Below are 72,089 nucleotides of genomic sequence, written 5' to 3'. Positions count from 1 at the left end.
TAATTAATAATAAATGTCTTGTGAGGAGATATTTTGAATGTGCAAATATCCTGTTTCTTATCATATTTTTACCTACTAATTTTAACATCCATCTGTGACTCTTGCCTGTAATAACCATTACTGTGGTATTTGCCTAATAGTGATTTTCTATTTTCATTATTCCATCTGCATTTATAATTAGAATTTGACTATAATAAAAGCCATCCCTTCTCATTATGTATTTACTCAATTATTTATATCACGATGGCATATGGATTAAAATCAAATATATCAGTTAGTTAATTGTTCAGATTTACTCAAATTTGGCCATTGAAATTCTTCAAGTTGTTCTTTAATGTGTTCTCATCATTTTCTAGTATTTCCTTCTTTTTGGTACAACAACATATTCCAGGATTGTCTGATATTTTTCCTACATTCCTACATTCCTACATATTTTCGGCCCTGGAATCCACTCACTACTCCTCTAGGAGCTCTGCTTTGTTTTTTTGTTTCTCGTTTTTTGTTTTTATTGGAGGAAAGTATTTAGAAACTAAAATATGGGTGCTAGATATTTATATTCCTACTGGAGCAGTATTGCTACTTAGACTTTCTTGGTGGACATACCTGAGCAATATACATACGTAAACTCACCTATGCATATAGGCATATCTGTATTTTGTATTTAATTCTGTATCTATCTATTCATATTTATATTAAAACTGATAAGGCATTTGGATTCTAATCTACCACAGTGAGAAAACTCACTCTTATTTCCACAATACCTTTATATATAAAAATTGACTTTTGTTGGTTACCAAAGAGACACTCCCCCTTATAGCTTCCCTTTTCCTACTTCTAACTTCAACTACTTTCTTGGCATTTCAGATCTTATAAAGGTAAATTTGTCAATAGAGACAAATGGAAACTACCAGTTCTGTAGAGTTATGCAGTTAAATAGTGTACAGGGGATAGGGGTTGATAAGCAAACACAGACATTTAATTAATGTTTTTTAGTAACTCCATTTTACTAGGCTAATTTCATATTGGCTTAAGAAAATCAATCATTTAATGGATTTTGTTGAGTGCAGTGCTAACACCCTTCATCAGGATTTACAATAAAAATAGCAAACTGAGACTGAGTATATCTGGTAATATATGTCAGACATGTCCCAGAAACTGAAAACAAACAAAATTAATATTATGAGTTATTTTAATTTTGTAAAGGATGTTGGAATACTCTTTCTGTGAATGATGCCATACAAAACTAGTTTGCACTGTTCTGGTTATATAGTGACAAGAATAAATGAATATCAATTAGATGTTTGTTTTTCAGTTATTTTAAGCTTAAAAAATGTTAGCTGTATCATTTGAATAATGTATGTACCTATTTTAACTAATAGTCTTATTTTTTTTCAGCTACTTAGTTTAGAAATGATAATTTTAGCTTTAAAGCATGTTTTGATTTGCAAATTTGTTACCCAATCTCTTTGCTTATAAATAGATTTCTAAATATCCATAACTTTAGAAATAAAGTACTTGTATTATGTTCATGAAAGTCCTCATCAGTGAGTTGGATTATCTTGCATGATTTATTTTTTTAAATATAGAAACAACAGTTGCCATGGCAAGTGTGAGTTTTATTTTTTTATTTATTTTTTTTTTGTTAAAAATTTTTTTTTTCAACGTTTATTTATTTTTGGGACAGAGAGAGACAGAGCATGAACGGGGGAGGGGCAGAGAGAGAGGGAGACACAGAATCGGAAACAGGCTCCAGGCTCTGAGCCATCAGCCCAGAGCCTGACGCCGGGCTCGAACTCCCGGACCGCGAGATCGTGACCTGGCTGAAGTCGGACGCTCAACCGACTGCGCCACCCAGGCGCCCCGGCAAGTGTGAGTTTTAGACTCAATATTCACACGAAGATTGTCTTAGGAAATGTCATCAAACATAAAGGGTGAATGTTGAACAAATTGTACCAGCTTTTTGCAGACTATCAAAGTATGCACAAGAGAACTGGAGACTTAAATTAGGGTAAGGAATTTAAATTTAATTCTGAGGAGTGATTTTCTTATGGTGAGAACTGTTAAGCCCTCAGATATTCACTTGAAGGCAAAGATTTAGAATTTATTCTCTCAAGGTCTTTCTAAGCTAGTAAATTTAGAATTCCAAGATGGTTTAGGTGTATCTCACTTTAATATAGAGTCATAGACTCAAGAGTCTCCCAAAGGTTCCATCCTAGCCTCAAGATCCTAAGAGTGCCATTTGTACTTAGAATTTGCATTTGAATGGGACCAAGGAGGCTATCTGGTTCCACCTGTCCACAGAGAAGTGATATCTATAGAAATGATGTGAGACAACTCTGGTATGCATACCTAGGCATTAGTAGGTTTGGACCAGAGCTCCCTCTGGTATAGTGGAATAACAGTAACAGTAAGAGCTTTTGTGTAGTAGGCTACATTATGATTTCTTTTAGTGTATATTTCATTAGTGCAACAACACTATGAAGCAGAGAATATACTATTTCTTCTACATCTTCAGGGAAACTGAGGAGCAGAGATTTTAGAGTACTCGCCTAAGGTCAAGAAGCAGAGGTAGGCCTTGACTGTTTATTGTTTGACATAACCATTGCTCTTTCCATTTAGCTGCTGCCTTTTGTTCACAAATATTTGGGGAAACAATGGAAATGGCAGACATAAATGAAGATTCCATGTGTGTGGACTCAGACAAAAATGTATTTGTTGGAGGAAGGAGGCATGTAGTTTCAGTGGCTGACCAGTACTTCTGAGAGTGTCCTCTGAAGAACGTTGTTCTAGGAGATGATGATACGTGTTATGCTGTATTCGTTAGGACTTGATTCAGCCTTGAGCAACAGAAGAACAAGGTAACAGTGCTATATACAAAACTGAAGAATTATTTCTCTCTCACTTAAAGGAGTTGGAGGTAGGCACTGTGTGGCCCATGTGGTGGCTCCACAATGATAAAGTAGCCAGGTTCGTGCTGTCTTGCAGCTTTTTCCTCTTTAATGAGCATTTTACAGGTTTAAATACTAAGGCTGAAACTATTACTCTGCCTTCCGGCCAGCCGAAAGAAGGAAGGGAGTGGTACAAAGAAAGGCGTGCCCCTTGCCTTTAAGGCTATTTATAAGTTGTTATACATATCATTTCTCATTGGCTGCCTCATTGGTTAAAACTTAGTTTTGTGGCCAAGACTAGCAGCCAGGGAAGCAGGAAATATAACCTGTTGTCTAAGTATCAGTGTGCCCAGCTAAAACTGGATTGGGCTGCAGAAGGAGAAGAGAGGGATGGATATGGGAATTGGCTGTATCAATGACTGCTACACACACCCATAAAACTGGGCTCAGCTTTAAAGAAAATAAAAGGAATTTCGTGGTCAAACAAGCCTTAGAAGTACAAGGTTAAATATGTTAATCAGATCTCTTTAACGCCAGGGGTAAGCAAAGATGCTAATGAACTTTGTGACAATCTAAGAGATATACCACGTAGAGTTCTCACACTTATTTGACCTTAGAACTCTTGCTCATGGAACATCAGTTGGGATTAATGGTCCACAGAGTATACTTTGAGGAAATGCTGCTCTAAACTGTTGACTCCAGGATGAGTAATTCTTCTCTGTTCACCGCTGCCAAGTACTGACTGAACAAAACCTTGTGCCTCCTCTGATTTACTTAACTTGATTTTATTCTACGTGTAAGTCAGGGATATGGTGAAGCATATATAATAAGCATGACTGTGGGGCAATTTGCAAATATAAAGGATTGTGGAAATGCCAAGTAATTGGACATTAAAGAGGAAATTCTTAAATTTCTCCCTAAAAACATGTCAAGCAATTTTAGGGCAGGTAATTCAGTGTTGTCTAATACCTCTGTTAAGGGAGAGGGTGCTTTTGAGTAACACAATAATAATAGCTGCCACTTGTTCAACACCCAGGGAACCTTGGATCCTGCCTCTAGGGGTACCCAGCTTGGACTGTGGACGCTCTCATGGCTCTGGACCAGGCACATCAAGTACATCTTTGATTTACCTGACAATCATGCTGTCTTTGCCCAATTCACTCACTCTCCCACTTTCTCTCTCCTCTCACATCCAGTTTCTTCTCCCTTATCCTCACTTTCTGTATATGACCTATTTCCCACCTTACGGTATACTTAGAGAAACTCAGAGGAACGTCCATAGACTTCCCTTATCCACTCGCCTAGCAGCCTTTGTATCTGCATACTTTACTTTCTCACCTGCTACAGAGAAGAACTACGCACATCTTATTCTAATGTCAATCTCTCCTTGGGCACTGGATTTTATCTCTTTTGCACAGTGAAGGGCATTGGCCCCATGATTTTTACCTCTATCTCCTGTATCACCAATATTTTTTTTTTCCTTTCTACTAGGGTGTTTCATTAGCCCCCAAACCTGCTCCCCTTATCCCCATTTTTAAATAAGAGAGAGAGAGAAATATTTTCCTTTTGGTTTCATTTTTCTGCTCCGATTTGTTTTTTTCCTTTTTCTTTATTTTTTTTTAAATTTTTTAAACTTACACCCAAGTTAGTTATCATATAGTGCAACAATGATCTCAGGAGTTAGATTCCTTAATGCCCCTTACCATTTAGCCCATCCCCCCTCTCACTACCCCTTCAGTAACCCTCTGTTTGTTCTCCATATTTAAGAGTCTCTTATGTTTTTCCCCCTCCTTGTTTTTATATTATTTTGGCTTCCCTTCCTTTATGTTCATCTGTTTTGTATCTTAAATTTCTCACATGAGTGAAGTCATATGATTTTTGTCTTTCTCTGACTGACTAATTTCACTTAGCATAATACCCTCCAGTTCCATCCACATAGTTGCAAGTGGCAAGATTTCATTCTTTTTGATCGTCAAGTAATACTCCATTGTATATATATATATACCACTTCTTCTTTATCCATTCATCAGTCAATGGACATTTGGGCTCTTTCCATACTTTGGCTATTGTTGATAGTAATGCTATAAACATTGGGGTGCATGTGTCCCTTCGAAACAGCACACCTGTATCCCTTGGATAAATGCCTACTAGTGCAATTGCTGGGTCATAGGGTAGTTCTATTGTTAATGTTTTGAGGAACCTCCATACTGTTTTCCAGAGTGGCTGCACCAGCTTGCATTCTCACCAGCAGTGCCAAAGAGATCCTCTTTCTCTGCATCCTCACCAACATCTGTTGTTGCCTGAGTTGTTAATGTGTCTGCTCCAGTTTGTAATAAACCTCTTGCTGCTTTCAAGTTTTCTCCTTTCTTCACATTTAGCCTGTCAAGTCAGGCTTTTGCTTCTACCAGTATGCTGCAACTGCTCTTGTCTGGGTCCCCAGTGATCATCATTTGCTAAAGCCACTGGCCAATTCCAGGCCTCATCCTTCTTGCTCAGCAGCATTTAGTGAAGTAGATTGCCCTCCATCACACAACACACTTTCTTCGTTTGGCATTTAGGACATTACTGTCCTCTGGTTTCGTTTCTATACCATTTTCTGATTGAAATTTTCTGATGGGGCATTTTCTGATTGAAAAATGTAGTACATTAGTCATTCAACATACCAAGACGGAATCTCAATCTCAAGTCTTTGGGAATGTCTAGGAGGTTTCAAAAGCAAAAACAGGGTGAAAAAGTAGATTGCATAGATTGTCTGAGTTAGTTTCTTTGGGTGTAATGTAGAAGGGTTTGGACTGTATGGTCTTGAAGTTATCTTGCAGTGCCCCAATTCTTAGCACTATATGATCTACAGTTAACCAGATAAAGAGACAAAACCCTGTGTTCTACTGTATCATCCATTCTAATAGCCTAGGTTAATCGCATAGCTCTTTTAAGCCTTAGCCATCAGATCTGTTACATGGGGAATCCTATCTTTTCTACCTTTCTAAAGAAAACCCAGTTGTAAATATCAAAGTAAACGAAGGTTTGTATATGAATTTGCTCAAGAATGCTGCAACACTGTGATAAGGAAGGAGCTGAGTATGCTGTCTAAGAATCAAAGAGGCAAATTTAAAGCACAGTGGAATATATTGATATAAAAATTTCATGATGTAACATTCATTCCCTCTGCTAGTCTTTTCCATTACAGAAAAGGAAAAGTTCTTTTTCAGTTGCTCGGGCCAACCCAACCTTGGGATGGTACATTTCTTTTCTGTTCTGCTTACAGCCAATCACATTAGAAAATACTTGAATTTCTACCTTCAACATCTGTCTGTAGCCCAATTACTTCTTACCACTTTCCCCCAACTTGTCACCATCTTTCTGATATGTACTAGCGTCATCTTTCACTAAGATTGTTGCAGTAACACCCTGGACTCTGGCTTTTGTACTTAGCTCAGGTAGTCTGTTCTTTGCACATGAGCTGCAGTGGGTCTGTTCCAGCGTTTAGAGATTATGTCACCTCTCACTCCCGACCCTGATAGGCTTTCAAATTTCATTCAAAATAAAAGACAATGTCCTCAAATGACCTACCCGGGCACATTCCACTCTTCCTTAACTCTCTGAACTCATCTCCTGCTGAACTTTATGCAGTCTGTTTCTCTGCCATGAACACTTATTCCTCAAATTTCTACATAATCCCCTCCCCTCCAAAATGTGTCATTTTCTTTTCTTTTTTATAAAGTTTATTTATTTATTATTTTTGAGAGAGAGAGAGAGAGAGAGAGAGAGAGTGAGTGGGGGAGGGGCAGAGAGAGAGGGAGAGAGAGAATGTCAAGCAGGCTCCACACTGTCAGCATGGAGCCCAGTGTGGGGCTTGAACTCATAAACCATGAGATCATGACTTGAGCCAAAACCGAGAATCAAACGCTTAACTGACTGAGCCACCCAGGGGCCCCTCAAATGTCATTTTCTCAATAAGGCCTACCTTGTCTTCCTTATTGAAAATTGCAATCCATTCACCACTGTGACTGTTTTAATCCCCTCCCTAGTTTTTATTTTTCTACATCATCATCACCCTCTAACATAATGTAGAATGTACATATTTATTATATTTATTATTATATTTAATACATTTATTATTTATTGTCTCCCTTTCCCAGCTGAATAATGCAGGGGATTTTGTCTTTTTATTTTTGCATTTAATGTACCCAGGCTCTCAAGAGAGTAGCTAGTCCACAGTTGACATTTGATGTTTAAGTTTTGAATGCTTGAGTTCTGAAGGCAATACTCTAAGTGGTATTATAACTGTTTTGTAGCTACATAAACTGAGGTGTGGAGAAGGCAAATAACTTCTCCAAAACCACACAGTGGGGAAACTGCATGGTCTGGATTCAGGTCACAATTTTGCATTGTGTCTTCTTCTGTATGGTGATTCTGATGGCTATGTTCAGATCCAGAGGATGAGAATGTTTCAAAGAAGGGAATTGTCAGTGGGCTCAAAAACTTTCAGAAATTCCAGAAAGAAGCAAGAGTAAGAAAAAAGGCTACAGTTCTTTGTAACTAAATGATAGTGACCTTTGTAAAAACTATTTTAGTAGCATTGGAGCCAAAAACAAAGATCAGTGGATGAGAGAGGGAATGGAAAGTAAGTTAAAGGGGAGGGGCACCTGGGTGGCTCAGTCAGTTAACTTTTCAACATCAGCTTAGGTCATGATCTCATGGTTTGTGAATTCTAGCCCCGCATGGGGCTCTGTGCTGACAGCTCAGAGCCTGGAACCTGCTTCAGATTCTGCCTTCCTCTCTCTCTGCCCCTTCCCTACCCACACTCTGTCTCTGTCTCTTTGTCTCTCTCAAAAATAAACAAAAACACTAAAAAAAAAAAAAAAAAAAAGAGAGAGTGAATAATTATTACTCTTCAAAAATTTAGGGGATGCGGAGGAGAAAAGATTGTAGCTACCTGGAAACAAAAAGTTCTTTTTTCAAGGTGAGTAAGACTTGAGCAAATTCACAGGAAGAGGGAAAAGAGATTAAAGACAGGTAAAAATATCGGTGTAAGTATAGAGGTAAATAGAAGGAACTGCTTTCTAAGAAGAGCCAACTTAGTGGGTAATGTGACACATTGACATTAATGGAATTTCCTGGCCATGTTGTTGTGGCTGTGCTGTGGGTCATGGGGTCTTTAGTGAAGCGGGTATCAAATTATCCCTCCACTTCACTTTTCCTTGTCCCTTGAAAAAGAAACTGTTCGCATTTTCCTCAGAAGCTTTTCCAACTAGTTACTATTTTAATCAGTCCTGCTACCTCAGTTCCAAATACCACTGCTCTCTCTGAAGCATGTGACATTATCTACTATCTTTGTGGGAAAAGAGTAGCCAGTAGGCAAAGCTCTTTCAAATCATCTCCTCACTTCTGATCTCATTTGCATCATCACTGACTTTACCCCCTTTCTTCCCATCTCAATGGAAAGGCATCCCTGTGTTTTCCCTAAGGTTAAAATGTAAGTCTGGAATCATCATCTGTCCTTAAAGATTTTTTATAAATTTTTCCTTCATTCTGAAATTATTCAAGTTCTTTTTCTTTTTTTAAAGATTTTATTTTTTTGAGTAATCACTGTACCTAACATGGGGCTTGAACTTACAACCTCAAGATCAAGGGTCGAATGTTGCACTGACTAAGCCAGCCAGGCACCCCCCATCAAGTTCTTTATCTGTACTTATAAACAAGATCTCCTGTGCATAAAGTGTTCCCTCTAGATGTCAAAATTCTGAATTTTCAACCAAAATGTAATGATTTCCTTTACTCAACCAGCCTGTATTTAACTTTGATCATCTGGAAATCACATTTGGCATTGAGAAAATCTAAGATTAGTTTCTTCAGGCCTGGAGGCTGAGGAAGATAGAAACATAAACAGGTTATAATACCCTGTATTAAGTATAACAGTGGAGATTTTTCACAGTAAAATGGATATCTCTTACCATGGGATACTCTTTCTATAATTTATTCTTGAGTGACAGATTTTCTTTGTTCTCCTAAACTCATTTGAATTGGGTTTCTGTGGCTCAGAGACAAAGAATATTGATTAATAGACTCAAGTTATCTAACTCAGTAGTTGTCAGAGAAGGCTTCCAGGAAAGCTTTGTGGAAGAAGTAATGAGTAAAGTGAGTAATTATTAAATGAGTCAGAATTAGGCTCTAGCCAGAGGAAGGGGAAAAGATGGATATGAGGAGGCAGTCAGGGTAGAAGAAATAGCACTCCTCTGAAGGGAGACACAGCTTTGTGTGTGTATAGGAAAGTGTCAGTTGGACACTGGAAAGGGAAGTATGTGGCAGGGAATAGGTGAAAAGACTGGAGAAATGACCAGGGATCAGAACACAGAGTATCTCAGTAGGCCATGTGAGTGACTTTGGACATTCTGTAGGTAATGGGGAGCCAGGCAGGGGAGTCATGTGACCAAGTTTGGCTCCTTTGATGATGGATATAAATGGGACAGGTCTTGAAACATATCATCTTCAATCTTGAACCCATTTTCTGATGGCCAGTTCCCCTTAAACTTCCCATTCCTTCATTTTTTTTTTCTTTTTAAATAGGAGAGCATTTGTGGCTTGCTGCTGCTTAAAGATGGTGACCTTTATTCTTCCTCCTCCTTGACATCTCACATCAGTATTTTAAATCATATTCATGGACGTTTTTGTTTTGCAATTGGAAGAGAAGAAAAAAACTTGGGATGAGAAGCAAGTCTGAACAGAAGAATAGCGAAGCAGGAGAGAGGGCATTTGTGCCCAAAAGTTCCCTTGAACTGAGTTTGAGCCACATCTTGAAAGTGGAAGACATAACTCCAGTAATGGACTAGGACAAAAGGCCTTTCACTTGAGATGGTTGGGATCAGTAGTTGTTTGATGAGAAAGTTTTATAAAATATGGAGTAATAATCCTAAAAGAAGTGTATACATATGTAATTCTATTTTAACCTAAATACATATACTATAAGTAAAAACGATTTGCCAATCTTTTGATTTAGAGCCAATATCCAATTAGCTGCACAAACTAGAAATTTTTGTCTTGTTTTTCTTTAAACCACAGCCTCAATTTTTCACGTTTAAGTTTCTTTAAAATTTTTTTAAATGTTTACTTATTTTTAAGAGGTGGGGGGAGCACGAGTGGGGGGAGAGGCAGAGAGAGAGGGAGACACAGAATCCAAAGCAGGCTCCAGACTCCCAGCTATCAGCACTCTGTCGAGCCCAACACAGGGCTTGAACTCACAAACTGTGACATCATGACCCGACCTGTAGTCTGGCGCTTAACGGACTAAGCCACCCAGGCATCCCACATTTAAGTTTCTTTAAACTGATGTAAAAATTAAATTAATTGTGGAACAACTTGAGGTGGTGACAGAACTCTTTTGTATTTTGACCACTTTAACATCAGTATCCTGGTTGTGTTACTGTATTACAGTTTTTCCAGATGTTACTACAGGGAAGATTGCTAAAGGGTACATTGGATCTCTCTGTATTATTTCTTAAAATTGCATGTGAGGATATAATTATCTCAAGCTTTATTTTTAAAAAAAGTATTTATTGAGCCCCTGTCATATGTCAGGCACTATTGTAGATACAGAAGATATTGCGGTAAATGAAACAAAAATCTCCGCACTCATAGAGCATACGTTCTAATGGAGGAGAAATTCTAGCAGTGAGTCCAAATTTGCCTAGTGTTCTGCCTTGGCATGGAGCACAGTGCCATTCTGGAGGTTGTAAACATGGAAGCCATACTGTCACTTAGACATAGTGTCCTTGATATGGTCATTGACAAGGCATGTTCTCGTGACGGAGAAGTTGCTCCAACTTACTTTGCAGGCAGCAGATGTGGGTGAGTGGGAGCCCAATCAAGAGAAAAAAGTCATAGGTGGTGCAACATAATGACTAGTCAACTTACCGGTTTGTGGGTATATTAAAAAATGAAAGCTTTGTGGAGGAAGCAGGATCTGCTGCTATCAGATGGAAGGCTATTGAAAAATTGACATTTGGGCTATATTTTCTGCCTTGGTTAAGAGCGTCATCTACTTTGTCCCTCATGCAGAGAAATATTTTTTTTTTTTTTCAACGTTTATTTATTTTTGGGACAGAGAGAGACAGAGCATGAACGGGGGAGGGGCAGAGAGAGAGGGAGACACAGAATCGGAAACAGGCTCCAGGCTCCGAGCCATCAGCCCAGAGCCCGACGCGGGGCTCGAACTCACGGACTGCGAGATCGTGACCTGGCTGAAGTCGGACGCTTAACCGACTGCGCCACCCAGGCGCCCCGAGAAATATTTTTTAATATATTTTTTAAAATTTATTTTGAGAGACACACAGAGAGAGTGCAAGTGGGGAAGGTGCAAAGAGAGAGGAGGGCATAGGGCCCAAAGCAGGCTCTGTCCTGACAGCAGAGAGCCTGATGTGGGACTTGAACTCACCATGAGATCATGACCTCATGAACCATGAAATCATGACCTGAGCTGAAGTTGGGCACTTAACTGACTGAGCCATGCAGGCCTCCCCACCTCACGCAGAGAAATCTGCTAACATATAGTGTAGCTAACATACAGTGCAGTCTTGGCTTTGGGAGTAGAGTCCCGTGATTCATCATTTACATACAACACCCATTGCTCATTCCAACAAGTGCCCTTCTCAATGCCCATCTCCCATTTTCCCCACCCCTGACAACCTCCCACCCCCATCAACCCTGAGTTTGTTCTCTGTATGTTTCAGAGACTCTTATGGGTTTGCCTCCCTCTGTATTTGTAGCTTATTCCTTCCCTTCCCCTCTGGTCTTCTGTTAAGTTTCTCAAATTCCACATATGAGTGAAAACCTGATATCTTACTTGTCTCTTCTCCTTATTAACACTCTATATCTAATCTGTCCACCTGGAATCTTCACCTCCTCACTTTCCCTATACTTCCAGTACAAGTTAGATCATTATAGTCTTAGTGTCTTCATTCCTCAGCATCTATTCAGTAGTTTCATTTGTTATCCCAAATCTCACCACCATCATGATTCATGATGATTCTCCAACTTGCCGTTTAAAAATAAAAATCTGACCATGTCATACTCCTGCCTAAGGTTAGCCTCAGGTCCAAAATCGTTAAACTGGCTGACAAAATACCTCAGTACATAACCCTATCAAATATTTCCGAACCCTATTCTAAGCAGTTTGCACCACACACCCTGTCCTATTCATCACTGACTTCCTCATCATTTCCTAAATACCCTCCTTGTTTTTGCATATGCTTTCCCTACCATCTGGGTTTCTACCCTGGCATTCTGCCCAAACTCCAACTCGTGATTTAACATCTGTCCTAACATAACCTCTTTTCTGGAACTTTCCCTAAAATCCTTACATCTCAAAGTCAAGGAAAGGATTCTGTCTTTTACCACCATAGCAGGTTTTATATACCTGCATTATAGCATCTGTCTCATTGACTTGCAGTTTTTTCTTGCAGAATCTATCTCCACTACAAGTCCTGCTACTAAGTAATATAGGAAGGATTGGGAAATACTTCTGAAAAGTAGATTAATTCCTATAATTGTCTTGGGAAGGAATTTTGCTCCTTGCTCATTTCTCCATTTGTGTGTATGCATTCTTGATCCTAAAGTATTTGGATGTTCAAGTTTCTCTTGGAGGCAAAACAAGATCAAACCCAGCAGCAGCCTGCCTTCCCCCTGCTCCCCAGCTCCTAGATGACTGAGCCCATCAGCAGTGCCCAGAATATGCCTTCTTGTCACCCAGAAATGATTTGCTTGAAAAAAATCATCACTATCTGTCTTCTTCATGTGTTCCATCTACTGACCTTGTGCTAAGGACAGTAGCTGTTATCCCAACCATGTCCGTATTTGAACCTTTGATTCAGGGAGATTTGTGTTAATTCAGGTATCACTGAACTATGAACTCTGTTTCAGAGATCATCAGTTTTTTAAAGATTACTCATACAGAGGACCCTATGTATTATTGCGCTTGAGATCTCTGTAAATTTGGTTGTCGTCTGTATAGTGCCTTGAGGCTCTTTAATATCAAAGAAATATATAATGCTCTAATTTTTCCACATCCTTACTACATCTACCAAGTAGATGCTATATTGTCATGCTGATATATTCAAAACATTTCAGAGCCACACAGACCTTTACACTACTCTGCAAAATAATTATCAGAGCTTCTTGCCTTTGCCAGTGCTTCTGTAATGATACATGGATAGCAGTGGATATCAAGGTCCAGAGAAGGACAGTTAGAGTGCCCTGAGACATACTCTGTGCTTTTATTAACACCTTAACTCACCCATCTCACTTTTTTTTTTTTTTCAGATCTCGTACTAGGTTATTGTTACTGTGGTCATACACCATAATCACACGCACACACGCACACACAGAGACACAGACACCTATACAGGGTAATGGTACGTATATTTCTATTGTTTTCTTGAAGACCCTTAGTATTATGCATGTTGTTTCACACTTGAAACATTTAACAACACTAAACTGAAAGCAGAAGAAGCAGGGGAGGGAACAGAAGGTGACACATGCAGAGGGGGAGGGAGAGTGGGAAGGAAATGTGTAGCAGGAAGAGGCAAGGCATATGGGAAGACGGCGTACGTTAAATTAATAGAAAATAGCAAGTCAATATCTGATTGACAACATGCATTTGTCGTGTGTCTCATGGCACTTCAACTTAAGAGGTGCTGTTGATGAGACAGGCAACTGTCTCACGGTGGCAGAGATCCCTATGTCTGCAGCAGCCGTTGATATAAAACTACAGACCTGGAAGTGTTCTCCAAACACTGGAGCATAGCGTTGGCTTCCTTTCACTTATTTTATTCTTTCCATTCACATTTGAGAGGAAATCCCATCTTTTTTTTTTTGTCCCAGGATCCCTGGAGGGCAGATTTATTCACCTACAGTTTCTAGAAGCCATCTGATTATAATCACCATGGATAAGTCCCAAGTTCTCTCCCTCGACCAGCATTAAAAGCAGTTCTGGGAGCAAATAGCCTGAGCTCACTCAGCTGCTCCTTTCGTGGCACTTTCAGTGGGTTTTGTGCTTCTTGGACGCCAGACATGCCCAAGCACACAGTGGAAAGAAGGACTTTGAAGTTGCACAGACCTGAATTGCAATTCTAGCTCTGAAATAATGTGACCTTGGGAAAATTACTTAACTTGTTCAAGTCTCTGTGTCCTCAATAAGATTATTGTAAGGACTGACTGTACCAGCATTAATAACCTGGCATACCAAATCCTATAAATGGAACTTTATTTTTTCTTTGTATCTACCTCAGCTGTTCACTATTTGGGAATCTCAACTTGGACAGAAACAAACTCCTTAAGATTCTGACATCTCTAGACACGTCTGCCGACTTGGGAAGTCTCTGCCAGCCATAATTAGCAGTGGTGATACCTCGGGGAGGAGGCTGTCCCCAGTGGAATTGGTGGCTTCATTGATAACGGTAACTTCAGGAATAGCCATCACAAGGAGTTCCAGCGGGGAAGGGAAAAAACCAAAGGGTTATTGCTGAAGGAACTGTGTTGATAACTAAATACGTAGGCATTACCTGTAGTTGGAGGAAAGTCTAAAGCCAGTCTGGAGATACAGTGTCAGGACAAAACAATTACTGTTTGGTGTCCTTATTAATGCCTGGGTTTACCCAAGTCTAAAAGAAGCCAAGAGGCTCCTGCTGCATAACAGGATTACTGGTCCTGGTCAATTTTGCCCTCCCTACTGCCTTACTCCAGGATGATTTTATGTGGATTGCTAATGACCTCACACTATAACACTCTGAAAGAACACAAAAGGATTTTCAAATCTTCTTTTGGTTCCCTCATCCAGAAATTCAGCTGTAACCTTGGTCAGAAAATCTTTGCTAAATATCTGTGTTTTCTCTTATCATGTGGCTACTGTCTTTAGGAATCACTAAGGTTTTGGAGCAAAACATTCTAAATATAACCCTAGGAAGACATATCTAAATTCTTTCTGAAAAATGGAATTGTGGGAGGTAGGCCCTGAATGATGGACAAGATTTGAGCATGTAGTAAAGAAGGAACAGGCCATTCTTTTTTTTTTTTTTTTTTCAACGTTTTTTTTTTTTTTTTTTTTTAATTTTATTTTTGGGACAGAGAGAGACAGAGCATGAACGGGGGAGGGGCAGAGAGAGAGGGAGACACAGAATCAGAAACAGGCTCCAGGCTCCGAGCCATCAGCCCAGAGCCCGACGCGGGGCTCGAACTCACGGACCGCGAGATCGTGACCTGGCTGAAGTCGGACGCTTAACCGACTGCGCCACCCAGGCGCCCCGGAACAGGCCATTCTTAGATGAGAAATGAACAGACTTGTGCCACCGGGGATGGTCTTGGCTAATTCAAAAAGTTTAAACACCAGGTAGTGAGGTTTCAGGGGAAATGAAGGAGGCAGGAGGAATCTCTGTGAGAAGGTGTTTTTAGTACCCATAAACTTTTCAGCCCCTCATACCTGACACAATTAGGCAATATGTATTTTTTTTTAAGATTTTATTTAAAAAAATGATTTTACTTTTAAGTAATCTCTACATGCAACATGGGACTCAAACATATACCCCTGAGATCAAGAGTCGCAAGCTCTACCAACTGAGTCAGCCAGGCACCCCAGCAATACATGTTTTTGAGCGCTAAGCAATTTACTTCATTCCTGGCAAGAAATCAGAAAACCTTTAAGTCTTCAGATTATTTCCTGTCAATGCTTTAACAGTGACCCCTCATGTGAGAAGTGCAAAGACCCTAGATGACACTGTGGACTGTGAAACTATATTTTTTTCTGTTAATAATGGGGGGCATGCTTTCCTGAGAGCCCCTCTCAGGTTGGTGATACCGTGGCTCAGAATGCCCAGGTTGGAAACAGGGGAGTTGACAGATTTCCTTCATCTAAGAGTTATGTATTTATTTTTTGTACTTGACACCGCTTTGAAGGTATCAAGAAGGAGCAAAAACAGCACCTTGCAAGGACAGTGAGATATCAATTACTTTTAATTACTCCCCAGCTCTCTCCCTTAATTACCTACTATGTTAGCTGGGATTTATTGCAGAGTAATAATAGTGATGCTTTGCATTTACATAGTCCCTTTCTCCAAGGAGTTGAGTGTACTTATAGATATGACTTTGCTATTAATCCCCAAATTTAAAATGTTACAAAAACATTTCCATGAATAAGGAAGTTATAAAGGAACTATATTCCCATTTTTCAGGTAGGACATATTCTAGAGATAGTTCACAGTAACAGCCAAATTTGAGGGATCCCAATAATAACCTTTCCCCTCTATATTTTACCTGTTTTGTTTATTATACATGGTTCTTATGTTTACTCATTAAACATAAGTGGCACCTGGGTGGCTCAGTCAGTTGAGCATCTGACTCTTGATTTCCGCTCAGGTCATGATCTCACAGTTTGTGAGATTTGAGCCCTGCATCAGACTCTGTGCTGACAGCTTGGGATTCTCTCTGTCTCTCTGTCTCTCTCTCTTTCTCTGCCCTCCCCTGCTTGCACACTCTCTCTCTCTCAACATAAGTAAATATTAAAAAAAAAAATACTTTCCAAAATATACAAAATGAAAATATCACAAGAGATTAAATAATAACAATCCTACCAGGAGTGCAGTACTTTGCACATTCCAAGATTCAAGTAATGGATCCCCAACTTATGGTTTTTTTTAGTATGAAAATTCTTGCACGGTAGCAAAGTATTATGAATGTGCCAAAAAGATGGAATTTGCATTTTTAGGTCCGTTGATTGGAAAATATGCAATTAGAAAATTTACTATGAATTACGCTGGAATATTTTTTATTCCATCCATTATCCTAAAAAAAAAAAAAATGAGCTAAGTGAGGGTAGCTCTCATTAACCTCATTCTATAAATGCAGAATGATATTCTGTCCAGTCTACATTCCATGCATTTGCATCCTTATCGTTTCAGATCTTGTGACCCTATTGCTTTTCATAGGTCTGCCTCCCAGCATTGAGAACAACTGGTTTAAGTTTTAAAACCGTTGTTGTCAGGAACAGTTGCCATATACAGAATAATTCTGTTGAACTTAAAAGAAAGAACTGAAGAACATTCATTCAACATTTGAGAGCTCCTCAATAGTTGGTGAGCTACCCTTTAGGGTTAAACCTACTTAAACATTAAAACAATGGAATTTACATGCTTCAGAGGGTTTCTTTCCCCTTATCTTGTCTGTTAGAATTAATAAGTTAGAAGCATTCTGCTCACAATGGAGGCTTGATTGCATGCCTTTTGCTAGGGATCTGAGACGTGAGGAGACTGCAGTCTGAGATACTTACAGAGTAAGCACCTTTTGGACCTGAAACTGTCTTGCAGAGTTTCTGTCTTTATATCCTTTTGTTTGTATTTAAACACACTCTATTGCTTATAATATACTAAAAATTATAAGGTCTTTATGCCCAGGCTGGAGATGGTAATGGAAACTAAGTGCGTTTTTTTCTAATTTATCCTATTAGAGTAGTAAATCATGGCACGCAAGATCAAAAAGCATTAGGATTATCTTCTTTTAGAATTTTTATTTAGTAGTCTTCACCTCTGGTTATTATAGATAATCCTAGAAAACAAGTGAAGTTTGGAAATAGGCAATGGGATTTTGATTAGGAGGCATTTATTCCTAATTCTTGTTTAGATTTTACCTTACATTGCTTTGAGATGCAATTAGAATTGCCATAACCAACAAAACTAAATTTATGTAGCACCTATCTTTTAAGGAAAGTAAGAGGTTGGAAGGAACATTTTGTTTTGGGTAGCATATTGAAAAGAAATTCGTAAATCAGTGATTGCCTCTGAATCAGTTACTTGATTATATTAATTATCTGTTATGCCTCGGTTCTCCATTTACAGAACGAGGTTAATTATAGCTACCCTCACTTATCCCAGAGGATTTTTTTAGGTGAATGGATGGAATAATAAATATACCACTATGTCTAAAGTGAGATATTCAAAATACAAATTATAACACTATAAAACTGTCTTATTTCAGGAATATACTACAGAAAGGATTTTTTTTTTTTTTAAACTGAGAATATGTACTATAAAAGAAAGATCCTCAGAATTGGATGAAAAAAAAATGTAGATGGAGAGGGTAGGGGTGAAAAAGGATAACAGGGAAGGGAGGAGATAAGATTATTTCATCAAGAAAAAGAATTTAAGCTCTCTGCTGTATCATTTAATTGGAGAGAAATTCTGATGTCGGGCTTGGGCTCCAAGAATGACAGGGCATGGTAGATGAGGAGGGGACTTAGATCTCCGTGCCCGGGGAATTCTGAAGGGCAGGGAATAGAACAGCCATTACTAGGATCTAAAGTGGACATGTCTGAAGCTGAAGTTATGGGCTGCCTCCATAAACCAGCTTCTGCTCAGTTTTTTCTCCTCAGTTGTTCATTGAGATGGCAATTCTACTCTAAACCCAGAAGTGGAAATTTTAGCCACTGTTCTCTTTTCTCTCTCCTCATCCTCCATGCCCAAGAAGCCTTAAGATGCCATTAAAATTTTTTTTCGCGGCATTATCACTTCCAGTTCTGTCTGCCTTTTCACTCAGCGTGGACAGTGGGTTCCTGCTGCTCTCGTTTTGTACCAGTTCTCCAGGTCTCAGAACACAATCACTCCTCTTAAATGAATACTTTCACGACGTACACCGTCTCTTCATAAATCTTTGGTGAATCCTCATCTGCAGCTGAATGAAGGTCAAACCCTTCGGTCTACTCTCCTTGAAATTGCCGAAATCTTATCCAAACTCACCGTTTATACTCTTACCAGACTGATCTCCCACCATCTCCCTTAATACTCCATGCATTGTCCTGACTCAGAGGCTATATTGCAGCTGTTCCTCTCAACTTGGAACTTTTTCTACTCTCTAACATTTTTTTTCTAATTCAGTCAGTCCTTCACGGTACCCCTCAAATTCCAACATTGGTGTGCTGGAGCCTGAAACAAGTGTATTCAACTCTGTGTTCAGGGACATCTCCTTAGTAGTTTGGAACAGGTGGTGGTGGGAATTTTCGCACAATAGCAAATGGCGAACAGTAAAAATCAGGATCCACTACTCCACCAGAACCAGTTTTAAACCAGTACGCCATTGCTAATACCTCTAAATCTTTGATTGTTCACACTCACTTACCTTTTGTATCACTCGTTTGGACGCTTCTTTATGTGCTAAGATAACTATTTTTATTTTTTATCTTTACTTTTTTTTAAAGTTTATTTGTGAGAGAGAGGAAGCACAAGAAAGGGAGGGGGAGAGAGAGAGGGAGACACAGAATCCGAAGCAGGCTGCAGGATCTGGGCTGTCAGCACAGAGCCCAACATGGGGCTCTAACCCATGAGCCATGAGATCATGATGTGAGCCGAACTTGGACACTTAACCGACTGAGCCACCCAGGTGCCCCATAAGATAACTACTTTTAAATAATTGTTTATAACTTGACTTCCCAACCTGTCTTCTGAAGTTCAGTGGCCAAGTCCCATATTTTCTTGTGTATCCTTCTCAGTTTGTACTGAGTGAAAGTACTCAGTAAAGTACTTACTGAGTGAAAAATGAGGCATTATTATGATGAGGTTTTGGGGGTAATAGTGGGATTCGTGGGGTCTGGAGCCGATGACCAAGAAAGAATTCCTGAAGATGTCTTTGGTGCAAAAAGGTGATTTTATTAAATCACGGGACAGGACCCGTGGGCAAAAAGAGCATGGGACCATGAGGAATGACTGGTTATAACTATGGAGTTGGGGGAGGTAAAGTCCAGGGGAAGTTTCCAGTGAGATTTTCCTGTGCTAAAGAAGACTTGCAGGACACTGGAGGCCTAGCTATTGTCAAGCTAAGGTTGTTTTTCCCTTTAGCAAAGAATTAGCATTAAGACAGAAGGGAGCTCCTGCTCTTCCTGCCTCAAGTATTTGTCAATGGGCTGCAGATTATAAGGAGATTTAATTTTATCTGCTATTTCCTTCTGCCTTTGTTTCCCACATCACTATACAACTCTTCTTGTCCTCTGTGCCTCTGGAGATTGTTGCCTTTACAAATTCAGAAAATGTCTCATTAATTTTTTCTTTTCTATCCATCTAGTGCCTGCTATGATGTCTCAGTTAGCACATGTATTCAAAACTTTTTTTGAAGAACCTCTGCATGCTCATGATGGATGCTAAACAAATACTGATTTTTATATGACAGTACAGAGCCATTAAGGGCTTTTTGATTTTTACATTTTATCCAAAACATAAACTAAGAGGGGCACCTGGGTGGCTTAGTCACTTAAGTGCCTGACTCCATTGTGGTTCAGGTCATGATCTCACAATCTTGAGATCGACCCCCCACCACCTACCCCCACAATGGACTCTATGCTGGGGTGTGGAGCCTCCTTAAGATTCTCTCTTCCTTTCCCTCTGCACCTCCCCTGCTCGCTCTCTCTCTCTCAAACAAACAAACAAACAAAAAACCAAACCAAAACAAACAAACAAAAAAAAGCCATATACATAAACCAAGTTGAATGTAAACCAAGTTGAATGTATAACTTTATGTAATAATCACATAATTTTAACTTAGCCAATACTTTGATGTTGACTAGAATTTTAAGTGTCCCACAGAAATCATTAGGATGTCTAGTAGATGAATAAGGATTCCAACTAGCTAAAACATATTGAATATTTACTATGTGCCAAACACTATGCTAAGATTTTTATATACATTTTCTCAATTAATCCAAGTATCATCTTTCTGAGTCGAGGTACCATTAATGTGTTCATTTCACAAGTGAGGAAATTGACGCTGGCATAGTTATGTGACTACACCCAATAGCACATTAAGTGATGGGGTGACTCCAAGGTATTCTAAAAAATTTTTTTTTTTTTAATGTTTATTTATTTTTGAGACAGAGAGAGACAGAGCATGAATGGGGGAGGGTCAGAGAGAGAGAGACACAGAACCCGAAACAGGCTCCAGGCTCTGAGCAGTCAGCACAGAGCCTGACGCGGGGCTTGAACTCATGGACCACGAGATCACGACCTGAGCCGAAGTCAGACGCTTAACCGACTGAGCCACCCAGGCGCCCCAAGGTATTCTGATCAGAGAACACTCGTTTTAAGCAGCATGTGCCTTGATTCCACATAAGAACAGCTCTACAGTGTAGGACTGTATTACATGGTCAGTGTTTGCCCATACCAAATCAGGAAAATTCTGAATGTTAAACTGAACTTTTTGAGTCAGTCTCTTAATAATGCTTCTTTTAATTAGTGAAGTTTTATTTTCAGTCTGTTCTATCCATTTTAAATGGAAAAAAAAAATGTTGTTGGTTAAGACATCATTTAGGAGCCTCTAAAAGCAATTCTTTATGGGAGGGTTTATTTTGTGCCTTAATGTTACTCCAGATGGTCTGGGAATTAAAAGGGGGTAGGGGAAGATATGATACCTTTCCTCAAAGATCTGATAAACTAGTTGAGAAATGGCAATTAGCACACATGGAACAATTAGACAATGATTAGGTAGTAATCTCTATGGTACTAACTGATAGAATTTAAAAATTAAGAGGTATCAGTAAAGGCAAAAAAAAAAAATGGTAACAGTTTTAAAGGAGTGGGAGTGGAAGCTTGAAGGTTGTTTTTGGAGAGAGGCAGGTGAGAGGATATAGTAAAGAGGAGAAAAACAATAAATGAATGTGCTGAGGCAGAAAATGAACATGATATGTTTGGAGACTCATTTTTGAGGCTTGGAAATCTGACTACAAGCTTTAATTCCATCAACTCTCAACATGTTTGTACAATTCATAGAACTTTAAGGTCATGACTTATTTTATCTAGAAGAAACAATTGCCTTGCTGACAAGGAAAGTTAAATTAAATGCAGTGTTTACATTTTTATCTTGTTGGATCATAGGCACCCAGCTAGTCATAGTATCCTTTTTTCTCTCTTTGCTCCTTAATCTTTTAATGGAGTCTGGGAACGGAGAGCAGTTGGAGCCTTTGACTGAGAGACTGTGCTGCAGGCTTAAGAACTATCATTTTTTGGGGCGCCTGGGTGGCGCAGTCGGTTAAGCGTCCGACTTCAGCCAGGTCACGATCTCGCGGTCCGTGAGTTCGAGCCCCGCGTCGGGCTCTGGGCTGATGGCTCAGAGCCTGGAGCCTGTTTCCGATTCTGTGTCTCCCTCTCTCTCTGCCCCTCCCCTGTTCATGCTCTGTCTCTCTCTGTCCCAAAAATAAATAAACGTTGAAAAAAAAAATTAAAAAAAAAAAAAAAAGAACTATCATTTTTTAATCTTTTTTTGGGGGGGTGGTGGCGATTGGGTTTTGGGGTGATGGTAGGGTTCGGAGCTGATGGCCAAGGAAGAATTCCTAAAGATGTCTTTAGGGTGAAAAGGTGGTTTTATTAAAGCATGGGGACAGGACCAGTGGGCAGAAAGAGGTGCACTGGGGTTGTGCAGAGTGACTGCTTATATGCTGTGGAGCTTTGGGGGAGGTAAAGTCAAGAGGAAATTTCTTAAAGGGATTTCCATATGCTAAAGAGGATTTACAGGTTACTGGAGGCCTAGCTAGTGTCAAGCTAAGGCTGTTTTTCCCTGTAGCGATGCATTATCATTAAGATAGTAGGAAGTTCCTGATTAAGCTATTGATGAGATATTTATAAACAGAGGGAGACTATAAGTTTAACCATTTATTTTCTGTCCTTTCCTTTGTTCTTGGGCAGCCAGGAGTGCCTGGGGAATATCACACTTATCCCACCTTGGGGAGGGGGATGTTGTGCTAGCTTGTGCTTGGCCCTCAGCTTGCCTTTCGGTCCCTCATCAGGGGCACACTCAGTTTATTACCTTGAAGTCTGTGATCTCACACGAGAGAGACTGTCATTGTCTCCAGAGTGTCTTTAGCCATTTCCCCATGTGATTCAGCATGCGCCTGATTGCTCTTTTGCTCTTCTCCTACTTGTTTTGTTTTGTTCCTAGACAGGACTCCCAAGTTCACTCTCAGATTTGGTTAAATGAGGCAAGTGCTTCTCTATCTCGCCCGTGCAGTCCTTTCTCTGCTTCTGGCACATTGTTGGAGAAAGAAATGTCTTAATCTAATTTATAGTGACAGGCTTTTGTGAAAGTCTTCTTCTCTGGGGCCAATATAGGAGCACATGCCCTGATCTGGAAGAATTTGCGTTCTTGTCTGGATACTACCCAAATGACATGCTTGTGCAGAGGCATCCTGCCTCCTTCCCTCTTGACCTTCCTTCCTGCAATCTTTTCAGATCAGCAGGTAGCCTTTCTTACTAGCCCTGTGAGAGACTGGGAAGAGAGCACAGTAATAATCTTCCACCCTCCTCCTCATTCATGAGCATTTCTTTTCCTTTTCTGGTGCATTTTAATTCCTCTAGTAACCCAGCCATAACCATAACCAGTACACTTTCCTAAGTGTCTGCTTTCCTATCTTTCATCTTTTCCTTGGGGGATAACTGTTTGGTCAAACTGTTGCTGGATTCCATCTCAAGTTCTCAATACTGAATCTGGGTCTATAATAAATTTGAGGTAAAGAAATTTCATTATGAGAGATAAATCCGTTCAACTCATAACAATCTCTTAGCTTTATTCAGGGGTTAACTTTAGATGTTTCACCTATATGCTAGCTGTAGGTGTATTTTGTTTCAAGTAGGGCTTGCCAGTTCTAGCTCATTGCAGGTAGATGTTAGGATGTATTTCCTTAGATCTGAAACTTGAATCACCCCAACAAGGCTCATGGCAAAATAGGCTGTTGCTGGCTTACTCACCCCTTCAGAACTCTTACCCAGACAATCATTTGCAAAATCTCTGGGAAATTAATTACAGGAGAGTTCCAACTTTGTAAAGACCCATGATTTCCATTTCTGTGTGTTACAGAAACTAATACAAGGACATACAGGGATTGGAAGAGAGGGGTGTGTGGACGACCAATTTTATTGTCCTCAGCAGCCCAATTCAAAATCCTTGAAAACTCATTAAGAGACCATATTGGGTAATTATACTAGAATTCTTCTCCCTTGGGGATAGCCTAACAGTGAGTTGGGTTTGTCAAAGTTTCTGCTAAGTTTCATCCTTTATTGTCTTCTTTTCTTATACTTAAGGGATGGTCAAAAGTGAGTGTTGTCGCTGATGCATACGGGCACATGTACCCCAATGTTTATAGCAGTACTTTCAACAATAGCCAAGTTATGGAAAGAGCCTAAATGTCCATCAACTGATAAATGGATAAGGATGTGGTTTATATATACAATGGAATACTACTTGGCAATGAGAAAGAATGAAATCTGGTCATTTGCAGCAACATGGATGGAACTGGAGGGTATTACACTGAGTGAAATAAGTCAGGCAGAGAAAGACAGATACCATATGTTTTCACTGATATGTGGATCTTTGGAAACTTAACAGAAGACCATGGGGAAGGGGAAGGGGAAATTAAAGTTACAAACAGAGAGGGAGGAAGGCAAATCATAAGAGACTCCTAAATACGGAGAACAAACAGGGTTTATGGGGGGTGGGGGAGAGGGAAAAGTGGGTGATGGGCATTGGGGAGGGCACTTGTTGGGATGAACACTGGGTGTTGTATTGAAGCCAATTTGACAATAAATTATATTAAAAAATAAAGTATGTTAAAAAATGAAAAAAATAATTATATTGTAAAACTATTCAAAAGCTGTTAAAACAACTAGTAAAACATCTCAAACTAAAAAAAAAAATTGTGTTCTGTTTCTACATTATTTCTAGACCAACATTAGAGAATAAGCAGGACAGAGGGACCTCTTGGGGACTATAAAAATGTGTTTGTGTGAGTAGGGTGTAGTTAGTTGATCGCCCTAAGAGATGTGCTGGTGTTTTAAAATGCGCCTGAGATTTGTTTTAATCACGTATAGTAAGACACATAGACACAGAAATGACTGTCACGAAGGAAGAGATTTTTATACACCAATTTCTAGAAACATGAATCATAGCATGCCGTGCTGGGCTACAGGGGGAACCACCAGGGTTAGTCACACACAGAAGGAAGAGAAGGTGATGTCAGCAAGAATCAGTCCTCCAAGAGCCCTGGTTCTTTTTATTGGATGAAGGTATCTAGAAAGTAAAATCTGAGAGCTAGATATTCTTTTCCTTTCTTGAATTGTCTCCCTTTGTTACATTGACTAAGATTTCTACAAGAGTGATAGGAAATGGGTGAGGTAGTTAAGGTAAGCAGGTTTAAGATTGGCTAGTTTGAATAATTTTGGTGGGCTCTGGGAAATAGGGCTGTCACTAGTTGTCTGGTCCCTGGCTCTAGGGTAGATGGATAAATGGCCCTGAATATAAGAACTAGATAAAGGAAGTAGTTGTGGGGTCTGGGGTTTAGATTGGTTGGTTTGCATATGAAAAGCATGCTCCCAGGCAAGTTGTTTGCTATCTCTAGGAAATTAGCTAACCTTGAAAAGAACAGTCTCTTCTATTGTCATGCAAGATATCAAAGCATCAGAGTAAAAAGAACTGTTCAATATAGTTGGTAATGTTTAAAAAACAACACCAACAAAACAACCTGATTTGTAGCACTTGCTGAATTCCATAGGTGCTTGAGCAAGGCTATTACTTAATGTAATCTGCTTCTAAGGACAACTTCTCTGACATGGCTATGCAGAAGAGCTTTGGTAAAGGAGAAATTAGAATTAAGATGATATGATAGGGGTGATGATGGCATTCAGTGTAATCACCTGAGGCTCACCTTGGTGCTGGGAATGGATTTCCATCATGATCAATTTAGCATTTTCCTCCCTGTGTATGATGACTTACTTTTATCCCCTGTGCAGTTAGTGCATTTACAGTGATGAAATGTTGCCCAAATTGGATTAGAGAATTGAACATGGAATTAGAATTTTTCTTAAGAATTTGAGGTAGGGGCACCTAGGTGGCTCAGTTGGTTAAGCGTCCGACTTCGGTTCAGGTCATGATCTCATGGTTTGTGAGTTCGAGCCCCATGTTGGGCTCTCTGCTGACAGCTCAGAGCCTGGAGCTTTCTTTGGATTCTGTGTCTCCCCCTCTCTCTGCCCCTCCCATGTTCATGCTCTGTCTCTCTCTCTCAATAATAAATAAATGTTAAAAAAAAAAAAAAAGAATTTGAGGTAATAAAGAATAGTTTTTGGAAAATTTTATTTCACCAGCTTTAAGTAAGACAATAAAACAAAAATTCTCTTCTGAACTATCTTTAAGCCATGAAATTTAGAATTAAAAAACTATCTTTAAGCCATGAAATTTAGAATTAAAAAAACTTACCTCTAATAATTCGTTTCATGTTTTAAAATACATGTGTAAGTGGAAACCTTAATATTTTCACAAACTCATGAATACCTCTTATACATGTTTCTTTAAAAAAATTAATGTAGGGGCACCTGGGTGGCTCAGTCAGTTAAGCATCTAACTTGATTTCAGCTCAGGTCATGATCTCACTGTTCATGAGTTTGAACCCCCATTTGAGCCCAGCACTGACAACGTGGAGCCTGCTTGGGATTCTCTGTCTCTCTCTCTCCCTCTGCCCCTCCCTCGCTCACCTGCTCTCTCCTCTTTCAAAAATAAATAACATTTTTTAAAAATAAATTAATTAATGTAGAAGAAAAATAGAGAGGTTAATTGTCTCATAAAAATAATATTTTCCTAATGTTTGTAGATAGTTCTCGATAGCTTTCTTACATTTCTATACATCTCTTGGGCAGAGATACTAATTGCCTTTCTTCTATCTTTTCCAGAATACCTGTGCAGAAAATAGACTTGGAAGATAGAGATAGTGTCCCCACTGGAGCAAAAGTTGGTCAGGCTTATTATCTATCGTAAAAATTTGAGTTCTCTGAGCTTAGAGTTCCTTTCAGGAATGTGGCCCACTGTGTTTACAAGCATTCCCCTGGCCTCTTTGTGTCACCCTGTGGGAATTAAGGCTCAAGGAATCAGCGCACATGTCGACTCTCTGGTTATTACTATTGTGTGAAAAATTGTCCTGTGCCTCTGACCCAGGGATCTCATGTCGGCTACCAGCCTTCATGAAACTGGCAGATTGATTTGTTAGCTTGCACACAGGGTATAATCTCAGACCTTCCACAGTTTTTGACACCTAGAGAAACTTGTGCACATTTGTATCAGGGTACATTATAAGAATATTCAGAACAGAACTTGTAATATCCCCAAACTGGAAATAAACCAACGTCTGTCAACATTGGAGTAGATAAATACATTTTATACATTTATAGGATGAAATTGTACAGTGTAGACACATGTGAACAATCTACAGTGCTATGAAGCAATGTGGATTAAGTATATAAGCATAATGGTGAAAATGAGAAGCAAGTCACAAAATAATGCATCCTGATCAAAACAGACACAAGTAAACTATATTTTTAGAGACAAATACATTGGTGATAATGGTATAAAGAAAATGAAGAGATATTATAGTAAAATTCATGGTAGTCGTTACCCCCACGTAGGGCTGAGGGGTGTATTAAAGAAGAACCTCATGGGGGTTATCTATACGGTTGTCAGCATTCTATGTCTGATCTAAGTGGTAGATACATGGATGTTTGCTTTGTATTTATTCACCACACTGTGCATTTGTGTTTACTGTCCTTTTTGTGAGTATGGCCTTTTACAATCAGAGTGATTAAAATTAATTTAGAAACAATTCCTTAATCTATTATTCTTTGGATGATGTAACCCAACATATCTGTTCCCTGTAAAAAATGTAAACAGAAAAAAAAGGGAACTTTATATTGAAGATCAAGAGCCTTTATATTCAGTAACCACCAAGTTTTTAATGCTTTGTTGAATAAGATTCCTTGAAAATATTACTCTTAGAAATATGCCAGACTATTAAAATGGAAATCAAAGTTGGTTTTGAGATTGATTCTTGTGTGCTTCTTTTCTGAGAGTGAGTACTATGAGCACATACATAAGGAGCACATCTCTTTGAAGTGCTTTGCAGAATGCAATAGGGCGATATTACTTATTTTCAAGAATATGCCAACAGAATCACTCCATAACATCTTTTTGTTTATCTACTATTTGAGGAAAAAATGGTCCATTAACAAAATAGGTACTTGGAATTATTGATGCTATATCCATGTGTTATGCTTTTGAAAGAACATAAGATATATGGTCATTTTTTAAAATACATATAGTGGTTAAGAAAAATGTTATTTTTCCACTCTTTTATGTTCATTTCTGTGTATTAAATATTAATCTTTCTTTCATCTGCCAATGTATGCATGTCTAATGTATGCATCATCCTCTTTGCTGATCAAAGTATTCCTCTCTATTTATTAAAAGAAAATACAGGAAATGTACTGTTCCCAATCTTAAATATTCTTAAAGGAAAAAAAAAGTTTCTCCTGCTTCATCAATAAGATTTAAAAGAGAATGGGGCGCCTGGGTGGCGCAGTCGGTTAAGCGTCCGACTTCAGCCAGGTCACGATCTCGCGGTCCGTGAGTTCGAGCCCCGCGTCGGGCTCTGGGCTGATGGCTCAGCGCCTGGAGCCTGTTTCCCATTCTGTGTCTCCCTCTCTCTCTCTGCCCGTCCCCCGTTCATGCTCTGTCTCTCTCTGTCCCAAAAATAAATAAATGTTAAAAAAAAAAATAAATAAAAATAAAAGAGAATAATAGAAGAAATAATTAAGTTAAGTCTTGGGCTTCAACTCAGGTCATGATCGTGTGGTTTGTGATTTGAGCCCTACATTGGGGTCTCTGCTGTCAGCTCAGAGCCTGCTTCGGATCCTCTCTCCCACTCTCTCTCTGCCCTTGTTCCACTCTCTTGCACTCTCTCTCTCTCTCTCTCTCTCTCTCTCTCTCTCTCTCTCAAAAATAAATAAACATTAGAAGAATATGGAATGGTTAGTATGTTGAGTGGCTGAAACATTAGAGCTTTCTTCATGCTTTAAACAGCTTGAAATTCTTTGATCTTATAGCCACTGACAATTATATTACACTTTCAGAGGTCAGTTATAAAAGATGCTCTAGGGATGAGGAAGTGAATGCCAAGCTAAAGAAGGGACTTGGACGAGACCACAGAATTAACTGTAAGATTCAACACCAAGAAGTCAAGGTTCAAACACAAGTTTGAAGCTCTTTCCTCAACTGATCACAAGCTCACCAAAGCCATCAATACTTAAGGAAATTCTTCTACCACACCTGCTACCTTCTTCCTTAAGCCCCAATCTGTCTCCTTACACTTTTCCACCAAGTTGAATTCACAACTCTCTAATTTTAGGCTCAATTCCTTCCCTGCAATAGGGTGTGTATGAGGAAGAAAGAAGAATGAAAGATTTCCGCAGCCCTGTGGGTTGATTTTTCATTAGCATAAATCTAAGCAAGCAGGACAACAGAGGACTCAGCAGCAGATGGCTGGTAAGATCCCCTCTTGTTCAATATATTCAGAAATGGAATTAATTTTTAATACCACATATTAACCATCTTCTAATACATAGGTAATCTCCTTGCAGTACCTTCCAGTAAGCACAGATGCTGCTGATGGAATAAATGGAAGTCAGCCTGATCTAATAGAAGGTGTTTTTCCACCTTTTCCTGGGATAGCCATTTTAGTCTGAATTTTACTGGCATGTACTTATGAGACACTCAGTAACTGTCAGGTCTGTTCAGGTATGGCTGAGTGAATGGATCATGGCATAGTAGGGAAAGCACTGGACTGGAAGTCAGAGAAATTGAGATCAGGTTCTCAACTTTTTTGGGAACAAATGGTGTGAGTAAAAAGAAATCATTTCCTGTTTTGGTTTCAGTTTATTCATTTGTGTAAACAAACAAGCAGATAAATGAATCTGATGATTTCTAAGATACTGTTAGCTAGCTTGTGTTTCTCAGACACTGTGAATGGTAAATACTACTCATTATCTTCAACTACTTCAAGTAAAAAGAGAATAGCTATGTTTTTAATTTCATGTTTTAAATAGAGTAGATTATATTCTTTAATCTCCAAAGGCCAGTTACCTGACATTTTTATTCCATAGAGGTACAATTTATAGAACTCGTAATGTGTTTCAGGTACTATATTAACTACTTTACTAATTTACTTTACTTTTCACTTAATTTTTTATGAATTAGTTATTTTTTTAAAGTTTATTTATTTTGAGAGAAAGAACAATTTGGGGAGGAGCAGAGAGAGAGGGGGAGAGAGAGAATCCCAAGCAGGCTCCGAACCCAATGTGGGGTTCCATCTCACGAATGTGAGATCATGGCCTGAGCCAATATCAAGAGTCAGATGCTTAACCAACTGAACCACCCAGGCACCCCTATGAATTAGTTATTATTATCATAATTTTATAGAGGATGGAACTCAGGCTTTGGGAATTTGAGTAACTTGGCCAAGGCCTGGAAGCTGCTCCTGATTGGTAAGACATGACTTCAACTCATTTTTCTCTTACTCCAGAGTCTGTGCTCATAATCACTGCACCTGAGTGGAGCCTGGTACTATAGAATCGTCAAGGGGAATCACTGGGTCAAGATAGGAAGGTTTAAATTGTTTTATTTCAAAGGTAATATATGGTTATATTCTTGATATGCAAAATTAAAACAACACATTGCAAAATATGAAATTTCCTCCTTAACCACCCTTCCACTCCCAGTCTCCTCCTCAGCGGCATAATTGCTCTCTGTGGTGTCGTGTATGGAGGGGTGCTATTTTAGTGACTGAAAGGAAACATGAGGAGAGTGGGGAGCCTAGAGGTAATACAATGTTCTGGTTCTCATTCTGGGTGCTTAGGTTCCCCAGATGTATTTATTTTGTGAAAATATTCCAGGCCTTTATGATTTGTATACTTTTCTGTGTGGGTGGAACATTTCAGTTAAGAGCATATCAGGAAAAGGACATGATACTGTACTGTTAATTGTCCCAGAGTCTTCCTTTGGGGAATTCATGGAAAAAACCTTATAAAAAATGGGTTGCAAAAACAATTCTCTCTCTTTGTTCCTTGAGGATTAATCCTACGTTGTAATTTCTTGGATCCGCTTTGGTTATATCATTTGTTGGGAACCTCCTACATAATTGGCATGCTCTATATAATTTGTTTCTCCATGTGAGGCTGCCTACATTCTTAGAAGAATGTCTGATTCAAATTGTGCTTCTTTTTTAATCCCAGTTGAATTCAAATCATGAATTTTCACAATGAGTTGTGTAAGGGGAAACGCCTCGTCCCTGCTTACCTGGTTTCCATGAAAAGGATTCCGCCTAAAAACGTCTTATCCATCTCCACAAAATTCTGAGTGGTAACTTTTGGTATGTGGAACTTAGCGCCTTTCACTTAGGAGGCTGACATGCCTGTGGAGAGCATCTGTCCACAGTTGCTCTTGGCCATGGAAATATTCATAGTTTTTTCCCACCCACACCCATTCTTCATCTCGGGGCATATGGAAGCCTAAATTTCCTGGTAGGGCCATTTTATTAGTTCTGGCCACCGGGTTGAGGTTGAAAGTTGTGTGACTCATTTTTGGAGCAGAGCATGTGATTGCTAGGAAGACAAAGGAGTTTTCAGAAGCCTGTCTTCTCTTTCTGCAGTGGCAACCAGCAAAGTTTGAGAGGGTGATTGTCTTTTCAGTCTGGGTCCTGGAGACAGGACTGGAATATAGAGCAGAGTCTCAGCTGCCCTCAGATGGATGTGTTAAATGAGCAAGAAATATGCCTTTGTGGCTTCAAGCTATTGAGACTTGGGAATCATTTGATACCTGCAGTGTAACCCAGGCTCTTCTAAGCTTCCGCCAGGACTTAAACTTAGTAGTTGAGGCTATGCCCATGGGCATGAGAAAAATGATTCAGTACTGCCTGTTTCTGAGGGTAAACATAGTTCTCAGAAATTCCCTTCATTTAAAGGCTGCGTTTTCCTATATCAATGCAATACGTGATAAAGAATTTTCTTTTTAAGTCTCTCATTTATCTTGCCCTTTTGCCAAAGCAGTTGGTTTAGAACTTACATAGGGAAGAGGAACATTATATACTGGACGTCCTCCTTTATAATTCCATCAGGTTACTGAAAGGAGCCCAATGACCTAGAAAAAACCTGAAGAGGTAGGTGGTAATGAGGTCATGCCTAGCCCTATGGATAATGTTAAAGATTTTGTCTTTAATGTAAAGTCCAATAGGAAGTCACAGAAGGTTTTAAGCAGACACCTGGGAAGATAGGATTTGCAGTTTTCAAAGAACAGCCTGACTGGTGGATAGAGAATGCATTAGAGGGGTATGAAAATATGTAATAGAGATTCTGGTGGAGATTTAATGATGAGCAGATTACAAGGTATGGATCTTTATTGAGTTAAAGGAAGTTCACCATGATATACTTATTCATTCATTTCACAAGTAATTATTAAGCACCCATCATGTGCTTAGGACTGTATTAGGCTTCTTTTCACAGGGTAAAGATCACTGTAAGGGAAATAAAAGCTTCAGTGTTTTTCTTCACAAGGTGATGATACTTCAGTTTATATTGCTGTGTGAGAAATCCCTTCAAAGCTTAAGACCAGGCAAGTGCACATCGCAGACAGTCCTAACAAAAGATGGTGGTTGCTCAAATGAAACAGATTATGCGATGCTTAAAATAATGAAATACACGTTTCCTTTCCTTCTATGATCTGGCTTGCTTTGGGAATACATTTTAGAGTATTTAGAGGAATGGAAGTATGGCATAGCCTTCAGGCAACTGTTCAGAATTAGTATAGTAGTGGTATTCTCTTGTCTCTGTATCTCTCTCTGTCTCTGTCTCTCACTCTCTCTCTCTTTCCCACTCCCCCCTCCCCCCCAACACACATGTTTGGATAAGAAATCAAAGGAATTTTGAATTTTATTACCTGTTCATAAGTTTAAGTGCACAGATTCTGTATATACTTCAAAGTCAGCTGATAGCTCTTCTGGCATTTAGTTATTAATGAGGACCACATCACACTCTTCCAAGAGTGTCTGCAGTTCACCCTGTGTCACCTCTGGTCCAAACCCCTCTTTGAAACAAGTTATCTCTGTCCAGAGCCCTGCTGTGTTCCAAGGTACCCTAACCACAGCCTTCCTTGCATCACAAGGAACTCTTACACCACAGGGAGTCCTCTGTCACAAGAAGCCCATGACCACAGAAAAAGAAAAACATAAAACAGCTTTCAGAGAAGGAGTCCCCTAACTACCGAGGAAGTCAGTTTTCATAAAGGAATCCCTAACCACTTAGTCAATCTGGGAATTAGGTCTATAAAAATACCAATTAAAAGGGACCAAATGGCTTGTGGAAGTGAGGTACAGCTGGGTGCCCCCTCTCATTTCTACTGCTGCATGAAGATTAGCAGTAAGGGGGGCCTGTGTGGCTCAGTCAGTTAAGCTTCTGACTCTTGATTTTGGCTCAGGTCATGATCTCAGGGTTCATGAGCTTGAGCCCCACGTCAGGCTCTGTGCTGATAGCACAGAGCCTGCTTGGGATTCTCTCTCTCTCTCTCTCTCTCTCTCTCTTCCTCTCTTCCTCTGATGGTGCACACACTGTGTCTCAAAATAAATAAATAAACCTAAAAAAAAAAAGGTTAGCAGTAGAAGGAGAATGTTCTTTTCCAACAGCACATACATCTGATTCAAAGGCCACATGATCTTCGATGGATATGTGCCTGATGTGATTTTGTGCAAAAGGCCAAGATTTTCCTAGCAAGACAAGTTGGGTTTACTCCAACACTCAGATGGGCAATTGATGCACTGAAGTTCTACATCACAGAACACAGACACAGTGATTTTAGACTGGAAAGATTTCAAAGGGTAGTTTCCTGATCTTTCATTGTAGCAATTAAAAACAATTCTTAATTAAGATATTCCTAAAATATTTCCTTTTGAGCCATGTAAATTCCTGGGCATTTCTGATATTAACTAGATATACAATTAGGAGAAGTTATGAGTAATCTCATTTGATAGTGCAGAGTCTGAGTTCATAAAGGGTGACTTTTGTTTTGGGGGTAGCTTTTTATTTTTTTATTTAATTTTATTTTTTTAAATTTTTTTTTTCAACGTTTATTTATTTTTGGGACAGAGAGAGACAGAGCATGAACGGGGGAGGGGCAGAGAGAGAGGGAGACACAGAATCGGAAACAGGCTCCAGGCTCTGAGCCATCAGCCCAGAGCCTGACGCGGGGCTCGAACTCACGGACCGCGAGATCGTGACCTGGCTGAAGTCGGACGCTCAACCGACTGCGCCACCCAGGCGCCCCTGGGGGTAGCTTTTTAAATAACAATCAAATAGTGGAAACTATTGTATATTGAAGCTGTTCCTACTATAAAAGAGAGAAGATGCAGAAGCCCCCCAGCACATCTATATAATGATCTTCTTCTCTAAAAGAAGCATATGGCTCACACAGAAGTGTTAACTAAATTATTAAATTTCACATTAAAATGAAGGGAGTGTGAACTCATCCCTGCTTTGCTGCTTTGCCTCTTCACAATAATCTGCTGGCCAATAGATGGTGCTCTGATCTTGATTCTGGTGGAGATTTAACGATGAGCAGATTATAAGCTATGGATCTTTATTGAGTTAAAGGAAGTTCACCATGATATACTTATTCATTCATTTCACAATTATTAAGCACCCATCATATGCTTAGGACAGTATTAGGCTCCTTTTCACAGGGTAAAGGTCACTGTAAAGGAAATAAAAGCTTCAGTGTTTTTCTTCACAAGGTGATGATACTTCAGTTTATATTGCTGTGTAAGAAATCCCTTCAAAGCTTAATGGCTTACAATAACAACAATTTATTACTTCTCACCATTTGGTCTGTTGGCTGGGTGCTTTCTCCGCTGATTTCTTCTGGGTTCAGTCACTCACGCAGTTACATTCAGCTGGAGAATCTCTTGGGCTAGCAGGTCTGAGATGGTCTAACTCACCTGTTTGGCAGTCAGTGCTGGTTACCCTCCGGGCACCTATGTCTGCCTCCATAGGCCAGACCTACTTTCTTTTTTCTTTTTCTTCTTTTTTAAAAATTTTTTTTAATGTTTATTTATTTTTGAGAGAGACAGAGTGTGTGGGGTGGGGAGGGTCAGAGTGAGAGGGAGACACAGAATCTGAAGCAGGCTCCAGGCTTTGAGCTGTCAGCACAGAGCCCGATGCGGGGCTCGAACTCACGGACTGTGAGATCTTGACCTGCGCCGAAGTCGGACGCTTAACCAACTGAGTCACCCAGGCGCCCCCAGACCTACTTTCTTATTACATGGCAGCCTCAGAACAGTGTTCCATGTGGGTGAAGCCAGAGCTATAAAGCTTAATAAGACATATCTACTTTTGTAAGTCACATCGTGTCACTTTTGCCACCTTCCACTGGTCAAAGCAAGTCCAAGACCAGCCTAGTTTCAAGAGGTAGAGGAATAAACTCTAACTCTTGATAGAAGCATACTAAATCACATTGCAAAAGGACCTGCATCCTGGAATGGGTGGACTTTGTGGTCATATGTTTTGATCTACAAACAAGAACAAAAAATGAACAAACAAAACAAAACGAACAGAAGTAGAGAAATGAACAACAGTGGAATAGAAATGCTTAGATCCTGTAGTCTCCTTGTAGAAATATTACTGGAGAAGCCTGGACATACAATTTTTAAAAAAGGAAAGTGGTACGTCTTTAAGAAACTGTCTATTAAGCTAAAGAGACCACTGCTTTGGTGGAGAGCAAAGGGTTATATGGATGTGGATTGCATATCACATATGCTGTGTGGATATCTTTTTTTTTTTTTTTTTAACATTTATTTATTTTTGAGATAGAGAGAGAGACAGAGCATGAATGGGGGAGGGTCAGAGAGAGGGAGACACAGAATCCGAAACAGGCTCCAGGCTCTGAGCCGTCAGCACAGAGCCCGACACGGGGCTCGAACTCACGGACCGCGAGACCATGACCTGAGCCGAAGTCGGCCGCCCAACTGACTGAGCCACCCAGGTGCCCCGCTGGATATCTTTATTGTTAGTCTTTTCAGTTATTCCTAGATACTTCATTTTCTTTACCAGTTGACTAGCCTTGTAAGAGTGTGTTCACTCCTAACTGGTACTTCTCCAGAGGGCAGGACAGAGATAATGAAGTGAGATAGAATGCAGAAACCGAACCGCACTGGCAAGGCGGTGTGATGTAGTTTCAGTATTCGGTGGTATTATACCCGATCAGATAATTCGCCTTTCAACAACAGTGTTCAATAAGTACAGAAATATATTTTAGAAGTTAGAGCTATTCTTGGTAATTGATTCATTTATTAAATCTCTACTGTGTGTCAATACTTTTACGTATGTTATCTTTAAATCTTGTAACAATCCTGAGAAGTGTCAGTTTCTGTTTTACACATGAGAAAACTGAAGACCAGGGGAGATGGGTGAATTTCACATAGTCAGATAGTAAGTGAAGGGCAGAATTTATACTTTCAGGTACCTACTCAATATCCATTCTCCTCCTCTCTTTGTGCAATGGAACCCCAGTTTCACTGGAGATTGCAATGTGGCCGGCCAAAACTACATTTTATAAGCTTCTTTACATAGCCAATGGGAACTGTTTGATAAAGTGTATCTGGAAGTTGTTTCGTAGAACTTCTGGGAAACTGCCTTAAAAAGGAGGCTGATTTGGTTGATATGCACATTTTTGCCATTATTCCTTCCCGCTGCCTGGAACAGGACAGGATGCCTAGAGGCCCAGCATCCATAATATAAGCATAAGCACAAGCACGTAGCCAGACTGTTAGGATGGTGTAGCAGAGACCTGGAAGAAGCATGGGCTCCTCAAGAAATTATGAACCTGCTTTATCATGAGAGGAAAATAAAACTCTCATCTTGCTTAAGCCAGAGTTATTTCCTATACAGGCAGCTATACTCAATCCTAACAGTTAGAGACCGTCAAAACACATTGCTTTATTTCAATTCTTTATTTAAAAATAAAATTTATGGGGCGCCTGGGTGGCTCAGTAGGTTGAGCAGCTGACTTCGGCTCAGGTCATGATCTCTCGGTCTGTGAGTTCGAGCCCCGCGTCGGGCTCTGTGCTGACAGCTCAGAGCCTGGAGCCTGTTTTGGATTCTGTGTCTCCCCCTCTCTCTGACCCTCCCCCGTTCATGCTCTGTCTCTCTCTGTCTCAAAAATAAATAAATGTTTAAAAAAATAAAAAAAATAAAAATAAAAATAAAATTTAGAAAGTTAGTGTCATGAAAGTAATAAAATAATAATGCAGATTTAAGAATGTCCACAATCACTAGCCTCTACTTCTGCAGAAAGTGAGGAAGAACCTTATTTATGTTGGCATGTTTGATCTCCTTGATTCTTAGCCCCTGCAAACTGTATTTTCAAAGCTTGCTTCCTTGTTCTCTAATTTTAGCGACTCTGTGGCTACCAAAGGATACTTATCCAGCTTCGCGTCTGAGCATGAGTCCCTTGCCTTTGCTTGAAGTCTGTGACACTGACTTCTGTAGTGATTTGACCTTTGTATCCCACATCCTAAAGCAGTGCATCTCTAAATTTCAGCTGCGTGAGAATCACAGGGCATATTGCTAAATAAATAAATAAAATAAAAATCAGATTTCAGATCTACCATACAGATTTTGAATCTGTTGTTTTGTGGCAGGGCCCAGGAATTTTCATTTTTAACAAATACTTCAGACAGTTCTTAGGTATGTGATTCACAAGATGCCCTTTGGGAAACCCTGCTAAACCTTTCCTCTTAACCAGTGCCTCAGGCTGTTATCGGATCCAAACTTGCAATTTTTGCTGTGGAGGTGGGTGGGAGTGTATTTTGGTGTCTTTAACAGTTAGAGATTGAGCAAAGATGCATATATAAGAATAAAAAAACCTGGCTTACATAAGACAGGGGTTATATTTTCCTCTCATATAAGTGCTGCTATGGTATGAATATTAAAGCTGATTTATAAATTTGAGTAAGCTAGGTCAGGGTAATATGGCTTATTTATTTATTTATTTTTACTTATAGAAATTTTCTGGTAAGTATTAAATCTGTACTAATTGCCGTGGCTGGCACAAATTGTACCAGATGGATAGGTAAGTCTCCTACTTTTGCGGAGTTCCAAGTTGCCTTTCCTATTCTTAATTATTAAAGATTAATTTCATTTTGCAGAACATTCACAGAGAACTGCCAATACCTTGCCTCAAAGGACATCATTTAAACTTTAGAAGATCAAAATTTTAATAAAAGTTTGAAATTGTTGCCAGTACTTTCAGAGCGTCTACCAAATGATTTCAATTAATGGTGCCTATTAAAGGCAACGATTACGAGAAGGTAACACCTAGACCACATTCGGACAGGAAATATGTGTCTGTCTCCACACTGGCAACGTAGGCCATCTTATGCTTTCATAGATGTGTTCCTGAAGAGTGCAACAACATGGAACGTGAAAAATTAAAATAACCTATATGTTTTAAGGCAGAAGCACACATTTTACAAAATCTATCATTTCACCTGACTACTCAATTATATATTACTAGTATTTCAGACATGCTCTTATATTCTTTAATTTATTCTTTTCCTTCAGTCAGGCTTCAGTTAAATTAATATCTTTTGTAATACTGCTATGAGTACTGTTGCTGTTACTGCTACTACTGCTACTCCTCTCTCTCTCTCTCTCTCTCTCTCTCTCTCCGGAGACTCTCTCTCTCCCTCTCTCAACTTTTCCTGCCACTACTGAAATATCCTCTCACTGTAATGTCGATATTGCGGGTGTGCTGTGAATTTCATCCTTTTAATAACACCTCTGTCTGCTCCTACATAGATCGGTTGAAATCTAGGCCCAATGCAGCAACTGTTGTGAAATCTCTGTTCTCCGTCATCCTGAGGATTTTCTTTATTTTTCTTTCAGGTTGGGTCCTATTCTCCCAGCTCTCTGTTATTTCTTTTCTTAGTTCCTTCCGTGTTTTGGTGGAACACAATTTCTAGTAGTGTCCTGGAGAAAGGTTGCATGATGGATAAATTATTTGAGGCCTTGCGTGTTTGAAACTGTCTTTATTATTATATCATCACTCTCAATTGCCAGTTTGGCTGGGTGTGGAATTCTAGGTTGAATGCTTCAATTCTGATTGCAGTGCTCCCCTCTCCTCTAGCTTCCATTTTAGTATTACGAAGTCCAATGCCACTCTCATTTTTTATCATTGTATGAACTAGAATTTTTTTGCTCCTAAAACTTTTAAAATCTTTTTGTTGTCCCCGGAGATCGGAAACATCATGTAATGTATCTTGGTCTAAGTCTATTTTATCTACCATGTCAGACCTTTGGTGAAAATTTTCAATCTGTTGATTCTTTTTTTCAGTTCTGTGAATTTGTCCTGAATTGTTTAGTTGATTATTATTTTTCCCTGTATTTTTCTTTCTGGAATACCTTTTCATGTTAGATTTTATGGATTGACTTCTAATTTTTTAAAAATGTTTCTGTCCTGTTTTTCATCTTTTTGCCCTTTTGCTACACTTTCTGCCGTGTTTTCTCAGTTTTATCTTACAACTCTTACATTGTATATTTAATGACTGCTGTTACACTTTTATTTTCTGAGAGCTATTTTTTTTGTGTTCTGAATGGTTTCTATCTTCTATTTTTTTCCCCAATAGCATGGCACAAACAGTCAGCTATCCAATATAGATTTGTATTCTTTCCTTAAAATAAAATTGCTGATGGAAAGTGACTGCTCAGTCAGGGACCACATTTCTGATCTCCCTTTGCATCATGCTATTGGAAATTGAACAAAAATAGCATATGTTCTTTTAAGACACAGAGTTAGGAAGTATGTTTCCTGTGCCATTTCTTTCATCATTTGTCACATGGATAGATAGAACTCTAATGACCGAAGGGATGGAGAAGTCACAAATGGGGAGGGAGCCAGGGAGTGGGAGTAACTATGTGGAACAGAGCCCTTCCCCCCATCCCATTACTAGCTGGACTTTATATAGGTAAGAATAAATGCCTATGATGTTAAGCTATTTTGAGATGCCACAATGTCTCCATTATAACAGTTAGTATTACCTTAATTAATATATCATTCCTTTTTCGATTGGCTGATGTAATAACTTCTTTTTTTTCCTCTGAGAAAATAAATTCTATTTTTAATTTCATTTTTCAGCTTCCAGTAAAGTCTTTTTTTCCCTCAGGTTGCATTTATGGGTGTCTAGTTTGGCCACTTTCTGTCATTTAGATTCTTGCCTCAAATATCTTTATTGGCCATTCATATTTAAGAAGAGGGCAACAAAAAACCCACTTTTTTTAAAATATGAAATTTATTGTCAAATTGGTTTCCTTACAACACCCACTGCTCATCCCAACAGGTACCCTCCTCAATGCCCATCACCCACGTTCCCCTCCCTCCCACCCCTCATCAACCCTCAGTTTATTCTCAGTTTTTAAGAGTCTCTTATGGTTTGCCTACCTCCATCTCTAACTTTTATTTCCCCCTTCCCCTCCCCCATGGTCTTCTGTTAAGTTTCTCAGGATCCACATAAGAGTGAAAACATATGGTATCTGTCTTTCTCTGTATGACTTATTTCACTTAGCATAACACTCTTCAGTTCCATCCGGTTGCTACAAAAGACCATATTTCATTCTTTCTCACTGATCCCATTCACAATTGCACCAAGAATCATAAAATACCTAGGAATAAACCTAACCAAAGATGTAAAAGATCTGTATGCTGAAAACTATAGAAAGCTTATGAAGGAAATTGAAGAAGATACTAAGAAATGGAAAAACATTCCCTGCTCATGGATTGGAAGAATAAATATTGTTAAAGTGTCAATATTACCCAAAGCAATCTACACATTCAATGCAATCCCAATCAAAATTGCACCAGCATTCTTCTTGAAACTAGAACAAGCAATCCTAAAATTTGTATGGAACCACAAAAGACCCTGAATAGCTAAAGTGATATTGAAGAAGAAGACCAAAGCAGGAGGCATCACAATCCCAGACTTTAGCTTCTACTACAAAGCTGTAATCATCAAGACATCATGGTATTGGAACAAAAACAGACACATAGAACAATGGAATAGAATAGAGACTCCAGAATTGGACCCACAAAATTATGACCAACTAATCCTTGACAAAGCAGGAAAGAATATCCAGTGGAAAAAAGACAGTCTCTTTAACAAACGGTGCTGGGAGAACTGGACAGCAACATACAGAAGAATGAAAAAATCCACTTTGGAAGCGATGTGCATGTGTGGGGCACAGGGACTATAGGCTTCAGAGTAGAATAATTTGACTAGAATGTTTCTTTGGGAACTCCTTTTTGAGAGTATTTTTAAGGCTTTCTTTTGGGCTTGCACGATTGCCCAGGAAAGGTGCTTCTGACCTCCTGCCTGGAGGGTATAGTCTCCACAGCTGGCATTCTGAGAAGTGGGTTCAGGGGGAGACGGTGGGTAAGGAGAATGCTGAAGTCTCAACATGGAGTTGAGTATGGAAACTTTCATTTAATTCCCCCATTTTTATTATGGTACCTCTGCCTGTAGCTCTGCCTAGTCGCCCTTTAGTAGAGACAACCTCAATTATACTCTCTCTGCAGAGTAACTTCAAGTTTGCCAGAAAGAGAGAGGGTTGGCTCTCCAGCTTCACAAAGTTGGTGAGGGTCCAAGAGGTCTCTTTGTTTCTCAGAAATGACTTTGAAACAATCCTGCAGTTTTTATCATCACTTTTACTCCCAGGTCTTCCAGAGGTACTTGGTCTGCTAAATCTTGGGTCTTTGGGGGATTCTGTCGCATATATTGGGTTGTTTCTCAGCTTTTCCTATTGCTGGCTTAGAATTCAGTTTTCTCAGATTTGCCAAGTAATTTGCCACTCATCCAGCTGCATTCTAGCTTCCAAAACTCTGTGGTTTTTGTCTCCTTTCCAAATGCTCTTTGTCCATGCAACTTTATGCCTTCATATATATATAAATACAGCTTATTGGGCTTTAGGAAGACGGAAGAGGTCTGTAAGTGCATTAATTTACCATCTTTATCTGGAAACTTAAAAAAAAAACAACTTTAAATTAAAGCCAACTCAATTTCATAATTTCCAAAATGGCAGGACATCTAGAATCTTTCTTTCCCTCTCTCCTAAATTGTTCAGTGACTCCAGAAGATTACTCATAGAGGCAGATCTTCCTTTCACTTGCCCCACCCAGGAGAATTGGAAATTGACTGATTCAGTAGCGGGACTCATTTTTCTGCTGCCGTTGTTTCTGTAGCTGCTGTATGGTGTTGCTCTTGTAAATTGGTTTGGCAGAGCTCACCGCTGCTCTTATGCTTTGCTGGTCCAGTTCCTTGCAAGGGTCCTCTGATAGAGGTTAACCTCACTCCTTCAGCCAAGGGAGGTCCATATTTTCTCTTAAAGTTGAATCTTTTTGGTTTGTACTCACATGCTCAGCTATGGTTTCCAGAGTGTGGCCCTAATCGACTAGAATGAACATCCAACCTCAGCTACATGTTGTGCCAGAACCAAGCCTCACTGAATAAGCCCGGGTCACCAATTCAGATTCCTTTTCCCTGACAGTAAGTGCTTCTTATAGGACCCTAGAGTTTTTTTCTGCCAACACCATGCTAGTGATTGTAAGTCTGTACACTGCCTGAGAACTTCCAGCCCCTGACAGGGAAAGCACGGATTTTTCTAATTAGCAGCATTTTTGTGAGATCTGGAAGGTAAGAGAGAGAGAACGAAAAAGCCATTATTACTCCTGTTAGCAGTCATGGTAAGGTATGTGGGCTTCAGCTGATGTGAGGTCAGGGGCCTCTAGAAGTATCCTGTGGCTGACCTCAGTGCTAGAGGAAAGTCTGACTACTGGCAGCATTTTCCAGTGGGTACTATACACGTTCAAATCTCTGAGAGGTAATGGTAGACCCTGAATGCTACTGGCTGAATTTCCTGACCTCTCTATTCCTCTGGTGATTCCGACAGTTTGGTAAGCACCTAACTCCTTGCATTAATTCTCTTTCTGCTTGAAATACTAGAGTGACAGGATTAGGACTGCTCTTGTACCCATCTTCATTGTACCCGTGTTTCACGTTTTTCTCAGAGCTTTGAGTGCCTCTTGCCTACGCTGAGAGGAACATGGTAACTATCAAACGAAAAGCTCCTTTGGTGGGGTGTGCTGTGTGGGCTGGAAATTAAGCTTCACTGAACCAGGCACGTTGCTCCACACAGAAGTGTGAGGATAATTCAAGAGTCAAATGTAAATTGTGTGAGGACTGCCTTTATTTTCCAAAGGGGAACAGATACAGAAAAAAATTAACTTCGGTTAGTAAATAATTAAATGAAAACGTTTACATTTGATCCAGAAATCAAACTCACACTGGTAGGCACTGTATAAATGATAAGCAACCAGAGCTATAATTCAGTGGATCCCAGCCTATCTAATTTAATTTAAATCTGTTATTGTCCATGCTGTCGTCCTATGGAAGAACTAGAAAACATTTGTTGCCCTCTTTTACCCTGCTTTATAATAAAGGAACTTAATTATTGGACTTTTTAAATTTGTTATGGGAAGATTATCTTTTACATTTAACATACTAATAAATATCTTAGTGACTGAAGCATTATTTTCAATTCTACTTATGTCTGTCTCACTGGAAGTTTAGGCCAAAAATCTCTGCAAGAATATGTAATTCTAGGAGTATAACCTTGTCACATCAGGTTTCTTTAAAATATATACAAATTTTAGGGGCGTCTGCGTGGCTCCGTCGGTTAAGCATCCGGCTTCCGCTCAGGTCACGATCTCGTGGTCCGTGAGTTCGAGCCCCGCGTCGGGCTCTGTGCTGACAGCTCAGAGCCTGGAACCTGCTTGGGATTCTGTCTCCCTCTCTCTCTGCCCCTCCCCCTCTCATGCTCTGTCTCTCTCTGTCTCAAAAATAAACATTAAAAATAAGTAAATTATATATATATATATATATATATATATAAATTTTAAAATTCACTATGTTTTGGAAGATGTCTACCAAGGAAAGATAATAGAACTTTTCAGAATAGTCTTTTCAAAGTAAAGTATACAGAATAGTATTTATTTACAATTATTTTCATCGGACATGTTGGTAGATTGTTAAAGGATCCCCTGATTGACCAAAATCAAATATGGAGTATGTAGGTATGTAAGTATCAAGTATGAAGTAGTATGAAGTTTGAAGTATGTAGGTCAGTTGTTGTTCAGAACTTGTAATGTATTTTCCTATAGAAATATGTTATTTTGTTGATGTAATATTTATACCCTGCCTACTGCAGAAAATGATTTGAAGGAGCGTATGCAATTAAGTGTAATGTAAAATAAGAAAGTTTTAAAATTGAAAGGAACAGAAAAACACATGTCTCTAGGTACCCGAGATTTTTTTAGAAGGAGGCAGGTTGGTATAAATAAAAGATAAATTAATATCACATATATCCACCTCCCCATCTTTGTGCTTGTGTGAATTTGGATCTTAGTATCCATATCTATGAAATGGATATAAATGGTAACCTGGCCCGTGAATGTGTTCCATGACAAAGTCTTAATGAAAGACTCCCTCTCCTTTAGATCTCCTTTGAATTGTCTCTAGGATCCCTGGCTCGCAATGAATGAGGGCAATTCTGTAAAGTGCTGCCTGCACAACAGCAATCTGTCTACTCCTATTTTTGCTGGACCAGCTGGACCAGCTTTAACCTCTGCCTGTGCTTGTGCTGAGATCCTCTGATGTGCTGACCTCCATGCCACTCACAGAACCTGTTTGTGCTGCTGTCCACCTCCTTTACCCCACTGACTTATTAATCTTCTTTTCCACTGGCCGGGAAATCACCTTAACTTGCTATTTTCAACTCTAACGCTGTTACATCCTAGGTAATGCTGACTTCCTCTAATATTGTACCTTTATATTTTCAGAGGACAGAACTTTTGGCAGGTCAGGTAAGGGATGATTAAGGCTACTTCGACCTTTATGTGGTATTACTGGTTCTTCTGGAATCTCTACCTGCAGCCCCATCTGGACCATTCTTAACTCAGTGGATTTTTCTCTAGTTTAAAGAGTTCTATGTAGTCTAATACAATTTTAGGGAAACTTCCAGGCTTTCATACAATATCTTATTCCATTGGAACATAAGTACACCGTCTTTCCCTTGGATCACTGGACCTCAACCAAATGCAGGAATTCAGCCTTACATTCATTTCCATGTCTGCTAATGATGATGAGCCTTCTAGAGGACAAAGTAAACCACGAGGGGGCAGTGTTGCCTAATCTTGCTTTCCAGACTAATAGTCTTGGGGAATACAGCCCCAAATCTTTTGTTCAACTCAAGTTTAGATAAATTGCAAAGCCTACATAAGATAACTTAATAGTTGTGACTACTGCTTCTTAAATGCCTTCCAAGTGCCAAGTATTTTATATATTATTTCATTTAATTCTCATGTATCCCAAATAACATGTGGGTTTCTCTGCCCAGTGAGATTTAGATGGCATTGTTTCAAACAATTAGTAATTCCATCACTCCAAACCATAAATTCTGTTAATTTCTCTGTGTTAAATGTCCGTGGTTCCCTCTGCCTATGGCTCCTGAAAGCGTCCACACTGCCTCTATTTGCGCAAATCAGTTTAGTTTTTCTGTAAGTTTCCATAGGACATCCATTCCATTCACACTGCGTCTTTTAGGATCCACAAGAAGGGCTCAGTTTATTGTCTTTTTTTCCCCTTCAGACTCAATACCCTTCCTCTAACTCTCTCAAAGGACCAATCAAATCCCTCTCTTTCTCTCATAATGACTCAATGGATGTGTTCATCACTTGAGCTTTTCTGCCATCCAAGTTACTTATTCTCAAACAATGGGAGAGAGAGAAATCTGAAAGTGAAATCTTGATGAAACAGTTTGTATGTGTGAACTCTTTGTCAATGGAGTATTTATAATTTAGGCACTTTGAGCATATGCAAAAAGGCTCATATACTAGTCAGTGTTTCATAGGATTGTTCTTCAGTAGTTACACTGTAGTGTGGGTTAATTATGAACCAGTTCCTAAAAAAGTTTAGTACACCGAGAAGATATCAAAAATATCTCAAATGAATATTAATGTTTTGAAACGTCCATGTAATTGAAATCAATTTAAATGTAAAAATAATTTGAAGAATGCTAATGCAGTGACAGAGTCTCCCACAGATAAATATGTCAAGACACATTAGAATCTCTTTGAGGCTATGGCAGAAACCTGTATTGTGAGTGGGCTCCTGGGTAGACAGATTTTACTTCATTTTTGCTCCATTAAGCTTACTTTTTTGGGGGGTTTTCATATTTAAATCTTTAGTCAGAAGATTTTTGCTTTGGCCTTATGGATTTTCCTTGGAAATGATATCTCTACTATTATAACTTCATTTAAAGTTGACTGACTTTTGGTTTAGGAATCATAAACTTCAATTTTAAAGTGATTTGTAATTTTAAAAACATGTTGGTGGGAAAAGAATATTGCATGATTTCACTCCTATGAAATATCTAAAATAATCAGACTTAGAGAAATGGAGAGTAGCATAGTGGGTGCCTGGGACTGGGGATGGGGTGCAGGGGAAATGGGAAGTTACATGTATGTAAAGTTTTGATTTTGTGAAATGACTAAGTTCTAGAGATCTGCTGTCCAGCATTGTGCCTAAACATAGCAATACTTAACTTCACACTTTAAAAAATTGTTAAGAGGGCAGATTTTACATTAACTGTTCTTACCACAAAACAAAATAAAATCCAAACCAAACCAAAACAAAATAAAACAAAAAAAGGAGCATGGGGAAACTTTAGGGGGTGATAGATATGTTTATTATCTTCACTGTGGTGATGGTTTGTGGGCATATTTGTCCAAAGTCATCAAATTGTTTATATTAATCACGTTGTCTTTTTACATATTAGTTATAGCTCAGTAAAGCTGTTTAAAAGAGAAATATGTATGGTAAAAAATATGTTGATATATTTTCTTTTCTTTTTTTTAATATGAGATATGGTTGACATATAGCATTATATTAGTTTCAGGAACACAACATGATGATTTGATAATTGTGTATGTTCCCAGATGATCACTACAATAAATTTAGTTAACATTCATCACCACATAGTTACATTTTTTCCTCATGATGGGAACTTTTTTTCTCCCCCACTTATTGAGATATAGTTGACATACAAAGCTATATTAGTTTCAGGTGTACAACATAGTGATGTGACATTTGTATACATTGTGAAATGGTCACCACCATAAGTCTAGTTACCATCTCTCATCCTCCAATGTTAATGCAGTGTTATTGATTGTATCCCCCATGCTGTACATTACATCCTCATGACTTATTTTATAACCACAAGTTTGTACTTAACCCTCACCCATTTTGCTGCCTCTCCCCCCAACCACCCTCCCTTGTGACAACTCCCACTCTGTTCTCTTTATCAGTGTGTCTGGGGTTAATTTTGTTTCGTTTGTTTTGTTTTTTAGATTCTGCATATAAGTGAAATTATGCAGCATGTGTCTTTCTCTGTTTGACTTATTTCACTTAACTTAGTATCTTCAAAGTCCATCCATATTGTTGCAAATGTAAGATTCCATTCTTTTTTATGACTGAAATCATTCCATCGTGTATATACATATATCACATCTTTATCCGTTCATCCATCAATGGACACTTAGATTTCCTTGTCTTAGCTATTATAAATAATGCTGCAGTGAACATCGGGATACATAGATCTTTTTGAGTTAGTGGGGTTTTTTTTGTTTTGTTTTTTTCTCAGATAGATACCCAGAAGTGGAATTGCTAGATCATATGGTAACTCTATTTTTTAATTTTTTGAGACACTGTTTTCCAAAGTGGCTGCACCAATTTGCATTCCCACCAGCAGTGCATGAGCTTTCTCTTTTGTCCACATCCCACCAATACTTGTTATTTCTTATCTTTTGGATAATAGCCATTCTGACAGGTGTAAGGTAATTTCTCATTGTGGATTTGATTTGTATTTCTGTGATGATTAGTTGTGTTGAGCACCTTTTCACATGTCTGTTGGCCATCTTGTGTCTTCTTTAGAAAAATGTCTGTTTAAGTCCTCTGTCCATTTTTAAATCAGATTATTATTATTATTATTTTTGTTATTGAGTTGTATACATTTTAGATAGTAGCCCCTTATTGAATATATGATTTGCAAATAACTTCTGTTTTCAGTATGTTGCTTTTTCATTTTGTTGATGGTTTCCTTTGCTGTGCAGAAGCAGCTTTGTAGTTTGATGTAGTCCCATTTGTTTGTTTTTCCTTTTGTTGCCCTTGCCTTTGGAGTTTGATCCAAAAAAAGTTGCTAAGACCAATGTTAAGGAGATTACTACCTATGTTTTCTTCTAGGAAATTTATGATTTAAATCTTATGATCAAGTTTTTTATCCATTTTGAGTTGATTTTTGTATATGGTGTAAGATAGTGGTCTGGTTTCATTCTTTTGCATGTAAGTTAGCTGTCCAGTTTTCCCATCTCCATTTATTGAAGAAGCTCTCCTCACCTCATTGTATGTTCTTGCCTCCTTTGTCATAAGTTAATTGACTGTTTATTGGTGGGTCTTTTTCTGGGCTCTTTATTTTGTTCTATTGATCAATGTATCTGTGTTTATGCCAACACCATACTGTATGATTAATATAGGTTTGTAGTAGAGTTTGAAATCAGGGAGGATGATACCTCCACCTTTGTTGTTCTTTCTCAAGATTGTTTTGTCTACTCAGAGTCTTTTGTGGTTCCATACAAATTTTAGGATTATTTGTTCTAGTTTTGTGAAAAATGCCATTGGAATTTTGATAGGTATTGCACCGAATCTGTAGATTGTTTTGGGTAGAATGAACATTTAAACAATATTAATTCTTTCAATCCATATGCATGGAATATCTTTCTACTTATTTGTGTCTTTTTCAATTTATCTTATTACTGTCTTAAAATTTTTTTTTTTTTTTTTTAGAGAGAGAGAAAGGGAGAGAGAGAGAGGGAGAGAGAGAATGAGTAGGGAGTGGTAGGGAGAGAGGGAGCAAGAATCTTAAGCAGGCTCCATGCTTAGTATGGAGACTGGTGCTGGGCTCTATCTCATGACCCTGAGATCATGACCTGAAACAAAATCAAGTCAGGTGCTTAATGGACTGAGCCACTCAGATGCCCCTAGTGTCTTACAGTTTTCAGTGTCCAGGTCTTTCATCTTCCTGGTTAAATTTATTTGGAGGTATTTTGCCCTTTCTGATGCAATTCTAATTAGATTGCTTTCTTGATTTCTCTGATAGTTCAACATCAGTGTATAGAAACTAACAGGTTTCTGTATATCAATTTTGTATTCCATAACTTTACTGAATTTTTGTATTAGTTCTAATTGTTTTTGTTATTGTTCTTGTTTTGTTTGTTTGGTGGAGTCTTTGGAGATTTCTATGTATAATATTGTCATCTGCAAATAGTGAAAATCTTCCTTTTTGATTTCTATGCTTTTTATTTGTTTTTCTTGCCTAATTTCCATGGTGAGGACTTTTGATACTATGTTGAATAAAAGTAGGAATAGTGGGCATTTTTGTCTTGTTCCTGGTCTTACAGGAAAAGCTTTTGTGCTTTTGATCATTGAGTATTATATTAGCTGTGGGTTTGTCATAAATTATATGATATTGAGTTACATACCCACTTTGTTGAGAATTTTTGTCCTAAATGTCAAATTTTTTTAAAATGGTTTTTCTGAATTTATTGAGATAATCATATGATTTTTATCTTTAATTTTGTTAATGTGGTGTATCACATTGACTGATTTGCAAATTTTGAACCATTCTTGCATCCCTGGAATAAATCTCAATTGATCATGGCATATGATCCTTTGAATGTGTCATTGAATTTGGTTTGCTAAACTTTTGTTGAGGATTCTTGCATCTATGTTCACAAGGGTATTGACCTGTAATTTGCTGTTTTTGTAATGTCCTTGTCTGGTTTCAGTATTAGTGTAATGCTGGCCTTGTGAAATGTGTTTGGAAACTCTCCTTCCTCATCAATTTTTTGAAAGAATTTGAGAGGGATAGGTATTAAATCTTCTTTAAATGTTTGGTAGAATTCACCAGTAAAGTCTTCTGGTCTGTGACTTTTGTTTGTTGGGAGGTTTTTGAATACTAATTCAATCTCTTTACTAATAATCAGTCTATTCACATTTTCTGTTTCTTCATTATTCAGTCTTGGAAGATTGTATATTTGTATGAATTTATCCATTTCTTCTAGTTTGTTCAATTTGTTGGCATATAATTGTTTATAATAGTCTCTTAATGACCTTTTTCTGTGATATCAGTTGCAAATTGCAAATTCTTTTTCATTTTTGACTTTATATGAGCTCTCTTTTCTTGTTGAGTCTAGGTAAAGGTTTGTCAGTTTTGCTTATACTTTCAAAGAATCAGCTCTTAGTATTATTGATCTTTTCTATTTTTCTTTTTTTAGCCTTTATTTTATTTATTTCCACTTTGATCTTTAGTATTATTCTTATTGTTTCTACTAACTTTGGGCTTTTTTTATTCTTTTGTAATTCCTTTATGTGTAAATTTAAATGGTTTATTTAAGATATCTCCTTTTTTTTTTTTTTTTTTTTTTGAGGTAGGCCTGTATTGCTATGCACTTCCCTCTTAGAACCCCTGCATCCCATAGATTTTGATATTTTGTATTTCTGTTCTCATTTGTCTCTAGTTTTTTTTTTAACTTACCTTTGATTTCTTTTATGAATCATTATTTGCCTCAGTAAACCATGTATTTGTAGTTTTTCCCAGTTTTCTTCTCATAATTGATTTTTAGTTTTGTAGCATTTTAGTCAGAAAAAATACTTGATATGATTTCAGTATTCTTGAACTTATTGAGTCTATTTTTTTAGTGACCTAACATGTGATCTGTCCTGCAGAATATTCTGCGTCCACTTGAGAAGAATGTGTACTCTCTACTTTTGGATGGAGTGTTCTGCATATGTTAAGTCCATCTGGTCTAATGTGTCACTTAAGGCCAATATTCCCTTAATGATTTTATATCTGGATGATCTATTCATTGATGTAAGTGGGGTGTTAAAATCCCCTACTATTATTCCATTGCTGTTAATTTCTCCCTTCAAGTCTGTTACTATTTGTTTTTCATATTTTGATGATTCTATGTTGCGTGCATATATATTTATAAATGTTATATCTTCTTGCTGGATTGATCCCTATGTCATTGTGTAGTGCCTGTCTTTGTCTTTTATTACATTCTTTGTATTAAAGTCTATTTTGTTTGATATGAGTATAGCTACACTAGCTTTCTTTTCATTTTTATTTGCACCTCTTCTTTATCTGTTCATTGGTCATGAACACTTGGGCTGTTTCCATAATCTGTCTATTGTAGATAATGCTGCTATAAACATCAGGGCACACATATAACTTTGAATTAGTATTTTTGTATTCTTTGGGTAAATTCCTAGTAGTGCAATTGGTGGATCGTAAAGAGGTTCTATTTTTAACTTTTTGAGGAATCTCCATACTATATTCCAGAGTGGCTGCACCAGTTTGCATTCCCACCAACAGTGTAAGAGAGTTCCTCTTTCTCTGTATCCTTGGCAACTCCTGTTGTTTCTTGTATTGTTGATTTTAGTCATTCTGACAGGTGTGAGGTTATATCTCATTTTAATTTTGATTTGCATTTTTTTGATGATCAGTAATGTTGAGCATCTTTTCATGTGTCCATTGGTCATCTGTACATCTTCTTTGGAAAAATGTCTGTTCATGTTCTATTCACATTAAAATGTTTGTTTATTTTTGAGAGAGACTGATTGCATGAGCAGGGAAGGCACAGAGAGAGAGGGAGACACAGTATCTGAAACAGGCTCCAGGCTCTGAGCTGTCAGCACAGAGCCCACCGCGGGGCTCGAACTCACAAACGGTGAGGTCATGACCTGAGCTGAAGTTGGATGCTTTACCAACTGAGCCACTCAAGTGCCCCTATGCCCATTTTTTAATTGGACTGAATTCATACTCCATTTTTAATTGGAATGATTTTTATTCGGGTTTTGGGTGTTGAGTTGTATAAGTTCTTTATATATTTTGGATTCTAATCAGATATGTCATTTGCAAATATCTTCTCCCATTCCATAGGTTACCTTTTAGCTTTGTTGATTGTTTCCTTAACTAAGCAGAAACTTGTTATTTTTTTTTTTTAATTTTTTTTTCAACGTTTATTTATTTTTGGGACAGAGAGAGACAGAGCATGAACGGGGGAGGGGCAGAGAGAGAGGGGGACACAGAATCGGAAACAGGCTCCAGGCTCTGAGCCATCAGCCCAGAGCCTGACGCGGGGCTTGAACTCACGGACCGCGAGATCGTGACCTGGCTGAAGTCGGATGCTTAACCGACTGCGCCACCCAGGCGCCCCGGAAACTTGTTATTTTGATGAAGTCCCAATAGCTTACTTTTGCTTTTGATTCCCTTACCTCAGGAGACATATCTAGTAAGAAGTTGCTATGGCCAATGTCAAAGAGGTTACTGCCTGTGTTTTCCTCTAGGATTGTATGATTTCCTTTCTCACATTTAGGTCCTTCAACCATTTTGAATTTATTTTTGTGTATGGTGTAAGAAAGTGGTTCAGTTTTATTCTTTTACATATAGGTGTCCAGTTTTCCCAACATTATTTGTTGAAGAGATTTTTTTCCCATTGTATATTTTTTCCTTCTTTGCTTAAGATTAGTTGGCCATGTTGTTGTGGGTCCATTTCTGGGTTTCCTATTCTGTTCCCTTAATGTATGTGTCTATTTTTGTGCCAGTATCATACTGTCTTGAGCACAATAGCTTTGTAATATAACTTGGAAGTCCAGAATTGTGATGCCTCCAGCTTTACTTTTCTTTTTCAAGGTTGCTTTGGCTAGTCAGAGTCTTTCATGGTTCCATACAAATTTTAAGATTGTTCTAGCTCTGTGAAAAATGCTGGTGGTATTTTGATAGGGACTGCATTAAATGTGTAGATTGCTTTGGGTAGTATAGATATTTTAACAGTGTTTGTTCTTCCAATTCATAAGCATGGAATATTTTCCATTTCTGTGTTATCTTCAATTTCTTTCATCAGTATTTTGTAGTTTCCAGAGTATAGGTCTTTCACTTCTTTGGTTAGGTTTATTTCTAGATATCTTATTGTTTTTGGTGCAGTTTTAAATGGGATTTATTCCTTTCTGTTGCTTCATTATTGGTGTATATAAATGCAGTAGATTTCTGTATTTTGATTTTGTATCCTGTGACTTTACTGAATTTATTTATCAGTTATTACAGATTTTTGGTTGAATCTTTCAGGTTTTCTGGTTTTTTTTTTTAAGTTTATTTATTTATTTGGGTGGGGAAAAGGACAGACAGAGAGAGAAGGAGAGTCCTAAGTAGGCTCTGAACTGACAGTGTGGACCCCTATGAGGGGTTTGAACTCACGAACCATGAGATCATAACCTGAGCTGAACTAAAGAGTTGGACACTTAACCAACTGAGCCACCCAGGCACCCCTCTTTCAGGTTTTCTATATATAATATGTCATCTGCAAATAACGAAACTTTTACTTCTTCTTTGCTGATTTGGATGCCTTTTCTTTCTTTTTGTTTCCTGATTGCTGTGGCTAGGACTTCCAGAATTATGTTAAATAACAGTGGTGAGAGTGGACACGCCTGTCTTGTTCCTGACTGTAGAGGAAAATCTCTCATTTTTCCCCCATTTAGGATGACATTAGCTGTAGGTTTTTCATATATGGCTTTAAAAAAATTTTTTTTAATCTTTATTTATTTTTGACAGAGAGACAGAGTGTGAGCAGGGGAGTGGCAGAGAGAGAGGGAGACACAGAATCCAAAGCAGGCTCCAGGCTCTGAGCTGTTGGCACACAGCCCGACATGAGGCCCGAACCCAGGAACCATGAAATCATGACCTGAGCCGAAGTCGGATGCTCAACCGACTGAGCCACCCAGGTGCCCCATCATATATGGCTTTTAATATGTTGAGGTATGTTGCCTGTAACCCTACTTTGTTGAGGGTTTTTATCATGAATGAATGTTGTACTTTGTCAAATGTTTTTCTGCATCTATTGAAATGATCATATGGTTCTTATCCTTTCTTTTATTAATGTGGTATATCACATTGATTGATGTATGAATATTGAACCATCCTTGCAACTCAAGAATAAATCTCACTTGATCATGATGAATCAATTTTTTAATGTATTGTTAGATTCATTTTGCTTGTATTTTATTGAGAATTTCTGTGTCCATGTTTATCAGGGATATTGGCTTGTAGTTATCTTTGTTGGGGGAGTCTTTATCTAGGTTAGGTATCAGGGTAATGCTGGCCTCATAGAATGAGTTTGGAGGTTTTCCTTCCTTTTCCATTTTTTTGGAATAGTTTCAGAAGAATCCTTCCTTTTCTGTGTTTTGAAATAGTTTTAGAAGAATAGGTATTAAGTCTTTCTAAATGTTTGGTAGAATTTGCCTGTGAAGCCATCTGGCCCTGAAATTTTGTTTGTTGGGAATTTTTGATTACTGATTCAATTTCTTTGATATTTATAGGTCTCTTCAAGTTCTATTTCCTCCTGTTTCAGTTTCGGTAGTTCATGTGTTTCTAGGAATTTATCCATTTCTTTTAGGTTGTCCAATTTGTTGACATATAGTTTTTCATAATATTCTCTTATAATTGTTTGTATTTCTGTGGTGTTGGTTGTTATTTCTCCTCTCTTATTTGTAATTTTTTTATTTGGGTCCTTTTTCTTTTCTTTTTGATAAGTTTGACTAGAGGTCTGTCAGTTCTTTAAATTTTTTCAAAGAACCAGCTCCTGGTTTCATTGATTTGATCTTTCTTTTTCTTTTCCTTTTTTTTGTTAAGTTTCTATATCATTTATTTCTTCTCTCATCTTTATTATTTCTGCTGGATTTAGTCATCATTTGTCATTCTTTTTCTAACTCCTTTAGGTGTAAGATTAGGTTGTTTATTTGAGATTTTTCTTGCTTCTTGAGGTGGACCTGTATTGCTCTGCACTTACCTCTTGGGACTGCTTTTGCTACATCCCAAACGCCCTGGACTGTTGTGTTTTCATTTTCATTTGTTTCCATGTATTTTTTATTTTATTTATTTTTTTTTTTTTAATTTTTTTTTTCAACGTTTTTTATTTATTTTTGGGACAGAGAGAGACAGAGCATGAACGGGGGAGGGGCAGAGAGAGAGGGAGACACAGAATCGGAAACAGGCTCCAGGCTCTGAGCCATCGGCCCAGAGCCCGACGCGGGGCTCAAACTCACGGACCGCGAGATCGTGACCTGGCTGAAGTCGGACGCTTAACCGACTGCGCCACCCAGGCGCCCCTCCATGTATTTTTTAAATTTATTCTTTAATTTCCTGGTTGACCCATTCATTGTTTAGTAGCATGTTGTTTAACCTCCATGTATTTGTGGTCTTTCCAAATTTTTTTTCTTGTGGTTGACTTCTAGCTTTAGTGTTGTGGTCAGAAAAGGTGCAGGCAATTATTTTAATATTTTTGTATTTTTGAGGCCTGTTTTGTGACCTCATACGTGATCTATTCTGGAGAATGTTCCATGTGCACTTGAAAAGAATGTGCATTCTGTTTTAGGATGGAATGTTATGAATGTATGTATGTTAAGTCCATATGGTACAGTGTGTCATTCAAAGCCATTGTTTTCTTATTTATTTTCTCTTGGGATGATCTAGCCACTGTTGTAAGTGGCATGTTAAAGTCTCCTATTAATTGTATTGCTATCTATTACTTCCTTAATGTTTGTTAGTAACTACTTTAAGGATTTGGCTGTTTCATGTTGGGTGCATAATTATTTACAGTTATTATATCTTCTTGTTGGATTGTCCCCATTATGATTATATAATGTCCTTCTTTGTCTCTTTTTACAGTGTATTTTATTTTTTTTTTTTTAAAATTTTTTTTTTTTCAACGTTTATTTATTTTTGGGACAGAGAGAGACAGAGCATGAACAGGGGAGGGGCAGAGAGAGAGGGAGACACAGAACCGGAAACAGGCTCCAGGCTCTGAGCCATCAGCCCAGAGCCCGACGCGGGGCTCGAACTCACGGACCGCGAGATCGTGACCTGGCTGAAGTCGGACGCTTAACCGACTGCGCCACCCAGGCGCCCCTACAGTGTATTTTAAAGTCTAGTTTGTCTGATATAAGTATGCTACTCTAGCTTTATTTTGACATCCACTTGTGTGGTAAAATGTTTTTCCACCCTGTCACTTTCAATCTGAAGGTAACTTAGGTCTAAGATGTATCTCTTGTGGGCAGTATAGATGGGTCTTGTTTTTTTATTCATTCTGTCATCCTATGTCTTTTGATTGGAGCATTTATTCCATTTACATTCAAAGTAATTATTGATAGATATGTATTTATTGCCATTTTATTACTTGTTTTGTCATTGTTTCTGGAGATTTTCTCTGCTCCTTTCTTGTCTTTGTCACTTTTGATCTCTTTTTTGCACTGAAAGAGTCCCCTTTAATATTTTTTTTCAGGGTTGGTTTGGTGATCATGAACTTCTTTAGTTTTTATTTGTCTGGGAAACTCTTTATCTCCCCTTCTATTTTGAATGATAGCCTTGCTTGATAGAGTATTCTTAGCTACAGATTTTTCCCATTCATCACTTTGAATGTATCATGCCACACTACATTTCTTTCTTATCTTTTATTCTTCCTTTGTGATCTGATGGCTTTCTTTAGTGTTATGTATATATTCCTTTATATTTTTCTTTTGTGTATTTTTTGTGTAAGTTTTTGCTTTGAGGTTACTATGAGATTTACATATATCATTTTGTATACATAAATCATTATGTATATAGGTTATATATATAACAGTCTATTTTAAGTTGATAGTAACTTAAATTTGAACACATTCCAAAACTCTAAATTTTTTCACCCACCCATGTTTCATGTTTTTGATGTTTATTTTTACATCTTTTTATTTTATGTATTTCTTAATTAATTATTGTACTTTAAGTTAATTTTGCTACTTCTGTTTGTTAACCTTCTTGGTAGCTTTATAAGTGATTAATCCACTACTTTTGCTGTATATTTATCTTTTCCAGTAAGATTTTTACTTTCATTGTTTTCTTGTTATGAATTAATATCATTTAATGCTTAAAGAAATCTCTTTAATATTTCTGTAAGACTGGTTTTGTATTATGAACTCCTTTAGCTTTTGCTTATCTGGAAAATTCTCTCTTTGTCAAATCTGGATGATAAGTTTGCTGAGTAGAATATTCTTGGTTGGCAGTTTTTTTCCTTTCAGTCTTTGACTATGTCATGTTACTTAATTCTGTCTTCCAAAGTTTCTGCTGATAAATCTGCTGGTAGCCTTATGGGGTTTCCTTGTACATAACAATTTGTTTTTCTCTTGTTGCTTTTAAGATTCTCTTTTTATCTTTAACTTTTGACAATTTAATTATAATGTGTCTTGGTGTGGTTCATCTCTTTGGGTTCATTTTATTTGGAACTCTTTGGGATTCCTGAACCTGGATGTCTATTTCCTTCCCTAACTTTGGGAAGCTTTAAGCCATTATTTCTTCAAATAAGTTTTCTGCTCATTTCTCTTTTATCCTTCCGAGGCTGTATAATGTGAATATTATTTCAGTTGGTGTTGTTCTAGAGGTCCCTTAAGTTTAAATCTTCATTTTTTTTAATATTTTTTTTTCTTTTTGCTGTTCTGAGTGAATTCCATTGCTTTATCTTCCAGCTTCTGATTCATACTTCTGCTTCATCCAGTCTGTTGTTAAACCTCTCTAGTGTATTTTTCAGGTCAGTTATTGTATTCTTCAGCTCTGACTTCTGTTTGTTAATTTTTTTTCTTTTTTATGTTTCTGTCTTTTTTTTTTTTTTATTAATTTTTTTTTTCCAACGTTTATTTATTTTTGGAACAGAGAGAGACAGAGCATGAACGGGGGAGGGGCAGAGAGAGAGGGAGACACAGAATCGGAAACAGGCTCCAGGCTCCAGGCTCTGAGCCATCAGCCCAGAGCCTGACGCGGGGCTCGAACTCACGGACCGCGAGATCGTGACCTGGCTGAAGTCGGACGCTTAACCGACTGCGCCACCCAGGCGCCCCTATGTTTCTGTCTTTTTGTTGAAGTTCTCTCTGTGCTCATCCATTCTGCTCCCAAGTTTTTGAGAATCTTTATGACTATTGGAATTTTTATCAGGTAGATTATTTATCTCTATAAAATGATGGTTTTTTCTGAGATTGTGTCTTGCTATTTTATGTGGCATGTATTTCTGTTTCCTCATTTTGCTTAGTTCTCTGGGTTTGTTTCTGTGTATTAGGCAAAACAGCCAACTCTCAATCTTCAATAAGTGGCTTCATGTAGGTGATGATTTTTCTCATTCAACCTGCCCTAGCTCCTGGTTGTCTCTGAAACCTTTGTGATTGCCTAACCTGCTTAATGTATTCTTGATATGCCTTCTTTGTTGAGGGTATGCCAAAACTTGTCAGTGATCCTAGGGAAGGAATCTTGCTTAGCACCTAGTTGCAAGCTGATTGGAAGCCAGACACTAAGGCAGTGTCTTTTAAAGTATGCAAATATAGGCATTCCTGTGGGCCTGTAAGTATAATCCCTGTTGGCCTCCATACCAGAAGATCTAGAGGTGACAGTTGCAAAACTGGAGGCTTCAGGTGAGTGTATAAGCTCCTATCTGGGAAGTCCTGGTGAACTGTAGTGAGGCCAAAGTGGTGGGCAAGGATACTTATGTTTTCTGGGCGTGTCTCCTTAGTGTCTGGGTGTGTGGGAAACCTGAAGCCTGTCCCTCAGGCTAAAGCTCCAGGCCAGGTAAGTAGGCCTTTTTTCCAGGAATACTGTGGTTGTGTTTCAGTTTGCTCTCTATGTAGTATCCTGTGGGTGATGGCCTGCCAAAGGTTGTCCTGATTTTTATAGAGCTCTGGAACACCAGTCCCCTTGGCTATCCAGGCCAGGCAATCAAGGGGTATCCCCTGTATTGATTGGATGTGTCCTCTGGCTTTAGCAAGGCAACTGGGAAGTGTAGTGGGTGAAGCATGTTTGCTGGCTTCAGAAAGACAGCTGAAACATATCTTGTCTGCATGCATGTGTAGGCTTCAGCAGTGCAGCAACAGAAAGCCTTGTCTGTGTACTAGTGCCACCTTTAGGTTTGGCGTAGAAGAATACTATGACCACTTGTGCTCACCAGTCCCAGTCAGGGAGACTGGGGAGTGTTGCAACAGCCTGTGCTCTCTGATCTTAGCAAGTGCTATGACCACTTATCCCTGCTGGTCCTAACAAGGTGGCTGGAGGGTGCTATATCCAAGCTTACCTCCCTTGCACTAGCAGGCTACGTGGAGAGTGCAACAGTGGTGAATGCCAGTGCCTCCATTTGGGGGACCATCTCAGCCATTTCCCACTCCTCCAGCTGATGCTCCATATTAGCAAATACATGTCCCTCATATATAATCTAGGTGCTTTCAAACTGTTTTTTTTTTTTTTTTTCCACTGGGTCTTGGGGCAAGTGAGACCACATGTGAACCCTCTAAGCAGGGAATCTCAGTCTCATATAGTAATTTGGGACCCCTGGACATCGTCCTCATTGTTTTTCCAAGACAGATGTTCTGGTAGTTCATCCTTCCAGTCTAATCTTAGGGTTCATGGCTCAATGTGAGGTATGAACTCCTCACTCTCCAGAAGGGCCTGTGTGCTGAGATCCCTTTATATTGTGTGTCATCACATCAGGGGTGTTTTGTTTTGTTTTGTTTTGTTTTTACAAGACCTTGTCTTTGCCTCTTCTACCCATCTCAGTGAGGCCCTTTTATTCTTTGTTGTTAAGAGCAATTCATCTAGTTTTTAGATCTTTTTCAGAGGGAAATGATCCATACATAGTTAGAGATTTATTATGTCTGTGGGAGGAAGTTAAGTTCAAGATCTTCCTAGGCTGCCATCTTGGATGTCCCTCTCATGATGAGAACTTTTAAGATCTACTCTTTTAGCAATTTTCAAATGTACAATACAGTATTATTAACTATAGTCACCATGATGTACATTATATTCCTAGGACTAATTTATTTTATAACTGGAAGACTGGAAGTTTGTGCCTTTTGACTGCCTTCATTCATTTCCACCCCTCTTATCCCCTACCTCTGGCAACCATTGATCTGTTTTCTGTATCTAGGAGTTCATTTTGTTTTGTTTTTGCTTTTATTTTATTTTATTTTATTTTATTTATTTATTTTAGATTCTACATAAAAGTGAGATTGTATGTTATTTTTCTCTCTTTGTATGATTTATTTCACTTAGGATAATGCCCTCAAGGCCATGTTGTGACAAATGGAAAGATTTCCTTGTACATTTTCTTTTTCTTTTTTAATGTTTTTATTTTTTTAATTTATTTTTGAGAGAGAGAGAGAGAGAAAGAGAGAGAGAGAGAGAGTGCGAGTGGGCAAGGGGCAGAGAGAGAGGGGGACACTGAATCTGAAGCAGGATCCGGTCTCTGAGCTGTCAGCACAGAGCCCAATGCGGGGCTCAAACCCATGAACTGTGAGATCCTAACCTGAGCTTAAGTTGAATGCTTAACTGACTGAGCTACCCAGGCACTCCTCCTTGTACATTTTCTTGTTAAGCCTCTAAAAAAAGTCATGTGAAAAAGGCAGAGGACTCATGACTGTTCCCATTTTACATTTGGAGAACCAAGGCTCAAATACATTAAGTTGACCCAGACCACTGTGTAATCTTTACAGTTACGTTGTCGCCTGTTTCAAACTGCTTTCAGAAAAATGATGTCATTTGAGATAAACTTCTACATTCTCTCTATGCAGTGGATTACCAAGTTATATCTATTCTTCCTCATCTGTTTTTCCACCTGCCAAAATATTTTATTCTTTAAAACTCAGAGTAGATAGTTTTTTCTAACTTTCAACCAGAAGAAATTTACCCCATTTTGAAGCTCCAATAGCATGTAATTGTCTCAGTCATTTGACCTTTGCTACATGATTCCTTCAGTGTTCTTTCTTCTGTATCTGATTTATTGACACTTCTTGGTGACAAATCAGGAAATTAAAATTATCAATCTTTATATACTTTCAAAGGCTTACCACAATGTTTTTCCCATGGTAGTTACTTAAGAAATACTTGTTGAAATAAATGCATAAGATATTTCTCTTTTTCTTTTTATTATCTGTCACTGATTCTGTACTTTCTACCCAAATTTAATTCCAGCTACTTGTAAATGCTTCCCCTCTGCCCCATTCGAAGCAGTGACACTATGCATACTTTGTCATTCAAAAACAAGTAAACTAAAACCCAAAAGAAATCAAAACAAAATTTCTTACGGTTTTGCTTGTATTAACTTCTTCTCTTGAGATTCTCTTTGAAGTTTTCTGACCTAATTCATTTTTCCCCTCCTCAACTTCTTGTATTTAAAGATTCCATCTGTATAGATGTATTTCTGTTCTCTGATTTTTCTATGGACACTTACAGGACAAGTAAAAAAATGATATCTGCCCTTCAAATTGATTACTCAAACTAAATGAGATGGCTGTGGAATGATGTATTATTTTTTGTGTTTTAAAATATCCCCCAACTGCCTACCATAAGACTAGACAAATGGTAGGAACCAAAAAATAGAATAGAATAGAATAGAATAGAACAGAATAGAGAAAGAAAGAAAGAAAGAAAGAAAGAAAGAAAGAAAGAAAGAAAGAAAGAAAGAAAAAGAAAGGGAGGGAGGGAGACGTGTTGAATCAAATTGATTCAGATAATTCATTTCCTGGTAAGTCAAGTTTCAAGATTACATTTTGCTACACAGATCTTCTCCTTTCTGTGTTTTTCTATCTTTTTTTTTATTTTTAATTTTTTTTTCAATGTTTATTTATTTTTGGGACAGGGAGAGACAGAGCATGAACGGGGGAGGGGCAGAGAGAGAGGGAGACACAGAATCGGAAACAGGCTCCAGGCTCTGAGCCATCAGCCCAGAGCCCGACGCGGGGCTCGAACTCACGGACCGCGAGATCGTGACCTGGCTGAAGTCGGATGCTTAACCGACTGCGCCACCCAGGCGCCCCTATGTTTTTCTATCTTATAACATTGGAAAGCAGTCTTCATTCCTTTTAAAAAGTATTTAACACAACAGTTTATTGCCTTTTGTTTCAGTTTCTGACCAGATTGGAACCATTTGGACGATAAATTGTGTTGTAAATCTGATATTATTAGATTTCCTATTACAAAATTACATTATCTTCATGTTCTAAACAGGTTAGATATTTCAACCATTTCTAGTTGTCTTCTGAGAGATCATAACCATATATAAGCTGAGAAATATGCTTTCTAATTCCTAACAAAAATAAAAAAATAGATTAAAAATAGAAAAAATAGACTTTTCAATGTTTTAGTATTGTCTTCACATGATAAAGTTTGACATTCAACTTTCTTGTGGAAATGACACATGCTAATATTTTTAGACACAATGTTTTTATGGTCAAAAGGAAAGCATAGATTTTTGTGTAATACTCTGCTCTAATTTCCTTTCTGAGTTGATGTATTCAATGTCTTCCATACTGGTTTTCATTAAATGCTGGTGGAATAAGTACAAGATTATACAGATGAAACCTCTAATATTTGCTTATGTTTTCTGTTTATTCTTTTTGATTCTCTGATTTATGAGTTTATATTGCATTTGAAGGGAAAAAATATTCCAGTATTCTCCAAGTGAGATTCATGGAACATTGGTTTTCTATGAAACTGATAGATTATACTTAAAAACAAACAAACAAAACAAAACAAGTGGGAGGAAAATCTATGGAAAATAGCATGAGAAATGCCAGGTGAAAATTAAACATTTTATTTTATTACAGCAGGACTTCTCAAGCTTTAATATGCTAATCTGCATTAGAACTCTCCAGTGTAGTATGTAGTATTTCCCAATTTATTCAACTCCAGTATTATCAGGGCTCTTGACTTTAAGTTGAAGAAGCTCAGCTTAAGGTGCCTTGACTTAAAAATGGAGTTGATCTGCTCATGTGACTAAAATATCCAGGGGTAGATTGGCTTCAGGTATATAGGACTATATAGAGGTGCTCCAATAAGTCATCAGAAACCAATCTCTTCATCTGCTCTCCTGTAGAGTGAATTTAATATCAAATAGGATCTCCCAGTGAGGAGACAAGGATGGCCATGGCAACTTTAGTTTTACATTCTACCATTTAGCAACCGCTGCTCAAAGACAGCAGCTTTTTACGAAATTCCAGGAAAATTACACTTGTGTAAAAGCCCTTCCAAAGAAGAATCTTTTCTGTTTTGCTTCCAGATATATTTTCAGCTGCCAGAACAGTTCCTATTTTGTAGTTGGTTCTTAATAAATTGAGTCCATTTACTTGGCTTGCACCATACTCCTGAACAAACTGGTGTAAACAGGACCATGGAATTCTCCAAACACCTGGGCTGGACAGTGTTTCCAGTTCTGGAGTTGAGGAGAAAAGAGGCTGGACCCACATGAACTGCATGAACTGAAAATAGAGGAGAAAAAAGGAGGAAGGAAGGAAGGAAGGAAGGAAGGAAGGAAGGAAGGAAGGAGGAAAAAGGAAGGAAGGAAGGAAGGAAGGAAGGAAGGAAGAAAAAGGAGGGTGGAAGGAGGGAAGGAAAGGAAAGAAGGGAGGAGGAAAGCAAGGGGAAAAAAAGGAAGGAAAATTGAAGACACTATCCAATAAAGAAATACATAATAATATAATAGTGGAAATATTCTTCCTCCCCTATTTTACCAGTAACCTTCTGGATATCTACATCATACACAGATAATGCATCTTAGTTCCAGCTTTGGAGTATGATTTTATCCTACTTCTGAGCTAATACGTTACCATGCTATTACTTGATGGATGCTGGCAGAAGACATGAGACTCCTGTGTCAGAGACAAGGGCTTTAGTACTCACGGTACAGCAGGCAGCATGAGCATCATGTGTTTGCATCAATTTCGCTTGCCCCACGTCTCATGCAATATGGGGCAGATAGATGCCTCACATATAGTGGGTTTGCATCACACCTGGGAAATAGTAACTTGGGAGAATTCACTACTTTGATAACAAGCAGTAAGCAAGTATGTCCTCTGGGGACAAATGTTACATCATCCCTCAAGATTGCTTATTGCAAACACGACTGCTCTGTAAAGAGCAGTCATGGACTTTATTCCTGGCACACTGAGCAAGATGTATAGAAGCAGGAGAAATACATGAAGGACTGTTTTCCAACACTTACCTTGGAAATATTACTTTAATCCCATTTCAGCCAGGTGAGAAGGTGCACAGAAAGTCTGGGAGTCGGCAGGGCTTTGTATCATTCCTGAAGTCACGTCACATAAGCAATTGCCTCGTCTGTGGAGCTATACTCTTAGTAGGAGCATAAATTCTAATTCAGGGAAAGTATGCATATGCTTTAGGGACACTGAGTTTTATGGGAAAAAAGGAGACAATATCTTTACCTTTTATGACTGCAGAGTATAATTTCTTTGGTATGAAAAAGAGGATAAATGAGATTATTTGGGTTTTCAGGGAGAACACTTAGCCATGCTTCCTTTTAATACATTTGATTTCCAATTATTAAGCAATTGCTCAGCATGCTCTGAGAAGAGTCTTCATGAAAATGAAGAGCCCAGAAGGTCTTTAGTGGGCCTTGTTCTAAATCTGGCCTCTGTGGTTGTTTGGCAGTTTATCAAAAGCCACATTAATCCTTATAAATAGTGCTTGATTATCAAAAGACAGCCCACTTGTTCCAGCCTTGCAGATTGAGCCACGCTTATTATTTTTCCTGACTTCTTGTACACAGGCTGCATGATTACCAAGTGATCATGTGTAAACAAGAGGCTGTTTTGTGCCGATAAATGGATTCCCACTGTTGCACAAGCCCCTAGGAGTCTGCATTAAAAACAAGTTGAGATGCAGAACAGAACACAGCATTTATTTTAACAGCAGGCACTTATCATTGGTGACATTACCTGATACGGCTGATAATCTAAAGCATTATGACTTTGGAGCAAAATTTGGTTCATAAAGACATACAAGGAAATAAACCATGGCTACTAATAGAAATTGCAAGCAATGCTTTGAATAGAATAATCTTATCTACATTCATCATCCAGCTAGGTCTCTCCTCCCACTGAAATGAGACAAGGTAAATTCACAACCCCATTAATGCTAATAGCAGCTTCAGAAGCAAATCCCTTGTTCCTCCAGAGGAGAGGATGGCTGCCCCCTCTTGTTTAAATATGCTGTAAACCTGTGTCAGTCCAAGTTAATTGGTGGAAAGCTGGAATACAGGCAATTTGAAATTAATCTTTTGAAATGGTGGCCAATACAGTTGTTGATGATAGCAGCTACTGGCTAAAAAGCAGTGACATTTCTCCTCGGAGTGCTTATTCTGATAGGTTGGTACTAAGCCATCACTGTTCCTCGCCAGATTATCTGCTTGTGCCCGTTTCTACTTGTGGCACCAGCTTATCAAAATACTCTTGGGAAAACTAGGGAGGAAGGCTATGGGTAAGACATGCTGGCATGGGATTCACTGTTTTATGATAGAATACCCCTCTAAGACGTATACATTTAACCATTTTTCGACTTTGTGAAGTTGGGCAGGTAGCTTAAGATAATCCCAATTTTAGCATCTGTAATATTATAACTCTTCCGGTATTTCACTGTGTTTTTCCTGAAGGTGAAATATGATAACATAGTTACAATAATAAAGAGTAAAAATAGGTGCTTATAGAGGCTCCTACTTGATTTTACTGCGAGATGATTGCAAGGAAGAAGCCTATGCCTGCTGGATCCAGCTTGCCTGAGGAAGAAGAAAATTACTCTGCATAATAAAGGAGAGAGGGGTTTGATATTCTCATGGAGGGATCTGAAGGGTTGAGGGAGGGGAAAGAGAAGATGAATCCAGAGGAAGAACAAGAGATGAAGCCTTCAGGACACACAGTGGTGTAACTGATATATAGCCCTTCATCTGTCCCTGTAACATCTTCAGTAAAATCTACACTCTTCATCAAGGCATTTGCATTGGTGAATTGGCTGGAAAACACAAAGTCTTGGTGCTGAGTACTGCAACCTAGTGAGCACAAGAGGATACAGGATTCTCATTGTTTATAGGATGCTAAAGTAGAAAGTTTGAGCCGAGACACCCAGAGAGCCACGAGCCAGGAAATCCCTAGTGAGATGCCAGACCAAAATGCAGATTTTCAAAAAAACAAAAACAAAAAGAGGTAGGAAGGCTCTGAAGTCGTAAGAAGGGAGTGAAAGGAAGAAGTGGAACAAAGAAAGAGGGTAAGGATATTGAAGTAATTCTTTTTGTGGAGAGGATCTTGGAGGAAAAGGTTATCCTTTGAGCCCTGCCCTATCGCATCACTCCTAAATGGGCAGAGGGGTTGTAGCTATCGCTTTACTTCAAGACCTGATGGGGAAGAGGCTCAACAGGACCAAATCAAGGAGGCTGACGTGTGTTTTCTACAGTTGGGGTATACCTTGCACGGGTGCCTGAGAAAACCAGTCTCCCCAGTGGGCCTACAGCAGTGTAGAGAGAGAGAAAGTATATTTGAGGAGTTAGAACATCCTCACTGGCACTGGAGAAAGGTGTGTGTGTGTGTGTGTGTGTGTGTGTGTGTGTGTGTGTACTTTCTGTGGCTGCAGTCTGGAGAGAGAGAGAGTTGGCTTGGAATTGTTTGAAAAGCTCCCCAAGGGAACATACGGGGAGAGTGAGCGGTTCCCACGTGAATATAAGCCGAGTGGACTCAATGGCCAAAGAAGCACAGCTCAGATAATAGCTACCAGTCAAAGGAGATGCATCGCCCTGGTCATGGGGACTTCAGTCAGACAGGTTCAGGATGGGGGTGCTCTAAAGGATCCCCCAAAGCACCCAGGAAACAGAGTCAGCTTTACATTTCTGCCTGGCCTACGTTGAGTGAAGCCAGTTTGGACAGCAACAGATAGCAACCAATGAAAACTTTTCTAATCTCACTTCTTAGGACTTTCCCTCATCTAGTAGGATAGCAACCAATGAAAACTTTTCTTAAATTTTTTTAAATGTTTTATTTATTTTTGACACAGAGAGAGACAGAGCATGAGCAGGGGAGGGGCAGAGAGAGAGGAAGACACAGAAAACGAAGCAGGCTCCAGGCTCTGAGCTGTCAGCACAGAGCCCGACGCGGGGCTCGAACTCACGAACGGTGAGATCATGACCTGAGCGGAAGTCAGACGCTTAACCGACTGAGCCACCCAGGTGCCCGCCAATGAAAACTTTTCTAGTCTCACTTCTTAGGACTCTCCCTCAGCTAGTAGGATGTGCACCAGCAATCTGCAAGTGGGGAGGAGTTGAGTGGAGAAAGAGAGCGTGCACAGAGGCTGGCAATGCTACCCTTCCAGAAGGCAGACAGCCCACTGGTGTACCAGACTTTAATGAGGGATTACTGCAGCGAGTTCTTATCTTGAACTGGGCTTATATCTTGGTGTGGATACTTTTAGGATCTGTATTGGGACTGTTGTTTTCTGGTCTAAACTGACTGAAGAATTGCACATGAGTTTAGAATAAGCAGAGAAGCCATGGGGCCTGCAGTGGTTCTCAAAGCCTAATTCCTGGACCAGCATCCTCATCCTCATCACCACGTGAAAATACGTTAGAAATGAAAACCTTACACTTCCATGCCAAAACTGTCAGGAGGGCCCAGCCAGTCCTCCAGGAGATTCTGATGTGCACTAAAGTTTGAGGACCACTGGCCTAGAGGAGGAAGGCAGGTTCAGCTTTACAGGCGCCTCTTCTCTCCTGCTAATAATATATGGGATAAGGTGGAGAAATGCAATCTGCACTTCATAATATAATCGTTCGGAGGTTATTTGAGGAAATGAAGCAGTAATGTTTTGTGATAAATTTTGGCTATCAAGCCTGTTCTTCTGCTGGCACGTTTGCTTGAACTGCCTGGGCGACAAGCATCCAGGTTGGGAAGGTCTGGCGACTGCATCGGCTGGGCAGGCTGTGTAGCTATGCTGAAACTGGGGCCGCAAAGTGGAGGGGGGATGCCTTTCCGTACGTGTTACACCCATTGTGCGATGTGTCACAATCAGGCACGAACAGGAGAACCACAAGCAACATCCTTGTCTGCCAAAGACGTTCGTCTGTCTTATTACGTCCATAGCGCACATGGAGCACAACTTCAGTAAAAAAACAACCTCAAGAATAGACGCTAAATACTTTTCGGAATTAAAAAACAGTAAAGACTAGCTGTTGGTAAATGTGTCAAAAAAATACAAAGAAGCGATGAACAGATTTTCAAGCCTGAACATGATGCCAAGTCCGTGTCATTTGTTAAATAAAAATACATGGTGCCTCGCAAAGATATTATCAAGTGACAGGAAGTACAATGGTTTTAGAGATGTGGAAACCATAATCCCAAGCCCTTGAAAGATGAGGTCGAGTACAATATTAAAATAATTTAGAATTCAATGTAAATTAAGATGTAAAGTTATTCAGGACAATGAAAAGTTTATTTCAAAAGCAGTAGTATTTTTAAGACTAAACATAAAGAAGATGAAACAAACAATTGTGATATAACAAAGTTGTGCATGGTGATCTTGTTCTTCTCTAGTATATTATAGTAGCAATAACTGTGAGGTTGTGTTAATAATGTCATGCTTATGTTAATAACCTCTTGGTTATTAATTTGTTTCAGTTTTCTTTAAATAGCTGAGTTGGAAGAGGTTTATTTTATGATTAAAATGGATTTTTTTCCCCAGAGGAACAGTATTTTTTTCTTGCCCTGTTCAGTCCATCTATGATTTGCACGTGTATGTGGGTGCATGCGTAGGGGTAGTTGAGGCAGGAATATCACTAATTAAAATTCACTTTGTAGAAAACTTCTCTGTGAAATAGGAGTGTTTTGTAAATCATTCTGTTATTTCTATTTATTATGTTCTTTCCTTCCAGCTGGGTGGTGAGCTCCATTTTTAATTTCTCATGTTATTTAGCACAGTGCAATAAATAAAGGCTCAATAAATGTTTATGTCATCGCTAGATAAACTAGGAAAAACCCGATTTTCACCAATACTGTCATCTATTTATTGAAGTCTTTCTTGTCAGTCTCTCAGCAGATGGATGATTGAGTTAATTTGGGGCTAGGATAGAAACAGCCTAATATCTGAAACGGTTTCACTAGAAAACTGTTTTCTACAGTTGGGGTATACAGTTGGGGTAATAGTATGAAGGTCGTTGGGAAGCAGCCAGTTGTTAGTACTGCCCCATTTTTTTTTTTTTTTTTGCTACAGCAAATCCGTTTTCTTTCAGAGAAAGAAACTGAAAATTTCTAAAATGACTAAATTTTGGAAACGACTAAAATTCTCATATTAAAATTTTGAAAATAAAACAAACGTCCCATAAGAATAGTACCGAAATATGATGCTTTGAGCTGTATGACATTCCAGTGTCAAATATGTGTCCGGTCTTTTGTCTCACATTTGAATTTATCCCGTGAGATGTTAGGCTTATAGACAGCACAACCTTGCAGATCTAGTTAACTTCTCAACTTAGTTGGCTTAACTGTTTCTGGTTCCTCATCCAGGCAAGAGGGATAATAACATCTAATGGGAATGTGGAGGAAATCAACGGTTTGAGAACTATGGTGAAGCTCTTCAGCTTCCTCAGAGGAAAGACCCTATAATCATGTCATGGCTGCTCTTCTGTAAGCTGAGGAATTGAGAGGTTGACCTAGCAACAATCTGAATAGCAAAGCAGGCTTTTTTCTTAGTGCCTGTTTTCCTGCAAAAGCATATTTTTGATTGGACTGCCGTCAAAAGCATAATTAAATGTTACGGAGACTCTCAGAACTTTAAACCATTCTCTTTTCCCTTTTTAATTTGACAACACAAACAAGTCTAATGTTTCCTTTTGCTGGCTCCAGATGTCCATTGTGAATGTAAATGATGAGCCAGTAGAGTCGATGCTTCCACAGAAGCAATAGTCGGAGTAAAAATGAATCGTTGCACATCCTGCAGGTGCCTCTGCTGAGGGAATCTTTTCAGTCTGAGGACATTTAACAGATAGAATATACAGCTGGTCAAAGAAAGCCTTTAGGCTATTTCAAAGTTTCTATACAAAATAAAATGCTTCATAAAGTTTGCTTGAAAGTGGAATTTTAGAAAATACGGTTATCTCCACTCTTTCATTTTTCTTCCAATAATTCCAGGCTCTTTGCAAGCTGAAAATATTATTTTTAAGAATCAGATAAACTCCAATATTTGGAATTCTGATAGAAAAACCTTCCATTTGGTGGGTAATTTGGATGTTGTATTCAAGTTAACAACAACAAAAACGCAGTGATTGTTGTCTATTGCCAATAATCGCTGCTTACAGCTTGATTATTTTGAGATTCTCAAGATCTCTTACAGCCATACATTTGTGCCAACGCCTTTCAAATGTCACCTAATGAGAACCATTTATGTAGATGGCATTGATATCTGACTAGGGAGAGAGCTGTTCACATACTTAGCATTTGAACTAGAATTTGCCATCTGATTTTCTCAATCAAGGTCTGCGTTTTGGGAAGACGATCGCTGAGTCTAAATCGTGTACTGAAGTACTTATGACCGCAGAATTTGGAACTGGAAAAAGTATCTTGATAGTTTTGTCTCTCCTCCTTTTCCTCAGAAGCCCTAAGTGATTATATGGTCTATGTCTGTGGGCTCTCCCTGTGATGACTCAACTGGATTCCTCTTCCCTCAAAGATCTCAGAATTCTAAAATAATTCTTTCTTTCTAACTCTGGCTAAAACACCAATTCTTTCAGCACAGCTGACCACAGCAAGAGGAAAGCAAACAGATGGAGTTAATGCACGTTAAGAGGAGAAAGTCTGCTAGCCTCGATGGAGGTATTTGCTTTGTAAAAGAGGTTGCTTGAGAAGCTAAATTTCTCTCTAATTTGCAGAGCCTAGGAAATGAAGTAAAGAATTTCAACCGTGAGGAAGAGAGTTGGGTGTTTGCATTTTTCAGAATTTGGACCATAATAGATCAGAAGAGCGGACCAAAAAAAAAAGAACTACAATTGAATGATTAACACATTTAAGGACAAAGGTCTCAATTATAGATTGGTTTACTCCTGAAAGTATTGAAAAGAACAGTCGCAGAGGTGCATCTTGGCAAGGTCTTTCCTAGCATAGTTCAGAAAAAAAGAGTTGTTTGTATATAACAGAATTTTTAGGAATCTATATGGCAAGAAGATCCTGTATTAAAACAGATCTAATTTACATGAAATATTTGATTATCTAACTCCATTCTGTTTCCATGCTTTCTAAGTGAACCTCCGGTTACTGTTTCATTCCTAGGTGGTTCTGCCTATAGAGAAGGAATGCTGTGGTCACATAGCTTCAAAGAACTCAAGACCAATTATAGTCATTTTTCACGTAAGTCAGGGTAGGGTAAGGGAAACAGAACCACTATGATGTTTTTATAGAGACTGCATTTTATGCAATTGTGGGAGATGGTTAAGGAGTCTTTATCTGTAAGGCTGTTACCTTTGCATCTTTTCTGGAGCTTAAAGCCTGTAGGACATGGAGTCAAGAAAAGATGTGAAGAGAGGGAGAGCAAGGAAAAGTGGGAAACCATTGGCACAAGCCGGAGTCCACGAAGACGTACTAGAACATGGTTCTCTTACTGCCTCCAGCTTTGATGGTGTGGGTGGAAGAAACTGATGCCTTATGTCACAGAGCAAAACACATACTTGGGCCAGGAGACAGAGAGTCTGTGCCCCCTGTCAACCAAGGATCAGCTGAAGTATCAAGGAGTCTATGATGGAATAGCACCTGGTGCCCCTGAATCACCCTGAAGGTGAAAGCCATGTGGCTGCTGCTTCACATCAGCCATCCAGAACTTGCGCAAAAAGCTTCTTTGGACCAATGTGGGAAGGAATTATAGGAAATGTAGTTCCAGCTTAGCTAAATCACTAAGGTCAAATCCATTACACAGAATAATAACACATTGACGTTTGGGTTTTATATATCCTCTTCATAAACCCGTTAATAAGAATGTGGTCCTGAGAGATGGATCTATCCTTGATGTTCTGACAAGATATGGGGACTGGCTGAGGGCTAGAACCTGGGGAGAAATTTACCCCACAAAGCTAATGACATTCTGTGAGGCCTCTTTTTAGACAGCCTACTTCAATCCCTGGGGCAGTGCTGGGGCACTCATCATTTTCTTACTGGTTGCCTGGTAATGCTCTTTTTTATTTTTGAATTTCTACACCTGGAATGTCTCAAATTCCCACTTCAGATGTTGCCATGGGCAG

At 38.7% G+C, this 72,089-nt stretch overlaps 1 long non-coding RNA gene across 1 annotated transcript; it reads left to right on the top strand.

Moving 5' to 3' along the window:
• Positions 1 to 29,068: 29,068 nt before the first annotated feature.
• On the top strand, positions 29,069 to 53,994 carry LOC147577502 (uncharacterized). The gene is made up of 2 exons (XR_015255837.1): positions 29,069 to 29,258; positions 53,585 to 53,994. It is a non-coding gene; the product is annotated as an uncharacterized LOC147577502 (long non-coding RNA).
• Positions 53,995 to 72,089: the final 18,095 nt, after the last annotated feature.

Source organism: Puma concolor, chromosome C2, assembly GCF_028749965.1.
Source record: "Puma concolor isolate L17-30 chromosome C2, mPumCon1.1.hap2, whole genome shotgun sequence".
Taxonomy (NCBI): Eukaryota; Metazoa; Chordata; class Mammalia; order Carnivora; family Felidae; genus Puma; species Puma concolor.
Note: the sequence above shows the minus strand (reverse complement) of the source record. Positions and strands in the feature narration are given on the sequence as shown.